General features: G+C 39.7%; 1 protein-coding gene and 1 pseudogene across 1 annotated transcript; both read right to left on the bottom strand.

The window, feature by feature from the left end:
- Window positions 1-15,668: 15,668 nt before the first annotated feature.
- On the bottom strand, window positions 15,669-16,597 carry LOC102268742 (olfactory receptor 8S1-like). Its single transcript, XM_014481351.2, is given in 2 exon segments — window positions 15,669-16,294; window positions 16,297-16,597. Coding segments are annotated over 2 exon segments (927 nt in total).
- A 13,375-nt stretch (window positions 16,598-29,972) lies between these two features.
- LOC102268469 (glutamate dehydrogenase, mitochondrial-like) lies at window positions 29,973-50,743 on the bottom strand (annotated as a pseudogene).
- Window positions 50,744-72,089: the final 21,346 nt, after the last annotated feature.

The raw sequence follows: 72,089 nt of genomic DNA, 5'->3' as shown, positions 1-72,089 counted from the left end.
GACTTTATATTTTGGGGCTCTAAAATCACTGCAGATGGTGACTGCAGCCATGAAATTAAAAGACGTTTGCTTCTTGGAAGAAAAGTTATGACCCACCTAGACAGCATATTAAAAAGCAGAGACATTACTTTGCCAACAAAGGTCTGTCTAATCAAAGCTATGGTTTTTCCAGTAGTCATGTATGGATGTGAGAGTTGGACTATAAAGAAAGCTAAGTGCTGAAAAATTGATACTTTTAAACTGTGGTATTGGAGAAGACATCAGTCCTGATATTCGTTGGAAGGACTGATGCTGAAGTTGAAACTTCAATACTCTGGCCACCTGATGCAAAGAACTGACTCATTGGAAAACACCGTGATGCTGGGAAAGATTGAAGGCAGGTGGAGAAGGGGACAACAGAGGATGAGATGGTTGTGAAAGGTTGTTGCTGAAACAAGAATGAAACTGGGATTTTTGGCTTCAGGAGGAGAGGAATTCATTCTGGGGCCAGGGCCGAGGCTTGATTGCTCAGAGCTTTTGTGTAATAAATTTTATTAAGTAAAGAGATAGAGAAAGCTTCTGACATAGACATCAGAAGGGGGCAGAAAAAGGGCTCTGCTCCTAGTCTTTAGCCCGATGTTATTTAACTACTAGCAGTCTGCTGATTAGGGAAAGGAAAAGTCTCAAAACTCAGATTGGCACCAGGCCCGTCACCCACAGCAGGCAGTTTGAGGTAACATTGGCACCAGGTGATTCATCCCGGGCCATAATCATCCGGAGCCATGTATCTTGAAGAAAGGCAGTTTTCCAAGTAAATATATAGTTTCATTAACATAGATTAGGAGAACAATGTATGAGTAAAATATACAGGTTTGTCAAATCAGTTTGAGTCTTAGGTGAAACCAACTTGAAGAAAGACAGAGTCTAGGGTAAATACATAGTTCATTACCATAGTTAAGACAAACATTTCCATAAAAGAAACACATTGGTTAGCTCAGGGTTTGAGAAAAGTTCAGGTGGACCCAAGTATTGTCATGGCAACACAGAATTTTAAGAGGAGCCTCTTTTTAATTTTGTACAGAGAAGGGGAAAAAATCTTAACACTTGTAATTTGTTTCCTCCAGCCACTTAAGAGAGAGACAAAAAATGTTTGACACTTCCAGCCTATTCCTCCATTTGGAGACCCCTCACCTTCCTGCCTGTTACCCTCTCAGTTGGATGGCATCGCAGACTTGGTGGACATGAGTTTGAGCAAGCTCCTGGAGTTGGTGATGGACAGGGAAGCCTGGCGTGCTGCAGTCCATGGGGTTGCAAAGAGTCGGACATGACTGAGTGACTGAACTGAACTGATACAATTCTATATCTCTATTGTGAAGGACATATTTCGTATTTTGCAAACATTTAATTCACATATCTGTGCTTCTGAGTGGTTTGTAAAATTTTCTGCAGTTTTCAATCAAAAGCCAAAAAGGGCCAAATGCAAAAGGAAAACTGAGCTGGAGAAGAGTGAAATATGAACTAGCTGTATAACAAAATAAATAGAATTAGAAATACATAGCTTGAATAAATAAAGTTGAATAAAAAAATTTACTGAAAAAGACCACATTTTATCATGAAATAAAGTAAATATATTTTCTGGCAAAGAGATATTGAACTAGAAAGCAATATGAAAAAAAATAAATAGAAAAGTCTCCATCCCTCTGGGTCATCCCAGTGCACCAGCCCCAAACATCCATGGGAGGGGGGTTCAGGATGGGGATCATGTGTACACCCGTGGTGGATTCATGTTGATGTATGGCAAAACCAGTACAATACTGTAAAGTAAAAAAAAAAAAAAAAGAAGAAGAATAAATTAAAAAAAAAAAAAAAACAGGCTTCACTTTCCAGCTAGTTGAATTTATGATGGAGAATGAATAACAAACAAAAAAAGAGAAAAGTCTCCAATACATTTCTCAATGTATAAGGGTTAAAAGAGACATTGTAAAGGAAATAAGAAAATACCTTGATTTAAAAGAAAATGAAAATGATGTAACAAAATCTACGAGTTGTACCTATGGCAATGCTAAGATGGACACAAACTCTTTAATCTGTTAGAGACTTGTGCCTCAAGAATTTTGGGGAAAGAAACCAGTAAGTTATATATAGAAAAATGAAAAGAGAAAAAAATAATCAAGAACAGTAAACACAGAATATAAAGCATATATACAACATTCGCTGGACCATCAAAAAAGCAAGAGAGTTCCAGAAAAATGTCTATTTCTGCTTTATTGACTATGCCAAAGCCTTTGACTGTGTGGATCACAATAAACTGTGGAAAATTCTGAAAGAGGTGGGAATACCAGACCACCTGACCTGCTTCTTGAGACATCTGTATGCAGGTCAGGAAGCAACAGTTAGAACTGGACATGGAACAACAGATTGGTTCCAAATAGGAAAAGCTGTATATGTCAAGGCTGTATATTGTCATCCTGCTTATATGCAGAGTACATCATGAGAAATTCTGGGCTGGAAGAAGCACAAGCTGGAATCAAGATTGCCAGGAGAAATATCAGTAACCTCAGATATGCAGATGACACCACCCTTATGGCAGAAAGTAAGGAAGAATGAAAGAGCCTCTTGATGAAAGTGAAAGAGGAGAGTGAAAAATTTGGCTTCAAGCTCAACATTCAGAAAACGAAGATCATGGCATCTGGTCCCATCACTTCATGGCAAATAGATGGGGAAATAGTGGAAACAGTGGCTGACTTTATTTTGGGGGGTCTCCAAAATCACTGCAGATGGTGACTGCAGCCATGAAATTAAAAGACGCTTACTCCTTGGAAGGAAAGTTATGACCAACCTAGACAGTGTATTAAAAAGCAGGGACATTACTTTGTTAACAAAGGTCTGTCTAGTCAAGGCTATGGTTTTTCCAGTAGTCATGTATGGATGTGAGAATTGGAGTATAAAGAAAGCTGAGCACAGAAGAATTGATGCTTTTGAACTGTGGTGTTAGAGGAGACCCTTGAGAGTCTCTTGGACTGCAAGGAGATCCAACCAGTCCATCCTAAAGGAGATCAGTCCTGGGTGTTCATTGGAAGGACTGTTGTTGAAGCTGAAACTCCAATACTTTGGCCACCTGATGCGAAGAGCTGACACATTTAAAAAGACCCTGATGTTGGGAAAGATTGAAGGCAGGAGAAGAAGGGGATGGCAGAGGATGAGATGGTTGGATGGCATCACTGACTCAATGGACATGAGTTTGGGTAGGCTCCGAGAGTTAGTGATGGACACGAGGCCTGGTGTGCTGCTGTTCATGGGGTTGCAAAGAGTCGGACATGACTGAGCGACTGAACTGAACTGATACAATGGAAAATAAGCAAACCAGAGTTGATTTCACAAAAAAATTAGTATAGCTGACAAACTCCTCACAGTGATGACAAGGAAGGAAGGAAAGAAAGAAAGAAGAAAGGAAAGAAAGAAAGAGAAATTTGTGATACCTGAATTGAAAGGATGATATTACTACAAATCCTACAGACATTAAAAAGATATTATAAACATATGATGTACAAATTTACCAAATACTTTAAAAAACATGTTCAGTTCAGTTCAGTCACTCAGTCATGTCTGATTCTTTGCAACCCCATGGACTGTAGCACGCCAGGCTTCCCTGTGCATCATCAACTCCTAGAGCTTGATCAAACTTATGTCCATTGAGTCGGTGATGCCCTCCAACCATCTCATCCTCTGTTGTTCCCTTTTCCTCCCCGTTCAGTCTTTCCCAGCATCAGGGTCTTTTCAGTCCTTCACATCAGGTGGCCAAAGTATTGGAGTTTCAGCCTCAGCATCAGTTCTTCCAATGAATATTTAGGACTGATTTCCTTTAGCATGGACTGGTTGGATCTCCTTGCAGTCCAAGGGACTCTCAAGAGTCTTCTCCAACACCACAGTTCAGAAGCATCAATTGTTTGGCTCTCAGCTTTCTTGACAGTCCAACTCTCACATACATGACTACTGGAAAAACCATAGCTTTGACTAGATGGACCTTTGTTGGCAAACTAATGTTCCTTTTTTAAATATGCTGTCTAGGTTGATCATAGCTTTTCTTCCAAGGAGTAAGTGTCTTTTAGTTTCATGGCTGCAGTCACCATCTGCAGTGACTTTGGAGCCCCCAGAATAAAGTCTGTCGTTGTTTCCATTGTTTTCCCATCTATTTGCCATGTAATGATGGGACTGGATGCCATGATCTTTGTTTTTTCAATGTTGAAACATGAAGTATGAAATTTGAATGTTGAATATGAAAACATATTAAATACACAAATTCTTTGAGAAATTCAATCTAACAAATATAACATAAGAAGAGATATATTTGATTACTGCAATGCTGCTACTGCTGCTGCTAAGTCGCTTCAGTCATGTCCGACTCTGTGCGACCCCATAGATGGCAGCCCACCAGGCTCCCCCATCCCTAGGATTCTCCAGGCAAGAACACTGGAGTGGGTTGCCATTTCCTTCTCCAATGCATGAAAGTGAAAAGTGAAAGTGAAGTCATTCAGTCGTGTCCGACTCTTAGCGACCCCATGGACTGCACCTACCAGGCTCCTCCGTCCATGGGATTTTCCAGGCAAGAGTACTGGAGTGGGTTGCCATTGTTATAAAATTTTCCATAAAGAAACTCTAGAAACTCATAATTTCCCTGACAAAGAAATCTTTCCAATGTTATATGCAAATTTATTTAGAGAATATAGATGGTCAGAACTGTTCTCAACCTGTTTTATGAAGTCAGTAACAATGCTGAAACTAAAATCTGACAGGAACATTTAAAAGAAAAGAAAAGAAAATAGTATGTATCATGAATGTCAATGGAAAAATTGCAAACAAAACATAGCAAATATAGTCAAGCAATATATTAAAAAGATAACATATTACAATCCAACCAACAGTGTGGGAGGATTCCCTTTTCTCCACACTCTCTGTAGCATTTATCATTTGTAGGTTTTATGATTGGCTGCTCTGATTTTTGTAAGTTGATAGCTCATCATAGTTTTGATTTTCATTTCTCTAATAATTAGTAATATTGGGCATCTTTTCATTTACCTGTTGTTTATCTAGGACTTCTTTGGAGAAATATCTATTTAGGTCTTCTTCTTATTTTTCAATATTTTAGAATGTTGAACTGTATGAGATATTTGTGTATTTTCAAAATTAATCCCTTGTTGGTCACATTGTTTGCAGATATTTCCTCCCATTTCATAGGTTGTCTTTTCACGTTATGAATGGTTTCTTTTACTGTGCAAAATCTTTTATGTTTAATTAGGCCCCATTTATTTATTTTTGTTTTTATTTCCATTATTTGAGAAGATGAATCAAAAGAATTTTGTTGTGTTTTATGTCCAAGAGTTTTCTCTAGGAATTTTATAGCATATGATCTTACATTTAGGTCTTCAATCTATTTTGAGCTTATTTTTTGTGTATGGTGTTAGACAATGTTCTAATTTCATTCTTTTACTTGTAGCTGTCCAGTTTTCTCAGCACCACTTATTAAAGAGACTTATTCATATTTATATTCTTGCCTCCTTTGTTTCATATTAATTGGCCATAAGTGCATGGTTTATTTATGGACTTTCTATCCTCTTCCTTATCTTTGTGTCTGTTTTTTTGTGCCAGTACCATACTGTTTTTGTTAGTGTAGGTTTGCAATATAATCTGAAGTCAGGGAGCATGATTCCTCCAGCTCCATTCTTCTTTCTAAAGGTTGTTTGGGAGAATGGCATTGAAACATGTAAAATATCACGTATGAAACGAGATGCCAGTCCAGGTTCAATGCATGATACTGGATGCTTGGGGCTGGTGCACTGGGACGACCTGGAGGGATGGTATGGGGAGGGAGGAGGGAGGAGGGTTCAGGAGGGGGAGCACATGTATACCTGTGATGGATTCATTTTGATGTTTGGCAAAACTAATACAATTACATAAAGTTTAAAAAAAAAAAAGGTTGTTTTGGCTATTTAGGGTCTTTTATGTTTCCATGCAAATATAATATTTTGTTCTGTTTTAGTTCTCTGAAAAATGCCATTGGTAATTTGATAGGGATTGCATTGACTCTGTAGATTGCCTTGGGTTGTATGCTCATTTTAAAGTAATGAGTCTTCCAATCCATCTTTCTATCTGTTTATGTCATCTTCATTTCCTTTCCTCATTGTCTTATAAGTATTGGGGTACAGTTCTTTTGCCCCTTTAGGTAGCTTTATTCTGAGATATTTTATTCTTCGTGATGTGATGGTAAATGGGACTGTTTCTTTTGTTGTTAGTGTATAGAAATGCAATAGATTTTTGTATATTAATTTTGTATCCTGCAACTTTCCCAAATTCATTGATGAGTGCTAACAGTTTTCTGATAGTACATTTAGGATTTTTTATGTGTAGTATTATGTCATTTGCAAAAGTGACAATTTTACTTCTTTTTTTTCAATTTGAATTTCTTGTATTTCCTTTTCTACTCTGATTGCAGTGGTTAGAAGTTCCAAAACTATGTTGAGCGAAAGTGGTGAGAGAGGGCATTTTGTCTTGTTCCTGATCTTGTAGGGAATACTTTTAGTTTTTCACCATTGAGTATGATGTTAGCTGTGGGTTTGTCATATGTGGCTTTTATTATGTTGAGGTATGTTTTCTCTATGGCCACTTTCTGGAGAGTTTTTATCATTAATGAATGTTGAATTTTATCTGAAGCTTTTCCTGCATCTATGTAAGAGATGTAAGTTGTAAGATGTAAGTTGTGTGTCTATTGAGATATAAATTTATGCAGCCACTATGGAGAACAGTATGAAGGTTCCTTAAAAAACTAAAATAGAGTTACCATATGATGTGGCAATCCCACTCCTGGGCATACATACCTGGAGAAAATTCTAATTTGAAAAGACACACGTGCCCCAATGTTCATGGAAACACTATTTGCAATAGCCAAGACATGAAAGCACCCTAAATGTTCCCTGATGATGAATAGGTAAAGAAGATGTGGTATAAATATATATACAATGGGATATTACCTCGCCATAGAAATGAATGAAATAATGCCTTTTTATTAGGTCATGGATGGACTTAGAGATTATCATACTAAGTGAAATAAGTCAGACAGAGAAAGATAAATGTCATACAATGTCACTTAGATGTAGAACCTTAAAAATTATACAAATAAACTTATTTAAAAAACAGAATTAGACTCACAGACATAGGAAATAAACTTATGGTTACCAAAGGGAAAAGGGAAGGGAGGAATAAATTTGGAATTTGGGATTAACAGATACTCAACCTAGACAGCATATTGAAAAGCAGAGACATTACTTTGCCAACAGGCTATGGTTTTTCCTGTGGTCATGTATGGATGTGAGAGTTGGACTGTGAAGAAAGATGAGCACTGAAGAATTGATGCTTTTGAACTGTGGTGTTGGAGAAGACTCTTGAGAGTCCCTTGGACTGCAAGGAGATCCAACCAGTCCATTCTGAAGGAAATCAGCCCTGGGCTTTCTTTGGAAGGAATGATGCTAAAGCTGAAACTCCAGTATTTTGGCCACCTCATGCGAAGAGTTGACTCATTGGAAAAGACTCTGATGCTGGGAGGGATTGGGGGCAGGAGGAGAAGGGGACGACAGAGGATGTGATGGCTGGATGGCATCACTGACTCGATGGACGTGAGTCTGAGTGAATTCCAGGAATTGGTGATGGACAGGGAGGCCTGGCATGCTGCAGTTCATGGGGTCGCAAAGAGTCGGACATGACTAAATGACTGAACTGAACTGAACTGAACTATGTATAAAACAGATAACCAACAAGAACCTACTGTATAGCACAGGAGACCATATTCAATATTTTATAACCACCTGTAATGAAAAAGGATCTAAAAAAGGAATAGAATATATATACTCATGTATATAGCTGAATCATTTTGCTGTACACCTGAAACATTGTAAATCAACTGCACTTTAATAAAAAATAAAAAATTTAAAAAGTATATATATTTCAAAATAAAAGCTGTAAAAGTTTCAGAAGTATATGCATTAAAAAAGATAAAGTACTATAATGAGTGCATTTTGGGGATGCTAGATTAATGTAATAGTAGTCAAAAAAACCTTCAAGATAGGGCAGGACTAGAAAGAAAGATGAATAAAAATGAACAGTACCTAAGGGACCTATGAGACACCATTAAATGTACCAACATATGCATTATGTGGCTTAGCTGGTAAAGAATCTGCCTGCAATGTGGGAGACCTGGGTTTGATCCCTGGGCTGGGTAGATCCCCTGGAGAAGGAAAAGGCCACCCACTCCAGTATTGTGGCCTAGAGAATTCCGTGGACTGTATAGTCCATGGGATCTCAAAGAGTTGGACACGACTGAGCAACTTTAATTTCACTATGCATTATGGAAATCTTAGAAGAGAGTAAGAAAGGGGCAGAAAAAAGTTATTTGAAGAAGTAATGGCGAACTTCCCTGGTGACGAAGTGGATAAGAATCTGCCTGCCAATGCAGGGGATACGAGTTCGATCCCTGGTCCAGGAAGATCCCACATGCCAAGAAGCAGCTGAGCTCATGTGTCACAACTCCTGAGCCCATGAGCAGCAAGTACTGAGCCTGTATGCCACAACTACTGAAGCCCATGGGCGTAGAGCCTGTGCTCTGAAACCACCGCAATGAGAAGCTGAAGCACCACAACGAAGAATAACCTGTACTTGCTGCAACTAGAGAAAGCCCACACAAAGCAACCAAGACCCAGCACAATCTAATAAATAAATAAAAATTTAAAAACAGTATTAAAAATTAATGGCTGAGAAGAACTTTATCATTTTAGCTCTTATATTTAGGTCTTTGATTCATTTTGAGCTAATTTTTGTATATAGTGGAAAGTGGGGGTCCAACTTTTGCAAGTAGTTATGCAGTTGTCTCTGCACCATTTGTTGAGGAAAAGGTTCTTTTCCTGTTGGATAGACCCTGTTCTTCTTTTTCAAGATTGTTTTGGGGTCCTTTGCAATTCCATAAGCATTTGAAGTTTGGCTTTTCCACTTCCCCATAAAAAGGCAGGTGAAATTCTGATTGGGATTGCATTGGATCTGTAGACCACTTTGGGTCCTACTGACAACTTAACAATATTTAGTCTTACAGCCCATGAACACAGGATGTCCTTCTGTTTATAGGCATATCTCAGAGATGTTGTGGGTTCAGTTGCACACCATTGCAATGAAGCAAGTATCACAATAAAGTGAGTCACACAAATTTTTTAGTTTCCCAGTGCACGTAAAAGTTACATGCTATATTAAGTGTGCAGTAGCATTACGTCTAAAAAAATAATGTATGTACCTTAATTAAAACAATTTTATGGGGGAAATGATGCTAATAGACTAGTTTGGAGAAGGAAATGGCAACCCACTCCAGTGTTCTTGCCTGGAGAATCCCAGGGATGGGGAGCCTGGTGGGCTGTCGTCTATGGGGTTGCACAGAGTTGGACACGACTGAAGTGACTTAGCAGCAGTAGTCAAAATTCAATGGGAAATAAATCTAAATCACAATGAGAAAACACTTCACATCCATTCGAATAGCTGTTATAATAGCAAAACAACAAAACCCAGAAAATAAGAAGTGTTACCTAGGATGTGGAGAGACTGGAATCCTGTAAGTTGGTGGAAATCTAAAATGGTGTAGATACTGTGGAAAACAGTATGATGGTTCCTCAAAATAAAATTAAACACAGAATTATCATGTGATCCAGCAATTCTTCCTCTAAGTATATACCCAAAGGAATTGAAAGCGAGGACTCAAACAAGCACTTGCACCACATTGTTCAAAGCAGCATTATTCACAGTAGCCAAAAGGTGGAAAAATCCAAATGTCCCTCAGTGGATGAATGGATAAACACCACATGGTATATACATAGATGGAAGATTGTTCAACCTGACAAGGAAAGGAAACTCTGATATGTGCTCCAACAAAGATGAACTCTGATGACATCAAGTGAAATAAACCAGTAACAGATATTGTATGATTTCATTTACATGAGACATCTAGAATAATCAAATTCATAGAAACAGAAAGTAGAATGGCGGTTGTCATGGACTAAGGGAAGGAGAAATGGGAGTTATTATTTAATGGCTATGGAGTTTCTGTTTTGGAAGATGAAAAAGTCCTGGAGATGGATTGCAATGATGGTTATACAACAATGTAATGTTCTTAATGCCTCTGAACTGAATTTGCACTAGAAAATGGTTAAAATGGCAAATTTTGTGTCATGACTATTTTACCACAATTTTAAAATTTAAAGAATCAATGTAATTCATCAAATTAAAAACATAATACAAATGTAAGATCACATCAATAGATTTATGAAAAACAACTTACAGTATTCAGCATTCAATAATGACTATAATTCTCAACAAATTAGGAATGTAAGCACACATTCTCAATATGATAAAAAGCATTTACAAAAAAATCTACAGGTAACATTATTAAGCATCAAATGCTAAATACTTTTCCCTCTGAATTTAGGAAAATGAAGATGTCCATTAATACTTTCAGAACTTCTAAGTATTTTTACTAGAGTTCCTAGTCAGTGCAATAAAATAAGATGAAGAGTTCCTAGTCAGTGCAATAAAATAAGATAAAGAAACTTTGTGCATAGCAATCTGGAAATGAAGAATAAAACCACCTGATAATATAACTGTGAATGTAGGAAAAAACAGCCTAAAATCTCACCCATCTCTAGAACCAAGTAAAGTTAACAAAGTAGCTGATATATAGGCTCTATATACAAAAGTCTATTTTGTTCATAACTACTAGTATTAATCAGTTGGAAAAATAAAGAATAATTCTAATTCAATGGAATAAAAAAGTCATTTTCTTAGGAATAAATTTTACAGAAGACACAGACAACTTCTACACCTCAAACTATAAACTTTGCAGAGATAAATTAAAGAAGACCTAAATATGGGGAACACATGTATACCTGTGGCGGATTCATTTTGATATTTGGCAAAACTAATACAATTATGTACAGTTTAAAAATAAAATTAAAAAAAAATAAAGAAGACCTAAATAAACTGAGTAATATACCATATTCATGTATTGGAAGATTATAAATGTAAGCTGTCATTTCTCCTTAAATTGATCTCTAATGTAAAAGTCTAGCAGGTTATTTGTATAAAAATTGACATCATTGTTTTAAAATTTATATAAAAATGCAAAGAACCTAGAACAGCCTAGAAACAATCTTAAAAACAAGAATGTGTAAAGCTTAGAGTATGGAGTCATATTGATGGAGAGAGAAATAGACAAACTGTAGAGAGCTGAGAGTCTGAAACAGATTGTTTCATATAACATCATCTGATAGCAATGTTTTTATATGAAACATTTATATGAATGTAGCAAAGATTACATTCAAATTCAGCGGCGGGGGCGAGGGGGAGAGTATTAACAGTCTTTTTGACAAGTCAAATATATTATAGACAAAGTAAACCTTGACTCCTGACTCATAATCAGATTAATTTATTGCAGAGACAAAAACATAAAGGTAAAACAATAAATGTTGTAGAGAAAAAAGGATAATTTCTTTATGACTTTCAGATATGCAGTGATTCTTAAATACGAAAGAAAAAGTCTAATTAAACATAAAAGGAAAGATTGATGAATTTGGCCTACTCTTTGTGACCCTATGGACTGCAGCCCACCAGGCTCCTCTGTCCATGAGATTTTCCAGGCAAGAATACTGGAGTGGTTGCCATTTCCTACTCCAGGGGATCTTTCCATCCCAGAGATCCAACTCTTCCTTCTATGTCTCCTGCATTGGCAGGTGGATTCTTTACCACTAAGCCACCTAAAAAGGCCCATAGCAATTAAAAACTGCTTACCAAAATAAACATCAAGAGAATAAATAATAATTCCCTTTTGACTGGCCTTAAAGTTCGGTTTTATCTGGCAACCCTAAACTGCCCCATACTAGGTGGACACCGGGAACATTCTATGGAAGGTTATAAAGCTTTCAGAATTGTTTGTTTACTTGTTTATTTTTTAAAAGTAGTGATTGTGAAAAGATTCCACTTGAAGGACGTCAGATACCAAAAGAGTAAGAAAGGCCATTATTTAAGTCAAATCATTAAATATGAATTTGTAAATGGGGCTTGAGAAAGGTATAAATTGACATTAAATAATTCTGGAAATTCTGATTCCTTTAGCATCACTTTTCAAATAATATAGGGCTTCCCTGGTGGCTCAGAGGTTAAAGCATCTGCCTGCAATGTGGGAGACCTGGGTTCAATCCCTGGTCGGAAAGATCCCCTGGAGAAGGAAATGGCAACCCACTCCAGTATTCTTGCCTGGAGAATCCCATGGACAGAGCAGCCTGGTAGGCTGCAGTCCATGGGGTCGCAAAGAGTCGGACACGACTGAGAGACTTCACTTTCATTTTCACGTAATAACAGTCAGTCAGTTCAGTCCCTCAGTCGTGCCTCAGTCATGTCCGACTCTTTGTGGCCCCGTGGACTGCAGCATGGCCTCCCTGTCCATCACCAACTCCTGGAGTTTACTCAAACTCATGTCCGTTGAGTCGGTGATGCCATCCAACCATCTCATCCTCTGTCGTCCTCTTCTTCTCCCGCCTTCAATGTTTCCCAGCATCATGGTCTTTTCAAATGAGGCAGCTCTTCGCATCAGGTGGCCAGAGTACTGGAGTTTCAGCTTCAACATCAGTCCTTCCAATGAACACCCAGGACTGATCTCCTTTAGGATGGACTGGTTGGATCTCCTTGCAGTCCAAGGGAGCTTATGAAAACAGTAAATCAGATAATTTTAAATATAAATGAAATATGCAAAGCCATGTTAAAATGTATTTGTAATTTTTAGAAAGACATGACTTCTTGTATCAGACTTAAGCACCTGGCATTAGAATCATCTAACACAGCATGCACTAAACATTCACTAGTTACCTATTTGACAGAGAACCACAAAGACGGTCTCAGGACCCACTAAAGATAACAAAACCCGACGACTAGTCTGGGCTACTATGTGTAGCCTGTGTTCTGCAAATGCATGCACCCTTATACCGTAAGACGAATGGATGTGAAAATAAAAAGGAATTGGAAAAAAGTTTTCCTCATCAGACAATGAAGATTATACGAAGAATAGAAATTTCTATATTGCAAAGCTTCTTTGTAGCATTTCAGACTTGAAATTTGCATGCTTGTACAAGTGGACAACAAATAGTTCTCTGTAAGTGTATGTGTGTGTCTGCATGTGTGCATATAGAAAGCTAGAGCAAGTCATTATTTACATCAATAATCAAGTCACATTTGTTTCAGCTTGTTTGTTTTGCATTAGTTAAGAACATGGCCTCTAGATTCTGAGCTGCCTAGTTTGATTCAGAGTTACACCATTTAATATGGATGACTGAGTTATTTTTATTAACCTCTTTGATTCTGTTTCCTTGTCCATGTAACATGGCTGATCAAACTCTACCTTATACATAATAAGGTATAATGTCGATAATTAATGGGAGGGTCAATGTAAAGTATTTGAGTTCTAAGACAAATTAAATGTTCAAAACATGTTTGATATTATTGTTTACCAAATATTAATGAAATCATTTTATAAGCTTAGGGAAAAAAGAATCTTTGTAAAAGAAGTTAAGCAGATTTGAATGCATAAAACTTAACATTCTATCAAAAAGAAGAAGCCCATGGTATTAAAAGACATTCTAAGAAAATATACAAGTTGGAATCAGTTATGCCAGACCAGATTAAATGTATTTATTGTGCTCACAGTGGAGGAGATGCTGAATTCCTCATTTTAAATAAAACTGTCAGCAGCTGTGATTAGATCCTTTCCGCCTCAGCTTTCTAACAGGTGATAAAAAAGATCTGATACTATTATTCTAACACACACTGAACAATACATAAAAGAAATTATGAGGTCTTCAAGGCAGGAGAGTGAGCCTTCATGCTTTTGTCCTTGTGCAGAATTCCAAAGTGTGTTTGATGGACAAACATTTCCTCCCCTTCTTGTAGGTGAGACATGGATGACTCCCTTCCTGGATATCAAGTAAAGGAAGCACCAAGAAATTTACTTAAAAACATAGGGATTCATGAAAGGAGGGGAGACTGATCTGTCATCTCTCTGTTTGGAAACTTTTGATAAATTCTATTTCTTTCAAATTGGTTCATGGTCATGTGTATTACTTGATATAGTAACAAAACATTTTATTTTGAATGTAGTGAAAAGTTAATGGAACCTTAACAGCAAATGCTTTATTGTAGCTATTACCATCTGCCACATTTGCTGTCCACAGAGCAATACCTCATTATTCAGAAATGAATATTGAGCAGCAGTTAAATTGATCTATAATTTCTTGTGATATAATATGTATGCAAATATGAATGAATAGAAAAAACAGATAAATAATTCAAAAATGCATACTTGATGAATTGTATGTCAAGGATGGCCTATTGATATGCATTTAAAATGATTTAAACATAAAATGGTTTTTCTCAGTTGGCTAGTAATCCTTCACATTCTCCAAAAACCAAGTGAAAAACATCTCAAAATACTATAGGTGCTCAAATGTTTTTCTCCTATAAGAAATTTTAAAATATTTTGATGATAGAATTTAAATGAGTGTATTACTATAGAAATGTACCATTAAGGACATTTAGAAATATTCAGTTTCAGTGAGTTATTTTTCAACTGCTAACCTAAGGAAATGCAAGATTCTTTCAGGGAATAAAAATGTTGCCCTGAGCACTTATATCAGAAGAGGTATCAAGGACTGGAAAGGATCCACAAAGGAAAGGAAGAAGCCACTGACCATGTCATCTTTGCAGTTCTGTCCAGAACCTACCTTCTGCTCTGTCCAGAGCATACCTTCTGTATGCTCATTTTGGAAACAGGAGTGCTTCGCCCCGGTACTTGTGCTTTTTCCTTGTGTTTTTCAGGCAGTATGCCTCTACCTGTAGCTGTGGGCCCTACTGAAATCCAGGAAATGATGGGTAGGTTTGTTATGCCACTCTAGGACAGAGGAGCCTGGTGGGCTACAGTCCATGGGGTTACAAAGAGTCAGACTTGACAGAAGCAACTGAGCGCGCGTGCACGCGCACACACACACACACACACACACACACACACACACACACTGGAGTGGAATTCTCCACAGGCCTAGTTCCTAACTTAAACTCCCTGTAAGAGAAAATATCTGGGATAGCTTTAGCCCCATTATGATGACTCACTCATTTATCTCCCTGTAACTTTAACCTGAACTCATTATCCAATGGCCCTATGAACTTATGACCTTTGTCCTTCAAAGATTCAGGAAATTTTTTGCTTAGGAAAACTATAGCTTTCAGTGCCTTTTGCAAACTCAGCTATAAATTCTGATATCTAATTTACACGAAACTCACCTTAATACGCATATATGAGAACAAGTAGGAAATATTGATGAATATGTTCTAAGCAAATTTTCACAGTATCACATGAATATTTAATCAATGTTTTGCCTCTGAGAAGATTGAACTGAATGATCCACTATATAATAGATCTATGTTATTTTTTCTTTAGTCTTTTCTGATTAATTTTTCCAAATTTGACATTATGAGCAGCCAGAAAATTCCCAATGTCAGTGATGCGATATCTTGCTTTATGTATTTCTCTTACAATTACTTGTCATTATCTCTTTATTATGCCTTCAAAAACATTGTAAATACTTGCCCGATGTTCTTTGCAGAGCTGTTTTAACTTCCTTGTTCCTCCAGCTGTAGATGAGAGGATTCCGCCTGGGAATGACTACACTGTACAGCACGGAGAAGACCAGCTCCAGAGAGGATCCTGAGGTTGGCGTGAAATAACGGAGAAAACCTGAAGCATAGAACAAGATTACTGTGGTGAGGTGGGAGGAGCACATAGAAAAAGCTTTGCTTCTGCCAGAGGTAGAGGTGATGCTCAAGATGCTGGAGACTATGCAGGCGTAAGAGAAGAAGATTGAGAGGGACGTTACAAGGCCATGTGGGATGAGGGACCAGAACATTACAATGAGGTTGGTGGAAACATCTGAGCAAGAGAGAAGGAAGAGCGAGGGCAGTTCACAACTATAGTGTGGAATGATATGGGTATCACAGAAGCCCATTTTCGCTGCCAGAGGGACATTGATGAGTGTGTTCAGAATGCCCAGGCTCCATGAACCCCACACAAGCAGTACATACCGCTGTTTACTCACCACCTGGCCATAGAGTAGTGGTTGGCAGATGGCAACATAGCGGTCATAGGCCATGACTGAGAGTAGATAGGCTTCAGTCCCTGCAGTGATAAACACAAGAAAACCCGAGCCAGACAGCTCTCTACTGAGATGGTTTTCTTTTTAGAAAGGAGGTTTTCCAACATCTTTGGCACAGTAACAGAAGAAAAACAGAGGTCTAAGGAGAGGTGACTCAGGAAGTAATACATGGGGGTGTGAAGGTGAGAATCAGCCCTGATTACCAGTATCATTGTCATGTTTCCTGTCGAGGTCAGGAGGTAAACCAGCAGGAACAGCACAAAGAGCAGAGCCTGGATATGCAGATCACTAGACAGCCCAAGGAGGATAAATGCCATCATGGTGCTGTGGTTTCCCAAGGCCATTTACAGAGACTTGTCCCTAAATGTGATAAAGAAAAGCATGACAGTGAACTTTCTACTATCCTCCTCCAAGCAATTTTCATACTGCACTGATTGTCTTTTAATATCACAAGCATTCAGGAAATATGACTTCAACTTGGGTCAAGTTTTGTGTCAGTCTCATGGAACATAGAGAATGAGATTCATTGCTAATTTTTTAAAAGGCAGTAGTTCAAAAAAGAATATAAAAATAAAGGTAAATAATTGAAACACAGTGTGATTAACTGCAATGGGAACTCTGTGATTTAGAGAAAAGTTGGTGATATCATCTAATTTAAGGTAATGGAACACAATTGTTAAGGATAAGTATCATTTCTCTATGGACGCATGGAATGGAAGCACATTTACACTGAGGTAGCTGTGTAGACCTTCAAGGCCTACAAGACCTAGAATTGACACCCAAAAAAGATGTTCTTTTCATGATAGGAGACTGGAATGCAAAAGTAGGAAGTCAAGAGATACCTGGAGTAACAGGCAAGTTTGGCCTTGGAGTACAGAGTGGAGCAGGGCATACGCTAACAGAGTTTTGCCGAGAGAAACACTGGTCAGAGCAAACATCCTCTTCTAACAATACAAGAGATGACTCTACACATGAAAATAACTGGATGGTCAATACCAAAATCAGATTGATTATATTCTTTGCAGCTGAAGTTGGAGAAGCTCTATATAATCAGCAGAAATAACACTGGAAGCTGACTATGGTTCAGATCACAAAATCCTTATTGTAAAATTCAGACTTATATTGAAGAAAGTAGGCAAAACCACTCAATCATTCAGGTATGACCTTAATCAAATCCCTAATGATTATACAGTGTATGTGACAAACACTCAAGGGATTAGATCTGATAGTGTCTGAAGAACTGTGAATGGAGGTTCATAACATTGTACAGGAGGTAGTGATCAAAACCATTCCCAAGAAAAAGAAATGCAAAAAGGCAAAGTGTTTGCCTGAGGTCTTACAAATAGCTGAGAAAGACGAGAAGTGAAAGGCAAAGGAGAAAAGGAAAGATATAACCATCTGAACGCAGAGTTCAAAAAATAGCAAGTAGAGATTAGAAAACCTTCCTATGTGAACAATGCAAAGAAATAGAGGAAAACAATAGAATGGGAAAGACTAGAGATCTCTTCAAGAAAATTAGAGATACCAAGGGAACATTTCATGCAAAGATGGGCACAATGAAGGACAGAAATGGTATGAACCTAACAGAGGCAGGAGATATTAAGAGGTGGCAAGAATACATTGAAGAACTACCCCAAAAAGATCTTAATGACTCAGATAACATGATGATGTGATTACCCACTTAGAGCCAGACATCCTGGAATGTGAAGTCAAGTAGGTCTTAGGAAGCATCATTATGAACAAAGCTAGTGGAGGTGATGGAATTCCAACTGAGCTATTTCAAATCCTAAACGATGATGCTGTGAAAGTGCTGCACTCAATATGCCAGCAAATTTGGAAAACTCAGCAGTGGCCACAGGACTGGAAAAGGTCAGTTTTCATTCCAATCCTAAAGAAGGGCAATGCCAAAGAATGTTCAAACTATTGCACAATTGCACTCATTTTACAAGCTAGCAAAATAATGCTCAAAATTCTCCAAGTTAGGCTTCAACAGTATGTGAACCAAGAACTCTCAGATGTTCAAGCTGGATTTAGAAAAGGCAGAGGAACCAGAGATAAATTTGCCAACATCTGTTGGATCATAGAAAAAGCAAGGGAATTCCAGAAAAACATCTACTTCTGCTTCATTGACTTGGCTAAAGCCTTTGACTCTGTGGGTCACAACAAACTGGAAAGTTTTTAAAGAGATGGGAATACCAGACCACCTGACATGCCTCCTGAGAAACCTATATGCAGGTCAAGAAGCAAGTTAGAACCACATATGGAAAAATGGACTGATTCCAAATTGGGAAAGGAGTACATCAAGGATATATATTGTCACCTGCTTATTTAACTTAAATGCAGAGTACATCATGCAAAAGACTGGGCTGGATGAAGCAGATACTGGAATCAAGATTTCCAGGAGAAATATCAGCAACCTCAGGTATGCAGATGACACCACTCTTAAGGCAGAAAGTGAAGAGGACCTAAAGAGCCTCTTGATGAAGGTGAAAGAGGAGAGTGAAAAACCTGGCTTAAAACGACTGCATTCTAGATGCTTGCAGTAACTCAACATTGAAAAACTAGGGAGGGGGTTCAGGATTGGGAACACACGTACACCCATGGTGGATTCATGTTGATGTATGGGAAAACCAATACAATATTGTAAAATAATTAGCCTCTAATTAAAATAAATAAATTTAAATTAAAAAAAACCCACTAAGAATGTAGCATCTGGTCCCATCACTTCATGACAAATAGATGGGGAAACAATGGAAATAGTGAGAGACTTTATTTTCTTGGGCTCCAAAATCACTGCAGATGGTGACGGCAGCCATGAAATTAAAGATGCTTGCTCCTTGGAAGAAAAGCTATGAGAAACTTAGCATATTAAAAAGCAGAGACATTACTTTGCCAACAAAAGTCTGTCTAGTCAAAGCTATGGTTTTTCCAATAGTCATGTATGGATGATGGACCATAAAGAAGGCTGAAGAATTGATGCTTTTGAAGTGTGGTGTTGGAGAAGATTCTTGAGAGTCCCTTTGACTGCAGAGAGATCTAGTCAGTCAATCCTAAAAGAAATAAGTACTGAATAGTCATTGGAAGGACTGATGCTGAAGCTGAAGTTTCAATACTTTAACTACCTGACGTGAAAAGCAGACTAATTAGGAAAGACCCTGATGCTGGGAAAGATTGAAGGCAGGAGGAGAAGGGGATGACAAGGATGAGATGGTTGGATAGCCTCACTGATTCAATGGACATGAGTTTGAGCAAGCTCTGGGAGATGGTAAATGACAGGGAAGCCTGACATGCTGCAGTCCATGGGGTTGCAAAGAGTCAGACACCACTGACCAACTGAACAGCAACAATAAAGCTGTGTACCAGGAGGTTTAGCATTGAGAAGCAGCAAGATATGTTTGGTAAAACATGGACATTTCTTAATAGCTAGAGCTCAGAATATGGGTAAAAAAACCTAGTACAATGACTAAAGATATAGGCTCTTGCATTAGACTAGGATCAAATCCCAGCTTCGCCCTGTGCATGTCATATAATTTTCCTAGACTTCTGTTTCCTTGCTGAAAATTGGGGTAACAATAGATTACTCTGTTAGAGTTGTTATGAGAGTTAAATGTGATAACACATGAAGTGCGTTAAAAACTCTATATAGTATTACTCAATGTAATAATCATCATTATTATTTGTAATTATAATTTAGCCAACAAAAATAATATCCTCAGGTAGGATGATCCCCTTATCAGAGTTAAAGCTGTTCTTTCCACTTTTGATCCTCTTCCTTATCGAAGGGGGTGTAATAAAGCCATTTTAAAATCATTAAACGTAGCTGTTCTCCTTTTCCCATCTCCCAGCTGGAAGACAGTCTGGCATTTGGAATCACACTGATGTGTCCAAGTATCAGATAACTTGAAGTTACTGAGGACAGCATTGTTCAGGAGGAAAGGGCAGCCAGACTCAAGAAATGACAGGGAAAAGAGAACATGGACCCTTGGCTCCTGTCCTAAAATTACTTTGTGGAGTGGATGTGTTTTCCATGAAGCATCAGGCCTCCATTCGAATAAGGAAGAGGTGATTTAAAGGAGTACTGTGCCAGGGTCCATGGCGTAGACAACTCACTTGGGCACAGTAGTAAAGTAGGGACCCAAGTGGGCTTCCCTGGTGGTTCAGTGGTAAAGCATTTGCCTGAAATGCAGGAAATGTTGGTTTGATCCCTGGGTCAGGAAGATCCCCTAGAGAAGGAAATGGCTATGCTTTCTAGTATTCTTGCCTGGGAAATCCCATGGACAGAGGAGCCTGGCAGGCTACAGTCCATGGGATCACAAAGAGTTGGACATGACTGAGCAGGCACCCAGGGCAGGGTCCCATGTTCCTAGAACTTTGAGAGCTTGCCAGGACACCTAAATTCTTTTGGAATTACCAACTGTGGCTGTTTCCTGTGCCACAAGAAGAAATCCTTACTAAATAATATTTCTGTGCTCATTCTAAGGCTTCTTTTTAAAATTTTTATTTATTTTTTTACCATTTTTTAAATTGAAGTACAGTTAATTTAGTGTGTTGGTTTTGGGTATATAGTGATTCAATGATATTCAGTGATATATATATATATATATATTCAGATTCTTTTCTATTATAGGTTATTATAAGAAATTGAATATGGTTCCCTGTACTATACAATACATCCAGTAAAGAATTCATCTGCAGTGCAGGAGACTTGGGTTCAATTCCTGGGTTGGAAAGATCCCCTGGAAGAGGAAATGGCAACCCACTCCAGTATTCTTGTCTGGAAAATTCCATGGCAGAGGACCCTGGCGGATGTCAGTCTGTAGGGTCGCAAAGAGTTGGACATGATTGAGCATGCATGTACTGGAGTATTATACTGTAGGTCTTGTTGCTTATTTTATATATGATAGTGTGTATATGTTAATTCCCCTAAGAAGGCTTCCTAAGGAGGGAAATAGAGCAAGCATTCAGTCCTATATATCTCAATTGTGCAGATATTTGGATTTATCCTTTGACTTTCATCCTAATACACTTTTCTCAATATTCCAGTACCAAGACCTTTCTGTGTCCCTTGACCTGGTTTTTACTCACTCAGGTCTGATATACAGAAATACTCTGTTTGAACACTGGATGTTACCCGTGAGTTCCAGCTTTGGTCTGATGTGCTAGAATTGGACCTTTGGGTCACTTGTAGGACTTGTCATAGTGGCTAAGTCTATTTTTCTGTCCCTGGCCATTCCTTTACTGCCCTCTGCCCAATAAACTCATAACCCATCTAAGGGGGACTTTGAGTCCTTACTTTTCAGCTGTTCAGTCATGAACACATCCCAAGTCCTTTCCCAGTACCCAAATGTATGTTACCTGTACATCTGCTTCAGAAGACAGTCTGTTCCCCAGTGTGGCTGCAGGGCTTATGTTTGATTCACCTGCTAAGAATGAAAATAATCTGGAGAAAATATTTGCTTTACATCTGGCTTTATGACTGACGGTATAAAATTCTACTGATAATGTTTTCTTGTATTCTTCATCATTAAAGTGAAATAATATAGGGCAATTCTCTCAGATTGTCCGAGACACCATCATCCTGCCACCTCTTCATTTGTACCTGTTTTTCTAAATGGTTAGTCTCAACCATTTATAGAATACACGGTCTAATTGATCCTCAGCTGTGCTTAGGTAGTCGGAGTTTGACTCCCAGGCATCAGTTGCCCAGAGGATGGCTGAAGCAGAGCCAGTTATTCCCTGTGGTGAGAACTTGAGGTAAGACTTTGTAGTCAGTAGTGCCAATGGGACTCCCTTAAATGTGGCATTTGGAATTTCTAAGTTGAAGCAATGACCAGAACTATAAAATGTGAACTCTTGCTAAGGAGTTTCATAGGAAAAGAGGAGGCAGAGGGTATTTAACTATTTTCCTTATAAAAATATTTTTCAGTTGACACTATGTATACATGTATGTGGGCCTCCCAAGCGGCACTAGTGGTAAAGAACCAGACTGCCAATGAAGGCGATGGAACAGACATGGTTCAATTCCTGGGTCAGGGAGATCCCCTAAAGGAGGGCTTGGCAACTCACTCCAGTATTCTTGCCTGGAGAAGCCCAAGGACAGAGGAGCCTGGCGGGCTATGGCCCATAGGGTTGCAAAGAGTCAGACACGGCTGAAGTGACTTAGTACAGGTGCATGCATGTGTGTGTGTGTGTGTGTGTGTGTGTGCGCGCGCGTGCACGTGCTCAGTCATATCTAACTCTTTGCAACCCCATGCACCGTAGCCCACCAGGCTCATCTGTTCATGGGATTTTTCAGACAAGAATACTGGATACAGGATGCTTGGGGCTGGTGCACTGGGATGACCCAAAGGGATGGTATGGGGAGGGAGGTGGGAGCAGGGTTCAAGATGGGGAACACGTGTACTCCCGTGGCAGATTCATGTTGATGTATGGCAAAACCAATACAATATTGTAAAGTAAAATAATAATAATAATAAATAAATGATAAATGGTTAAAAAAAAAAGAATACTGGAGTAGGTTGCCATTTCCTACTCCAAAGTACATGTGAGTTGAAGATAAAATGAGTAGAAAATTATGACAAACTTAAAGGAGAAAAACTCAGTAACCAGTCATTTGCTTAAACTACCCAGTAAACTTTTTGTAGTATGATGAATCTATATATCCTCAGGCCTTGCAATAGCTGTAGGACAATTTCAAGGCTTAGTGATTAAGATTTTATTTAAAGAAGTATTTACTTGTTGAATGGATCATGCATTGAGTCATAATAGACTATGATGTGTTGTAATGTTATCATTCAGACTGCAGTGTTTCCTAGTGATTTTCACTCTCCCTCTGTCAGTTTTGCATATAAGCTTAAGAAATAGACGGCTTCCCAGGTGACTCAGTGGTAAAGAATCTGCCTGCAATGCAGGAGATGCAGGTTCTATCTGTGGGTCAGGAAGATCCCCTTGAGAAGGAAATGGCAACTTATTCCACCCAGTATTCTTGCCTGGAAAATCCCATGGACAGAGGAGCCTGGCAGGCTGCAGTCCATGGGGTTTCAGAGTCAGACACATGTGACTGAACACAGCACATTGCACCATTAGCTGCTACAGTGTGAAAAAGGACATCAATTCTCCAAATGTCTCAGCTTATTAAGCAAAAAAAAAAATATTTGTTTTAATTGAAAACCATACAGCTGTTGAAGATACTTGGCTCTGGCAATTCTGTGTATAGGCATGAAAAACATCATTTCTAATCTTTTTGATCTCATCTCTTAAATTTGTCCATGATCATCCCCAAATTAGTATTATGATAACCTCTATGCTTTTTAACACTGAAAACATACTAACTCCTCTAGGAATTCTGCTACATGATGTCTGTTGTATTTTGCAGGGAAATCAGAAAGCAATGATCAGGAACCCAAAATAAACCTTGAGGTGTTATGCTGATTTTGTGGCAGAAGGTACCAAGGTCGAGTAAAAGTGTAGACAGGAAATGAGAAGTGAGAGATGTACATCTCGAGATGACATCACATTGGGCCAAATGTGTTGAAGAGAGGAGGTACTTGAGTAGAGGGCCTTGCGTTTGTCAGCTTGTAGCCAAAGTTGGGAAAGTTCACCCTTTGCTTGGTTCCAATTAAGTTAAGTGGGATCCATTAGCACTGCCCACACCCTGTTTTATAGGGTACCAGAGTACAAGAGAGCAGTGAACCTCAGCCCTTATTAAGAAGCGTTAGAATAGGAGTACAAGTCTCCTCTAAGTCTACCTGTAATATTCATATATGGCTTATGGAAAACATTGGACAGCTGACTATTGACTTGAATTTTTAAGTGCTTCTATCCACAACCTTGGCTATGCCAGATATGGGGATAGTTCAGCAGTTTAAAGGTCAATGCTTTGCTTAAAGTGACTTGGTTTTTTTATACCTCATTCTGGAAAGCAGGTCAGATACAGTTCCTCTTCCTGCAAGATGGACTCCATTATTCAATTACTGCCCTTCTATAAGGGTACCTGAATTATGCATCGTACTCACTGTCACAACCTGATGAGATTTAGATATGACCACTTCCAAAAGTAAGTTGATTCATGACATTGATAATATTCTCAATATTATTATCAATATAATAATAATATTATTATTATCAATATTATTGCTAATAAAATTTCCTCTTTGGGAAAGGAAGCCAAGAGAATTTGGAAATTACTGTGTGAAAGAATAGCCAAGGATGACTGATTTAGGGCTGAAACAAATCAAATATTTGGGGATTCCCAAGTTGAGGCCTCTAGTTACATTTCATAAATAGTAAGGAATGAATTACTATCTGTAGTGGGTCCTAGTAACAAGAACAGGGACAAGGTCTTGTGGAGCTATAGGTTCTAGTGGACACATACCACATTTGTGTATCCTGTCATCTCTCATAGAGTCAACTAGAGAAAAAGACTATATATGAATAAACTGGAACAAAGGGTATCTTTGAGGATATTCAAAGGGTAATAATACAAGCTGCACCTCTGTTACTATATAATACTAATGGACCAATGATTTTATACATGTCTACTATTAACATTCAGGTAGAATGAAGTTATTAGCAAAAGTCTAATTCTGCCACCCAACGGCAGTTAGTGGTGTTTTGAATTAGAAAATTATGCTGTGACTAAGTACAACCCACTTCACACACAGCTCCTAGCATGCTTTTAAGCTCTGGTGGAAACAACCCATTTGGCTGAAGGACAACCAGTTACCAAGATATGAGTGATTTAAGGAAGACATTCATACAAGGAGAGCACTGTACAACAAAATTCCTTGAAAAAATGTAAATGCTATACTTAGGAATATGCTGAGATGGAGTGAGTGTACCTTATTTGTTGCTGAAACTCAGCCTCTGTTCACCGGTGGTAAATAGAAATGGAGACAGAGTTCTGGGTGAAGTAGAAAAGAGTAGCTTTTATTGCTTTGCCCGGGAAAAGGGCTGCAGTGGGCTAATTCCCTGAAGACCATCTGACCCACCCTGGAGGAGGTAGTGAATAGTTTTATAATGTCCAGGGAGCAAAGCGTGATCAGCTCGTGGTCAGTTCTGGGATTGGTTGGCATCAAGGTGAAGTTTCAAGCATCATCAGCCTTCTGGTTTCAACCAATCGAGGGTGTATGTTCTTGTGGTCAGCAGTTTTCGTCTGGAGGGGAGTCTGCTTTCTGTAAAACAACTTAGGAATGTGTGTCAGGCCTTTCTATCTTCCAGGGAACTGGGTGTATGGTAATACTAATTATGTGGCAGAATTATAGTCTAAATTGTTATCAGTTCCCTAGTCCAACAACTATTCTTTGTTTCTGTATCTTCACATTTCCCAATCATTAATTCTTGAATCAGCATTTTACTTCAAAAGACAAGGACACAGTGCTTGTACATGGTTTCATATTCATGAGTAGGTAGCCTCTCTATTGGTAGGATCTAAATGCTCTGACTTTTATGACCCCTTCTCATTGAAGTGTAATGGTCTGCTTGCTCCACCAGTGGGAGCTCCTGTATTGAAAAATGACATTTCTTGTAGAAGCCTGCTGCTATGTGGCCATGCGTGCCTACTCAGTGGCTATTTTGTCTGACTCCTTGCAACCCCAAGGACTGTAGCCTGCCAGGCTCCTCTGTCCATGGGATTTTCCAGGCAAGAATACTAGAGTGGGTTGCCATTTCCTTCTCCAGCGATGTGCCCAGTGGACAGTAAATCCCTTGTTGAAAAGGCAAAAGTATTCTGCACAATGTACTGAACTGAAAGCAGTTCACTAGCAGTACAAAAATAATTTTGCTCTAGAACAAAGTCCTAATTGGTAAAATGGTACATAAAAAGTCAGGTTATCACAGACTTAGGCCATAGCCAGTGGCCCAATGGTCTAGCTAGTAAATGTTTGATGGATGAACAATTAAAGAATGTGTGTAAAGAACAGTTGTGGAAGACCTATGGAATTTTAGAAAGAAAATTAGAGTAGATCACATAGATACTCAGCAAAATAACCCAATTACTGACTCAGAGAACTGGCATACCAAGGTGATGCATTGGTCTACTTTCTGAAGGCAGCCAGTTGGATACATGCTATAAATAGGAATGGAAGTGTCCAAGCCATGCAACAATGCCTGTTACAAAAACATAGTCTCCTGTCACTCACCAAAGTCTCTGCTGTGGAAGTTACTAATGCAATATCCTGGATGTTAACAGGAGAAAAACTATTCAAAATTGGCCTAGGAGAGAATCTCCCAAGAACAAAGAGTGATATAATGCTAAAAGGTGGTTGACATAGGGCCACTCCCAATGTTTATGGAAGATTCAAAAAAGATTTCTGTAAAAATAGATACTTATTTCTCCTTGGTACTTTGCTTACTCTTTAACTGAAACAGCAGCTGAAATACTATCAAGATCCTGGAAACAGGTATTTTAAGGACCTTTAAAAATCCATAAAGCAGTGACTTAATTGAACAATTAGAATATGAAATTCAGACATTTTAATTAAAGACATGATAGGATCATAAAAGGCTTCCTAACTCAATTCAGTCATTGTGTGTCTGACCTGAAAATGAGGAATGGTAAATGTGGAGCCTTTTAAAAGAGATTTCTGGACACTGGGCTTTAAAAAACATTTAATTTTATTTTTAGCAGCTCCAGTGATCCCAGGCCCAGGACTATACCTGTGTGTTTGAGCTAAAGAGAATATTGCTTCTCAAATGCTACTATCTCTATTTTTTTGGACCATAAAGAAGGCCGAGCACCAAAGAATTGATGATTTCGAACTGCGGTGCTGAAGAAGACCCTTGAGAGTCCCTTGGACAGCAAGGAGATCAAACCAGCCAATTCTAAAGGATATCAACACAAAATATTCATTGAAAAGACTGATGCTGAAACTGAAGATCCAATACTTTGGCCACCTGATGTAAAGAGGTGACTCTTTGGAAGAGACCCTGATTTTGGAAAAGATTGAGGGCAGGAGGAGAAGGGGGCGACAGGAGATGAAATGGTTGGATGGTATCACCAACTCAATGGACATGAGTTTGAGCAAACTTGGGGAAATAGTGAGGGACAGGGAAGCCTGACATGCTGCGGTTTATGGGGTTGCAAAGAGTTGGACATGACTTACCGACTGAACAACGGCCATTCTTTTGAATTAGACTGCTTATTTTCCAAAAGCACCTCTGGATTATTGATTATTGATATTGCCTCATGTGTACAAACTAGAATTGACTGTAAGTGCCATCCCACTTCAACAATCTTAGATTTACCTCTCCAACTCTAGCATCTCTCCCTGGAAAAAGACAAAGGAGAGCCTTTGACCAAGTTCTTATTGCTGCCTTGGTAGTGGTGGTGTGTGTGTGCTCAATCATGTCTGACTCTTCAACCCCAAGGACTCCTTTGTTTGTGGAATTTTCCAGGCAAGAATACTGAAGTGGGTTGCCATTCCTTTCTCCAAGGAATCTTCCTGACCTAGGGGATGAACCTGTGTCTCTTGCGTCTCCTGCATTGGCAGGTACGTTCTTTACCAGCTGAACCACAGGGGTAGCCCCTATTATTGCCTTACAAGCTTTTTTTTTTATTTAGAAGATGTAGAATTTTTTTGTGCTTTTGTTGTCAAACTTTCTGTGTCTGATATTTAAGATAAAGCAGAATTTGGTTGATAATCTCTTTTAGTCAGTATTTAGTCCATCACACTTAATATACTTAGTGATGTGTTGGATTTAACTTCCCATCTTACTACTGTCATACCTGTTTGATATCCTTTTTCTCTATTACTTTCTTTTGGATCAACTTTTTTTAAAAAAAATCTTTAAAAAGAAAAAACCTTTTCTTTCTGTTAAGAGACAAAATTTTACCCCTGTTTTAGTTGTTACCCTGGATGTTAGCACATGTTGATGTTGTTTCACTAAATCATGTCCGACCCTTTGTGACCCCGTGGACTGTAGCCCACCAGGCTCCTCTGTCCAAGGGATTTCCCAGGCAAGAATATTGGAGTGGGTTTCCATTTCCTTCTCCAGGGGATATTTCTGACCCAAGGATAAAACCTGTGTCTCCTGCTTGGCAGGCATATTCTTTACTACTGAGCCACCTAGGAAGTCCCATTTTGGCATATGCATCCCGTAAATGAGTACTTTATAGTATTTTTGGGACAATATAAAGATCTCAGCATAGTTTTAAACTTTTGCCCCTCTCCAGCCTTTTGTAAAGTTATTATCATGTATTTTGATTATGTGTGTATGTATGTATGCATATGTACATGTGTGTATAATGTTCCTCAAGACATTATTGTTATTATGAGATCAATAGCCATTTAAATTTACCTACATGTTCAAACTTTCAGCTGCTCTAAATTCATTCCTCTATTTCAAAATGTTTCCATTTAGGAACTTATTCCTTCTGTATAAAAAATATTTTCAGTTATTTCTGTTGGGAAAGTATACTGGTGCCAAATGTCTTCAGCTATTTCTTGTCTGAAAATATTTCCCTTTCATTTTTTTGTTTTGTTTTGTTTTGAAAGGTAAATTTTAAACAGTTAATTTTATTACCAGGTTAAGTCATAAAATTACACAGTAATTAGAAATTTATGAAAGAGAATGTCTGTTTTTAAAAAAATGACTCACTCATTACATAAATAATGTCTAGTGTTTCACTGATATTCTGCTGTTCAAAAGGCCTTAACTAAAAAATGCCAAACAAAACACTCAACTCAATGTTTTAAGCTCCACTGTGTTAATTAAGCTTGTGTGTATATGTGCGGCCTCTAAAAGAAAAGGGATACAAAATCAGGCAGGGCTGGGGACATCGGCAGTGCTTAGAGCTGCCAGGCAGACTCCAGACAAGGAGACTAAGTAGTATTTTTCTGGGTTACTCTACTTGAATTCAATAGATAATTAGAGAAATGAAAAACTAATTAACATGATAAGGAGATTACTGCATTTTTTGGACTGCATGTCATATTTGCATTTAGCAAATTCAAAGAGCCATAACAAAAACAGCTTCCACCATCTATCCTCTATAGATGGATAGTTGTTATATTCAAAACTGTAGCAATTATCCATCTAGCTTTTTATGTTTGCAGGATAACAATACAGAACTGATGAGCTACAAATGATACCGCTGATATCATAAAAATGCTAGCTTTCTAAACTCATGTTTATAAGCATTCATTGCTTCCAGTATAGGCTTAAGTGATTAAAGGCAATTTTATTACAGCATCGTGTCCTTACTTCATTCTAAAATAATGGATTTCATAAAGAGAAACAACTGTTATTTTTGCTTGCAACCTGTGAAATTGAGTTATTTTGCTGATGTGAAGTAATAAAACTCACTTAAGGACCATACCACTTTCCGAAAATGCTACACACCCACTTCTTAAATGCGAAGTTACAGTCCCATCTCAGAGTTGGCAAGAGCAAAATATTGCAAGCAACTGATTACTGAGGTCAAACAACAGGTAACTAACATATTGAGAACAAGCTATGGAGCAAGGGAGCATGACTAGATGAAAAGAGTCTTTTTATTTAAAGGTATGATATTCCAAACAGCCCTCTGGCACAGTTAATTTCTGTAATACTTTCACACTCTTCAACCTGTCTATGATATTCTAAACCTTAATTTCTTTCTTAAAGGGCTGATTTGGGTTGACTTGTTGAGAATAATGTCTGTAACAGAAAAAGATATCTGTGGTTATAGAACTTATGATAGTTTAGCAGAAGTTATAGATAAATAGGGTAGTGAAGAAGTTAACCAGCTTCATTGTATACCCCAAAGACTTTCTCAGTGGCACTGACATAGGCAGCCAATCCTAGGTTATACTTTGTGGCTGTGGGCATGATTTGCCTGGCAGAAAATTCCATAGTGTAAGCTAAACCAAATTACACAATATCTTTCTTGGATGTACCTGGTACTCTGTTTTAGAATCTGCTGTGGGTACAATGGGAATATTTCCACCACACCCTCCAAATTTTCTTTCTAAATTCTCTTGAAAAAACGTGAGCAAGTGGTGGTTAGAATCTGTCATATTTGAAGGTCAAATGGCCACAGCTGACATGATTATATTCCTCAGCCACTCCCTTAGCATTCAAGTGTGTATATGTGTGTTAGTCACTCAGTTGTGTCCAACTCTTGAGACCCCATGAACTGTAGCCTGCCAGGCTCCTCTGTCCATGGGATTCTCCAGGCAAGAATACTGGAGTGGGTTGCCATTCCCTTCTCCAGGGGATCTTCCCGACCCAGGGATCAAACCCTGGTCTCCCGCATTGTGGGCCGATTCTTTACTGTCTGAGTTACCAGGGAAGCCCTTAGCATTCATGTAGAGATCAGAAATAACCATACTGTTCTTCCCCAGAAAAAACTAAGGTTCTGGAGTTGTTGACCCACTGGCAGCTTCAGCAATGATCTTGCTTTCAATGCACTGGATTTGGTCAACTGCTTCTCATTGGCTGCAGGGACTGGTATGTCACAGTCTGCTTCCAAGATGCTTCCTTCCAAGGGTTTTGCCTTGGGGAAGTCCAGAATTGATTCATGTTGCAATTTGTAGTCTTCTAGTTCCTTTGGGTCAGTGCCATCTGAATTTCATGTGCTACCATCAACTTCACCACCATCAACACATTTAGCACCAATATGATGTAAATATGCCATACAGTATAGGCCCACATTACCAAATCTCTGGAAAGAAATGTTTTATCTCCAAATCCCGGTGTATTCGTAAAATGCTTGTGTAAGAAACTTCATTGAGGAAATTTTCAATCCCATGGCAAACACCATTACCAGTGGCAGAGATACCTCTGTGGATGCCACTCTGACTGATGGATTTACCAGTAATAGCAGGGATGTGCATTAATATCTCAGTGCCCAACGGTGCTGTCACAGGTATCAGCAATCCAGGACATTTTCTCGCTCACCTGTGGCCCTGACTGGGGAAGGCACATCAATGCCGGGACCAATAAAGCTCTGTTTTTCCAGCTCCATGGTGAACTTCCTTGTGATCTTTTCCACTTAATTATCAGTATGGTTCCTGCGATTGATCTTAACATCAGCTTTAGCACTGCCAAATGGCACATCAACATAGCGCATTTATACGTCAGCAGGCAAACCAAAGCTTTTACTTTATCTGCACTCACATCTTCTCACTAACCAATACTTACTTTGCAGGGTGTGCAATGCTAAGCTCTGCTGGACCCAGTAGCCCTCACTGACCTCCCAGGAGCCGTACTGGCGCAGGATGGGGATGGACTGAATATGTACTTGGTTGCGGAGTTTGATGATTCTCAGGATGCCACGCACCGCTTCTGCTCCTCACTCTCCCAGGTCTCGACAACTTCCATCAGCTTGTCCTCCATTATGCTAGCACCATGGCCGAAGGAGCCAGCTTGAAGAAACCAACTTTAAGCTTCATCACGATTACCATGGTGCTGCCAGGTGGGTGGAGCCGGCCTGCGTGGTTAGACTGAGGCCAAGGGCCAAAGCACCTGTGAGTGCTGCGGAGGGGCCACGAGGAGAGGTGTGCTTGCGTTGGCCCGGGGGCAGGCTGCCTTCTAAACTCGAACCTTCTTCACAGTCCTCTCCCTTCTTGCCACCAGCCACCTGATCTGCAGGAGCCGAATCCGCCTGTTGGTGCCAAACCACACGGTAAACAGTGGTGTGGAACCAGGCATCCAGCGCGCGAGGCCTTCTCTCGCCTTGCCTCACCAGGGCTTTATGAGCTATGTTTTTTGTTTGTTTTTTTTTAGAGTAACTTTTTTTTTTTTAATTTAAATGTATTTATTTTAATTGGAGGCTAATTACAATATTGTATTGGTTTTGCCATACATCAACATGAATCCACCACGGGTATACACATGTTCCCCATCCTGAACCCCCCTCCCACCTTCCTCCCCGTATCATCCCTCTGGATCATCCCAGTGCACCAGCCCCAAGCATCCTGTATCCTGTATCGAACCTGGACTGGCGATTCGTTTCTTATATGATATTATACATGTTTCAACGCAATTCTCCCACATCATCCCACCCTCTCCTTCTTCTTTTCTTTCCCTTTGAGGTACATTTTGATTATAGAGCACGTTTGCACTTATTTTTTTTTCATGCTTTCCGGAATATTAACCCATGAAATGAAAAGACGCTTACTCCTTGGAAAGAAAGTTATGACCAACCTAGATAGCATATTCAAAAGCAGAGACATTACTTTGCCAACAAGGTCCATCTAGTTAAGGCTATGGTTTTTCCAGTAGTCATGTATGGATGTGAGAGTTGGACTGTGAAGAAAGCTGAGCACCAAAGAAGTGATGCTTTTGAACTGTGGTGTTGGAGAAGATTCTTGAGAGTCTCTTGGACTGCAAGGAGATCCAACCAGTCCATTCTGAAGGAGATCAGCCCTGGGATTTCTTTGGAAGGAATGATGCTAAAGCTGAAACTCCAGTACTTTGGCCACCTCATGCGAAGAGCTGACTCATTGGAAAAGACTCTGATGCTGGGAGGGATTGGAGGCAGGAGGAGAAGGGGACGACAGAGCATGAGATGGCTGGATGGCATCACTGACTCGATGGACGTGAGTTTGTGTGAACTCTGGGAGTTGGTGATGGACAGGGAGGCCTGGCGTGCTGCAATTCATGGGGTCGCAAAGAGTCGGACATGACTGAGCGACTGAACTCTTTCTATCTGTATATCTTCTTTAGTGAGCAGTCTGTTCTCAATTTTTAAACTTAGTTGTTCATTTTCTTATTGTTGAGTTTTAAACATTTTTTGGTATATTTTTGTTTATCTGATGTGTCTTTTGCAAATATTTTCTGCCAATATGTGACTTGTCTTCTCATTCTCTTGACTTTTAGAAGTAAAATTTTGAAGGTAACTTCATCAATAGTCCTTAAAAAATTTTTTTTGCCTATTTTTCTTGATGAATTTTACTGTCTGTCAACTTCTATAAAATGTCTTACAGGGATTTATATTTATCTGCTCTGGGAACTGGGAAAAGCACTGAAAGCATTTTAAATACTTCTGAATTGGCATGAAAATATAAGGGATCCTTGTGTTGTTTCTGTTTTCAGTACAACCCTGAAATTATGGGGTCTCTCTATCATGTGAAAAAAATTCCATTACTTTTGTAGTCTCAATTTAAAAACTCAAGATTTGTCTCTCAACAAATGCCAAGTCAGTATCTAATGAGGTGATACTTTTTAAAACTTATTTTATTGTTAGAATGGATTTTTATTTATTATTTTACTGGTATTGTGACAAATTCTCACCACTGGTTTTAAATTCTATGTTGTATCATTTTTAATATGTTATTTTCTTTTTGTCTAAATTTTATTGGGAAAAGAACAAGTAATGATTAAAAACTCCACCTTTTATGTCATGATATATGCTTTATATGTGTTTGCAACATCTTTGATAAATATCCTAAGTAGTTTTTTTCTTGCAGGAAGTATTTTTGGACTAGTTGGCTTTTTCTGTAGTTTTGGGGGATATAGCCATGTTGGAGTCATAGACTGTGAGGCTCGTCAGATCACAAGATATTAGAAATGAAAGGAGCCTCCAGCATTTTCTAGTTATGTTTCCTTATTTATAGGGGAGGAAACTGAGACCTATGAATCCATAAGTTGGGTAAAATTAAAATGGGTTTGTGACTTTCTAATCCAGATCTTCTTCTAACCTATGCTGTTCTCTGAACCAAATGCAAGACCATACTTGGACATTCAAGCACTACATTCCACTACCCACTAAGAGCCAATCGGATAGACGTCTTTTACACCACATTTATTTTTATCAGTTGTTTGCTGGTTTCTTTGCTTGGCAGTTGTGATGTATGTAGGTCTCACTTGATTTCCAGGTTCCCGGTTGTAGACATAGACCTTGGCATCTCTGCCCATGAGTATCACTCCCTCTTCCAGATCAGTGGTGATGCCTTCCCAATAACTTTGTTTTTCAGGCAACCAAAGCTGTGCCCTGGATTTCATAGTCATATGGATGAGAATAAAAGAAATTTAGTTTACCAGGAAGATGGCACCGAAATTAAAATCAGTCCTACAGATGATACTTCTGCCCTCATGACTGTTTCCCAGGATATCAAACACACACTGAGGGAGGAGACCCACTGGTTGTACACCATTGTCTTTCTCTGTAGGTGCCCACGCTTTGCTGTCCTACACTTGCTGCCTATGCTGTACTGAGGAGAAAGGACATTTTCTGCCTTAATTTCTGAGTCACAAGTGAGTTTGAAATGATGACAGAGGTTTTGTGGGTGTATATATTCTTTCAGAAAGGTGTGATCTTGTTGCCAAAATATTGGGACATTTTGTATTTTGATGCTATATGGGGGAGATGAGATAAAATATTTGAAATGGGACTATTCAGGAAAATACACAGAGTCATTGTACTTAGACACATGCAGATGAACCTGATTTTCTCTACCATTCATCACTCAGATTCTGTTTTCAGCAGTTCCCAGTAAGTTTTATATAGGGCCATAGAGAGGGTATCACTAGCTTAGCCTGTGACACAAATAAATATCTGAGAATGGTCTTTTTCTCCAAAGGAGATTAGGTGTCAGATGAAACTAGAGAGTCAGGGAGTTTGAAAGGTTGAGGAAATGGGCTATCACTTAAGCAGCTCCTTTGAGGGCAGTTTATTTAACTGCTTTATTAATGAAAATCTTGACAATGAAGTCTATTGTGGACCTACAGTATTTGACTCTTGTTTCTGAATTAAGTCCTCAAAATAACATAGGTTTCCAGAGTACTTTCCCGAAGGGGATAAAGGACCTCATGTTTCTTACTGTGTTTTTAAACTTTCTATCTTTCCATTTCTCTATCCCATAATTATCTCTCTCAATTTCTGAACACTCCTCCCTATACAGATCTGTACCTGACTCACTCTGTCTGGCTCTTCCTCAATCAAGAAACTGAAAGATCTCAGCTTGGCCCTGCCCTCAGGCTTCTACCTTCTCAACTGATTGTTCCTCAGGTAACCCCAGCTTTGGAGAGGGAATGGAGTTTGCTACTCTGCCATAGTAGAGTGAGGACTTGATGAGGCCTGGGTTCCTGAGGATATGAAGGGTGGAGTTCAGGGGAAAGACCTCGGTGAAATACCTGAAGGTGGTCTTCTTCATTGATTGTTGGATTAGGGTTGAGGGTAGCAAGCTGATTGATCAGAGGACTGTCCTCTTAGGTTTTGGGCCTGGATCCCTGATGGCTGCTCTCCAGTGCCTGACAGCAGTCTTCCCAACTTTGGGGTCGTTGCAGCATCTGAAGTCTTGGTGCTTTGTACCAAATAAGAGGAGGCTGTGAATGTATGAGGGAGAGAGATCCCATCCCTGGGGCCCCCTCCCTGGCCTCCACTGTCCTTAAGGATTTATTTTGTTGTCAGACTTCACCGGTAACAGGCATCACTAGCTCTGGGAATTGCAATTCCCTGATGATCTTGTGACCTATAAGAGAGCGCCCTTAATGGGATTAGGAGATGTGTCTTATCAGAGCCCATGTTTTCATCAGGAAATTCAGGTAAATTCCTCATGTTTGCCTCAGAGAGGGATACTGAAATAAAGTAAAATCATTGATCCAATATGGTTTTGACCAATCAAAAGTGCTCTTCATATGTAAAGGTTTATAATAATTACATTTAAGATTTATGTAAATATGAGATCTCCAGTGCATTATTCCTTTCATGGTTTCAGCAATGATCAATTTAAACTATAGGGATATATCTTTTTAAGAGGAATGCTTTTTTACTTCACTAGGGTCAACTCTCTAGAATAGGATCAAATTGGGTTGAAACAGGGATCTAGGAAGTTGACCTTATCCATTTCCTGGTTCAGGTGGAACCGTATCTGAAACAGGTCAAAGTGATTTTTAAAAGCATTTCAAGTCCTCTGCCGAATATGCTGCTGCTCTCTTACTACCCAGTACACTGTTTTTCCGTTTTCACTAAGTTTTTCCTAGTATCTAAATTAAATCTCTGGTGGTATAGCCTGATTTTTTTCCTCCTAGTCTTTCTTTTGGATGGAAAATAAATGGACATCTCCCAGTGTTGAGGCATTGGACTTTCAAGTTTTTAAAATTTTCTTTTTCTAAGTCCTCTTTCTAAGTTCCTCATTTTACTTTTTTTTTCCTTTGTGTGGCTTTCCTTTTTTATCTGTCATTCTTTCTGCATCTCCTTTTTTCCCTTAAATTGAGTGAATGCTGCTGTTGCTGCTAAGTTGCTTCAGTCGTGTCCGACTCTGTGCGACCCCATAGACGGCAGCCCATCAGGCTCCCCCGTCCCTGGGATTCTCCAAGCAAGAACACTGGAGTGGGTTGCCATTTCCTTCTCCAATGCATGAAAGTGAAAAGTTAAAGGGAAGTTGCTCAGTCGTGTCCGACTCTTAGCGACCCCATGGACTGTAGTCTACCAGGCTCCTCTGTCCATGGGATTTTCCAGGCAAGAGTACTGGAGTGGGGTGCCATTGCCTTCTCCGAAATTGAGTGAATAGAATTTCCCCACATCTGTATGGTGAGGTGCAGACTGATCCTGAAATTCCAGAGATTTCTGGTGGGGCTGAGGATGAAGGAAGAAGCCCTGGCTCTGTAGTTCACCATTAATTGAGAGTGGTGGGGGACCATCTCCAGAGAGATATGTTGGAAGTACAGTGTTCTGAAGACTCAAGGCTCAGAGACTGCAGTATTCCTAGTCACTACACCATATCCAGGTGGATGCTATCTCCCTTAGGGACTCTCAAAAGAGGGTCACTTACCCAATCTTGGATGCAGATGATGTGGGTGTCACGGAGCTCATCCCTGAATGGGACACAGGAAGGAGTCATTCCATTGCAGGGGTCTGAAAGTATCTCCTTAGAAGCCTTGAGCCCTGCTCACATCCTTAGTTTGGAGTATGGCCAGTCAAAGTGGGAGAGACCAGAACTTGTGGAGAAGCTAAAGAACTATAGGCCTGTCAGAGAGGCAGTTGCAGAACGTGACACTGGACATCTGGTCACTTACAAAGTATATATCGAATCATGGCCACCAGATTTAACCAGCTCTGGGCATTTGGAGTTAGTCCAATTCCTCAGTCCCAGGGCACTGACACTAGATTGGTGTCATTAGTGGATTCTTTACCACTGGTGACTCCTGGGAAGCCCAGAAGTATCACTACTCAGTTTTGTCTTTTGAAGTGTTCTCCAAACAGGACTTGCTCAGTGATGTAAGCTATTTTGTTTTCATTCTGCAGCATATGCTATCTCTGTCTCCTTGCTAGCTCTGTCTTCTAATCCACCTTGTCTCCTTTTCTAGTATGGAAAATACAATGAGAAGAATTCCTCTTGTCTTATTCTGAATTCCCCCACCCACCCACCTTTTAGGAAGCAGAAAACAACAACAATCAAGATCCTAAATCCATGTTTTTGACATTGGGTCATCAAGCAGGTATTCCAGGGCCTGTAGTGACCTATTTGGAAAACAGCCTTCCTTGAATAAAGGAGAACATCTTTCAAGCTTAGATAAACTTAACCCTTTTGACCTGAAGACCTTTAGGCCTTGGCCGCCAAGAGAAGTTTTCCCTGTACCTCAAGATGGATTCTGCTTGGCCATATTTCCATATTTTTGGTCCTGTCTGCTGCCCTGCATGGGCCCAAGGAATGGAAACTGATATTCAGAATTCAGCAGAGATTCCTGGGTGGTAACTTTTTTTTTTTAATATAAATTTATTTATTTTAATTGGAGGTTAATGACTTTACAATATCGTACTGGTTTTGCCATACATCAACAAGGGGAACACGTGTATACCTGGGTGGTAACTTACGGATACTTTCAGTACACCACTCACTGAATGCTATTAATCTTATGTGCACCTCCAAAGCTAAGACCACCTCCAAACTGTACAGAGATAGCATATGCTACAGAAAGAAAACAAAATAGCTTACATCACTGAGCAAGTCCTGTTTGGAGAACACTTCAAAAGACAAAACTGAGTAGTGATACTTTTGGGCTTCCCAGGAGTCACTAGTGGTAAATAATCCACCAGCCAGTGCAGGAGACAGAAGAGACATGGGTCTGATCCCTGGACCAGGAAGATTTCTTGGAGTAGGCAATGGCACCCAACTCAAGTATTCCTGCCTGGAGAATCCTGGTGGGCTATAGTCCGTGGGATCACAAAGAGTCAGACACAACTGAACAACTAAGCACAGTGACACATTTAACCCAAATTAGATGATCAGTTATAAATGTTCTTATGGACAAATATTAAAATAATATACATTGAATTAAAAATAAAAAAGTAGTTGATTTCCAATGTTATGTCAGTTTCAGGTGTACAGCAAAGTGATTCAATTTTATGTATACGTATATTCATTCTTTTTCAGATTCTTTCCCCATATGGGTTGTTATGGAATGTTGAGTGGAGTTCCCTGTGCTATACAGTAAGTCCTTGTTGGTTATCTGTTTTATATATAGTAGTGTGTGTTTGTGACATTAGAGGATATTTCAGTGAATTCATTTATATCCTTAGTATTCAAAGTCTGATTCATGAACCACAGGTTCCAGCATCACATGAGTCTCAGGCCTATTGAATTAAGTACCAAGGTAATTTGTATACATTCAAATATTTGAAAAGCCCTTATTTATAAGTTTCTTTTTGGAAAAGAAGGAACTCCAACTATGGCTAAATTTATGCTATAATTCTAGGCTCCTGGAGGAGGGCATGGCAATCCACTCCAGTATTCTTGCCTGGAAAATCCCCATGGATAGAGGAGCCTGGTATGCTACAGTTCATGGGGTTGCAAAGTGTTGGACATGACTGAGCCAACTAAGCACAGCACCTACATGTTTTAATTTGAAACTTAAAATCTGCATATGATCATTTGAGTACTATAATTTGACTACCCTAAATAATCATTCCATTTTGGCTTCCCCACTCTTCTGTGCCTCCTAAACCCTAAACACAGAGCTGGGAAGCTTCCCTCCGATTGTTGTCTCTCCTCTCCTGACAAGTGCCATGTCTGACAGGGCTGAGAGTGTCCTCTGGCCCTCAACAGCCATTCCAAGGGAGAAAGGGACCCTGCTGTCTCTGTCCAGATAACTGGACCAGAAAGAGGAGAGACTAGCGGGACCCAGACTCCAGCTTTCAGCCAAATGAAGCTCCCACGTTGAGACTTTGATATAAACTCGTTCTTATTCCCTCCCCTCACCCTTGGTTTACCCAAACCTTGAAATATTGCTTTTTACCTCGAGTCCGAGCATCTTCTTGCAGCTGAAAAAAATGAGAGAAAGTCAGAGAGTCAGGGGCCACTCTCCTCTTCAGTGTACCAGCTAGACTTGGTAAAATTATAGGGGTGTCTGTGTGAGACATGTGGGCTTCTTGGGAATGTAATGAAATTCCAAGTTTCCTGAAAGAGCGTGTGTTGTTTTTTTATGCCTCACATCAAACACAATGCACTGCATATAGCATATTCAATAAATGTTTGCTGAATAATAAATAGGACAAACTCTGGCCTTATTAGGGGTAGGAGATACACAGTTCATTACCTACAGTCATAATGATTCATGCAATGACCTGTCCTCTTTTATTTTTTCTGGCCTTTCTGTGCTGTTTTCTGGCCTCTTTCATTCTCTTCGGGCAGGAGACCTAGGTTTGATCCCTGGGTTGGGATGATCCCCCAGGGAATAGAATGGCAACCCACTTCAGTGTTCTTGCCTGGAGAATCCCATGGACAGAGGAGCCTGGCAGGCTACAGTCCATGGGATCACAAAGAGCAGGGCACGACTGAGTGACATTCACTTTTCTTTTCACTTTCACTCTCCTCATTCAAGAAAAGACTCTACACCTGGACATCACCAGATGGTCAATAACAAAGTCAGATTGATTATATTCTTTGCAGCTGAAGATGGGAAAGCTCTATACAATCAGCAAACACAAGAACAGGAGCTGACTGTGGCTCAGATCATGAACTCCTTATTGCCAAATTCAGGCTTAAATTGAAGAAAGTAGGAAAAACCACTAGATCATTCAGGTATGACCTGAATCAAATCCCTTACGATTATACTGTGGAAGTGACATATAGATTCAAGGGATTAGATCTGATAGAGTCCCTGAAGAACTATGGATAGAGGTTCATGGCATTGTACAGGAGGCAATGATCAAGACCACCCCCAAGAAAAAGAAATACAAAAAGGCAAAATGGTTGTCTGAGGAGGCCTTACAAATAGCTGAGAAAAGAAGAGAAGCTAAAGGCAAAGGAGAAAAGGAAAGATATAACCATATGATTGCAGAGTTCCAAAGAATAGCAAGAAGAGAGAGAAAGAAAGCCTTCCTTAATGATCAACGCAAAGAAATAGAGGAAAACAATAGAGCGAGAAAGACCGTAGATTTCTTCAAGAAAATTAGAGATACCAAAGGAATATTTCATGCAAAGATGGGCACAATAAGGGACAGAAATGGTATGGACCTAAGGGAAGCAGAAGATATTACGAAGAGGTGGCAAGAATACACAGAAGAACTATACAAAAACGATCTTCGTGGCACAGATAACCACAATGGTGTGATCACTGACCTAGAGCCAGACATCCTGGAATGTGAAGTCAAGTGGGATTTAGGAAGCATCACTACGAACAAAGCTAGTGGAGGTGATGGAATTGCAGTTGAGATATTCCAAATCCTGAAAGATGATACTGTGAAAGTGCTGCACTCAATATGCCAGCAAATTTGGAAAACTCAGCAGTGGCCACAGGACTGGAAAAGGTCAGTTTTCATTCCAATCCCAAAGAAAGGCAATGCCAAAGAATGCTCAAACTACCGCACAATTGCACTCATCTCACACACTAGCAAAGTAATGCTCAAAATTCTCCAAGCCAGGCTTCAACAGTACGTGAACCATGAACTTCCAGATGTTCAAGTTGGATTTAGAAAAGGTAGAGGAACCAGAGGTCAAATTGCCAACATCCGTTGCATCATCAAAAAACCAAGATAGTTGCAAAAAAACATCTATTTCTGCTTTATTGACTACACCAAAGCCTTTGACTGTGTGGATCACAACAAACTGTGGAAATTCTTCAAGAGATGGGAATACCAGACTACCTGACCTGACTCTGAGAAATCTTTATGCAGGTCAGGAAGCAACAGTTAGAACTGGACATGGAACAACAGACTTGTTCCAAATTGGTAAAGGATTACGTCAAGGCTGTGTATTGTCACCCTACTTATTTAACTTATATGCAGAGTATATCATGAGAAATGATGGGCTGGATGAAGCACAAGCTGGAATCAAGATTACCAGGAGAAATATCAGTAACCTCAGATATGCAGATGGCACCACCCTCATGGCAGAAAGTGAAGAACAAGAGCCTCTTGATGAAAGTGAAAGAGGAGAGTGAAAAAGTTGTCTTAAAAGTCAACGTTCAGAAAACAGAGATCATGGCATTCAGTCTCATCACTTCATAGCAAATAGATGGGGAAACAATGGAAATAGTGGGAAACTTTATTTTGGGGGGCTCCAAAATTACTGCAGATGGTGACTGCAGCCATGAAATTAAGAGACCCTTGCTCCTTGGAAGAAAAGCTATGATCAACCTAGACAACATATTAAAAAGCAGAGGCATTACTTTGCCAACAAAGGTCCATCTAGTCAAAGCTATGGTTTTTCTATTAGTCATGTATGGATGTGAGAGTTGTACTCTGAAGAAAGCTGAGCACCGAAGAATTGATGCTTTTGAACTGTGGTTTGGAGAAGACTCTTGCAAGTCCCTTGGACAGCAAGAAGATTCAACCAGTCCATCCTAAAGGAAGTCAGTCCTGAATATTCATTGGAAGGACGGATGCTAAAGCTGAAACTCCAATACTTTGGCCACATGATGTGAAGAACTGACTCATTTGAAAAGACCCTCTATGCATTGGTTCTCTGAGATGAGCCTTTAAGTATCTGTTTTTTAAAAAATTCCCTCTTACTCACCCCAGAGTAAATAGCTGCTGATGCTATGTAGTTTGGGGCCCCTGAGCTCCTAGGAGCTGGCTAGATGGTGTTTCTACGTAACAGTGCTCTGGGGCAAGGAAGTGCTTTCTAGTTCAGTCTCTCCCAGATATCTTTTGCTTGATTTTCTTCTCTCAGTGTGTCTATATGTTTGAAAGTGTTTGTCAGACTGACGTAACAGTCTGCTCCAGCCCAGGTGTTCCATGAGGGCAGGGACTGTGTCTGATGAACTCCAGAAGAACCACTAGACCTAGAATAGAGCTTCAGCACAGAAGATGTCAGGTGGGACATTTAACTTTGCTTATGGGCCTTGTGAGGATGAAATCAACACATGTGAGTCCCACTTATGGACAAACCTCCTTCTCTCACTAGCTCAAGTCCTGCTTGGAGGACACTTAGGAAGGACTCAGGGGACTAAAATTCTGGGTAATATGAGGTGCCCTGAGGCCGAGGAATACTTTGTGAAAATACCAAGCTTTTGATCTCTTCTCCTTTTTACCTCCAGCCAGAGGCAGAGGCTGCTGTAGTTTTTTCCTAGGGCAAGTCCCAGACACAGCAGCAGGATACAATGGCATGGCTTCTTGGACTATAGAAAAAGGCTTAGTTCAAAGGCTATGAGTTATCCAGTTAGTGAAGCAGAGGAAATTTCTTTCAGGTCCTTTTGGTCCAACCTTGATAGGACTGAGACATATCAACACCTTGAGCAAGCAAATGTAGTAACTCAATGTCTGGGGTAGGCCAATAATATACTCCATTTTTGACTATATTTTTAGATATTTAATTAGTGTTTGTATATAAAAAATACTAGAACCTACATGAAAGAGCAGAAGAGGAGGATTGTTGTAGAGTGAAGTTTCGCTCTGGACTCTAATTTGTACTACCCTATAATTAACAAACATACGATCCTAATAATTTACCATGTCATTTGGATCCTCCCAACTCAGTCACCTATCTGTTTCACATAACTGCATAGTATTCTTGCTGAGAGTAGTTCTGATAGATATGATTTTCTCTCTGTAGTATCATATTTTCATAAGGGAATTGTTAGGCATCTTCTGGTTTTACTTACTAGACTGACAAATGAGTGCTAGTCTTTTAATGGAGAAATCCCTAGATAAAGAAATGAAATTAAAAGCTTGATCAAAGTCAACAGCACAGAAGGCTATAGGAAAATCAGAAGCAAGAGAAGTGATATGGCCAGGGAATTTGGAGAATGGAAATTTAATCTCACCTCATTTTGTATATCCTTAAAGGCCATTAGCACCTGACAGAGGAAAAAAATTATGGAAAAATTAATGTTACAGACTTTATTACAAAAGGATTTTATATATAGAATCTCTCAGTCATTATTAGGCTGTAGGGTATGAATGCCAACAGACTATGGCTTCCTAGCTCAAAGAAATAAATCCCATTGAATTCCACTCTCATTCATATTTCTGGGCCACCATTTATGGTAGGTGGGTGAAATACAGGAAGTTATTTAAAGAAGGCCAAGTTGTGAAAGGAATGTCAATGAAACCCACTACTGTACTTCATTTCATTGGTGTTTGTTGTGAAGCTAAACATAGCTGTGGAAATCAACACATTTGCATTTAGATTATAACACACCAGTAGACCAAGACCATGTGTTGATGAGAACATAGAGAAGCTCAAACTCTCATATATTGTTGGAAGAAGAACAGAAGTGTATGATTACTGTGGGAAAAGCTCTGGCAGATTCTTCTAAAACTAAACATGTACCTATATTCTTCATCCAGACATAGATGGATACAGTGACTATTGGTAGTCTGAGTTTCTTCTTTGTGGGTAAAGGATGAGGACTTTAAGACAGATAGGTATATCTTATTCAGTTGAAATGTAGAATTGTTTTTGTTGATATTCAGGAATTTTAACATGCTTTGTTGTTCATTCACTAAGTTGTGTCCGACTCTTTGCAATTCCTTGGACTGCAGCACCCCAGGCTCCTCTGTCCTCTGGAGTTTGCTCGGATTCATGTGCTTTAAGTCAGTGATGCTATCTAACCATCTCATCCTCTAACATCCCCATATCCTTTTGTCGTCAATCTTTCCCAGCATCACAGGCTTTCAGGTGAGTCAGCTCTTCGTATTAGGTTGCCAAAGTATTAAAGCTTCAGCGTCAGTCCTTCCAGTGAATATTCAGGGTTGATTTTCTTTAGGATTGGCTAGTTTGATCTTGCAGTCCAGGGGACTCTCAGGAGTCTTCTCCAGCACCACAATTTGAAAGCATCAATTCTTTGGCATTCAAGTTTTCTTTATGGTCCAACTCTCACATCTGTATATGACTACTGAAAAAACCATAGTTTTGACTATATGGACCTTTGTTGGCAAAGTGATGTCCTTGGTTTTTAATATGCTGTCTAGGTTTGTCATAGTTTTCCTTCCAAAGAGCAAGTGTCTTTTAGTTTCATGGCTTCAGTCACTGTCCACAGTGATTTTGGAGCCCGGGAAAATATAATCTGTCACTATTTCCACTTTTTCATCATCTATTTGCCATGAAGTGATGGGACCGGGTGCCATGATCTTACTAGTTTTTTGAATGTTGAGTTTTGAGTCAGCTTTTTCACTCTCCTCTTTTACCCTCTCATAAAGAGGCTCTTCACTTTCTGGTGTTAAAGTGATATCATCTGCGTATCTGAGGTTATTGATATTTCTCCTGGCAATCTTGATTCCAAGTTGTGATTCAACCAGCCTGACATTTGCATGATACACTCTGCATAGAAAATTAAATAAGCAGAGTGACAATATAGAGCCTTTCCCAGTTTTGAACCAGTCTATTGTTCCATGTCCGGTTCTAACCATTGCTTCTTGACCTGCATACAGGTTTTTTAGGAGACAGGTGAGGTGGTCTGGCACTCCCGTCTCTTTATCTGCATAGTTTGTTGTGATCCACACATCAAAGGCTTTAACATAGTCAATAAAGCAAATGTAGATGTTTTTCTGTAACTCGCTTGCTTTCTATGATCCAGCAAATGTTGGCAATTTGACCTTTGGTTCCTCTGCCTCTTCGAAATCCAGCTTGTATGTCTGGAAGTTCTCAGTTCATGTACTGCTAAACCTAGCTTGAAGGATGTTGAGCATTACTTTGCTAACTTGTGAAATGAGCACAATTGTATGGTAGCTTGAACATTCTTTGGCATTGCCCTTCTTTGGGATTGGAATAAAAACTGATCTTTTCCGGTCTTGTGGCCACTGCTGAGTTTTCCAAATTTGCTGACATTTTGAGTGCAGCACTTTAACAGCATCATCTTTTAGTATTTTAAATAGCTCAGGTGGTATTCAATCACCTCCACTAGCCTTGTTGGTAGTAATACTTCCTAAGGCCCACTTGACTTCACATGCCAGGATGTCTGGCTCTAGGTGAGTGACCACACCATTATGGTTATCTGGGTCATAAAGACCTTTTTTGTGCAATTCTTCTGTGTATTCTTGCTACCTCTTCTTAATCTATACCTCTGTTAGGTCCCTTATCATGCCATCCTTGTTTGAAGTATTCCCTCGATATCTCCAGTTTTCCTAAAGAGACCTCTAGTCATTTCCATTCTTTTGTTTTCCTCTATTTCTTTGCATTGTTAGTTTAAGAAGGCTTTCTTATCTCTCCTTGCTTTTCTCTGGAACTGTGCATTCAGTTGTGTATATCTTTCCCTTTCTCCCCTGCTTTTTGCTTCTTTTCTTTCCTCAGATATTAGTAAAGCCTCCATAAACAACCACTTTGCCTTCTTGCATTTCTTTTTCTTTGAAATGGTTTTGGTCACTGTGTCCTGTACAATGTTACAAACCTCTGTCCATAGTTCTTCTGGCACTCCGTCTACCAGATCTAATCCCTTGAATCTATTTGTAATCTCCACTGTGTAATCATAAGGAATTTGATATAGGTCATACCTGAATGGTATAGTGGACTTTCCTACTTTCACATGCTTATAAGGGAGCATATAGAATCTGAATAGTCAGTGGGATGGGCTGTGCCAATTATCAGCTTATTGCTTCTCATCAACCCTGTGTTCATTCTTTATCAGTTCAGTCACTCAGTTGTGTCCGACTCTTTGCGACCCCATGGACTGCAGCACGCCAGGCTTCCCTGTCTATCACCAACTCCCAGAGTTTACTCAAACTCATGTCCATTGAGTTGATGATGCCATCCAACCATATCATCTTCTGTCATCCCCTTTTCCTCCTGCCTTCAGTCTTTCCCAGCATCAGGGTCTTTTCAAAAGAGTCAGTTCTTCACATCAGGTGGCCAAAGTATTGGAGTTTCAGCTTTAGCATCAGTCCTTTCAATGAATATTCAGGACTGATTTCTTTGAGGATGGACTGGTTGGATCTCCTTGCAGTCCAAGGGACTCTCAAGAGTCTTCTCCAACACCACAGTTCAAAAGCATCTATTCTTTGGTGCTCAGCTTTCTTTATAGTCCAACTTTCACATCCATACATGACTACTGGAAAAACCATAGCTTTGACTAGACAGACCTTTGTTGGCAAAATAATGTCTCTGCTTTTTAATATGCTGTCTAGGTTGGTCATAAGTTTTCTTCCAAGTAGCAAGCATCTTTTAATTTCATGGCTGCATTCACCATCTGCAGTTTTATATTCATCTCTTATATATTTATATAAATCTCATATATTTATATTTGTTTTATATTCATCTTTTATTACGTGGTAAGTATCCAATTATGTACTGGTTCCCCATAGGATGGTTTTCTGACTGTTATATAATCAACTCTTTAGTAATACAGTAATTATAAGAACATTAGTTATTTTTGTACAACATAATTTGATTACATTACATAGTGTTGTTCAGTGGGGCCTTGCAGGAGAGAGGCTATGGAGACTTTCACTTACTTTTTCTTTTAATTTAAAGAATTAATAGTCTTTGATTTAAAGTCTTTTTCTGCTTTGCTTCATGTGGATAATCGCTATTATAGGTTCAGAAGTGATTACTTTTCCTCTAATTCTCATCTCTATATCACAGTTTAAATGTGTATGCAACTAGAATGTCAAGATTGGGAAGCTGAAATAGCGGATAATTTTGGAAAGGTCTCAGAAACTCCAACTGAATATCTGTGTTCTGTGAAAGTTTATAGCAGTTTTCTTTGGCTACTAATGAGTATAGTTAGCTTCTGCACTAATAGATCATTTAAATATAAAGTGAAATCTTGTGTTTCTATATTTGAGAATTGCCACCTTGGTTGTCATTTTTCTATTTCTGGGGAAACAAGGAAATTTCATCAAAGTGAAAAAGACATCCCTTTTTATAGAATTAAAATAATTTTCTCTCCCATTCTCTAAATACAAGTCTATTTTAAAGCATTTTCAAAATGCAGGGCTTAATCATGTGGATTCTGAGCGTAACTGCTCATGACATTGCCTCAGTTAGAAGACTGAAAGCAACAAATTCCCATTGGTGACCTAATGAACCTGTATTTCTCTTTCAACTCAAAAAGTTTTCAGAACCCAGAACACTCTCTTGATAGATTCAACAGTTTCATTCATTACCAAACATATGATTAATCTGTCTTCTATAAAAGAAGATTTTTTTTTCGACTTGTTCTCTTTAAAACAATTCTAATGATTTGATCTAATTTCCTTGAAATGATGTTAAAACACCCTGTTTTTCATAATCACACAAAGGGCAGTTCTTCACATCCAAGTACAAACTCATATTCCTTTCTTTTCAACACCTCAGACCTCTCCAATAACAGGTATGAATCTCTCAAATATATTAAGTTAAAGGACAGGAAAGCTCCATGAATGTTTCTGCTACTGGCCATTATTCTGATTTAAATTATTGTCAATAAATTTGGTGGTCTGTAGAACATTTTGAAGCATTAAAAAAATCATGTTGGTAATTTCTGATGCCACAGAGTGAATCTGGCATTTATTCTTCTTCAGAATCTTTATTAAAATACTCTAAAGAAATTCAGTAACAAAGCAGTTTATCACTGTAAATAATCAAAACAGAATGATGTCCCACCTATTGAAATTATGTTTAAATTATATATGAGTGACTTAAGCAAATTCTATGTCTTTTAATGCCTTTATATAGACTTTTTACCATAGTCGATGGGACAAAAGAATCCTCTTCTGTGCTAATGACACGATCATAATCATGTTACAAACAGGAACTCCAGAAACAATTGGCATGTTTCCCTCAGAAACAACAGCTCACTAGTTATTATGCAGAAATTAGTCATTTTATAGTTAACTTTTCATTCAAATGAATGAAATTAAACGTGTCTACTCTTTAGGTTGACGTATTTATTTTTGAGAGGTTAATTTTGAAGGTACCTCATTCTGGAAGAGCCAAATCTTTATTTTTTATGACATAGGAATCAAGGGCTATTGGCAGACAATTTGTCATATCATCTGAGTGGCTCTGGAGGTAAAATATTTCTTTCTGATAAGAAATGGAGTTAGGATCTTTAATTTTCGTATCAAAATGGTAAATTGTCTTCCTCTCATATGAGAGTTAAAATATATGGGTTTTTCAGTACTTGCCCTAAGGTACTTGCTAGTGGATGAGATTTAAATTATTAATTTTACAGTGTTTATACAATGCTGGTAGAGAAAATATACTTGAAAGGGCTTATCTAACAGAGAAGTGGATGTTGAGAATGGGCACTGAGATGCACAAACACAACGAGTGTCTGAGGATTTGGGACTAGATGAGTAGTAGAACAAGATGGGAGGGAGCATGGGAATTCCTTACCATCAATCAGTAAATTACTCATGGGGAAGGAAATGTACTCCTTTTTTAAGCTTCTCTCCCTTCTCTCATCTCTCACCATGCTGTCAAAGAGGACCCCTCTGTACTCACCTGATCCCACAGGGTTTCAGTGATCGTTAATTCTACTGCCTGTTGAAATAAGATACACATATTGGGAACATTACCTTAACTCTCCCAGAATCGGAACTGACACATCATGAAACAGATAGAATATGACGCATTTTTTGGAGTTGAGATGGACACTCAAAAGCATGCCATTTGTCAGGCAGCCCTAAGTCTTCTTCAGCCCTATTGAGCCATTTTTCAGCCCATATGCCTTGTCATCTCTTAATCTAACTAGTCGGTAATAGATATAAGCAGACTCCTATGATGACTCACCTTATTAATACCCACATATATAGCCTGCCTGCTTTTGAAGTCATCTAGTGTAGTTGTGGTATTGGAGAAGACTCTTGAGAGTCCCTTGGACTGCAAAGAGATCCAACCAGTCCATTCTAAAGGAGATCAGCCCTGGGTGTTCTTTGGAAGGAATGATGCTAAAGCTGAAACTCTAGTACTTTGGCCACCTCATGCGAAGAGTTGACTCATTGGAAAAGACTCCAATGCTGGGAGGGATTGTGGGCAGGAGGAAAAGGGACGACAGAGGATGTGATGGCTGGATGGCATCACTGACTCGATGGATGTGGGTTTGAGTGAACTCCAGGAGTTGGTGGTAGACAGGGAGGCCTGGCGTGCTGCAATTCATGGGGTCACAAAGAGTCGGACATGACTTGAGCGAATGAACTGAACTGAACTGAGTGTAGTTGTGGCATTGAAGATGTTACTTAGTCTTGGTGCACAATGACCCACCACTTGATCAAGAGCATTCTGAGCTATAGTGCCCAAGTCTTCCAAGATATGGTTCTTGTTAGACAGTTTTCCTGCCTCCTGGACACATCCTGTTCACCTCTGCTTTCCCCAGGAACCTTGATTCCCAACCAGTGAAGCTGCTTAGTCATATCTGACTCTTTGCAATCCCATGGACTGTAGCCTACCAGGCTCCTCCATCCATGGAATTTTCCAGGCAAGAGTACTGGAGTGGGTTCCCATTTCCTTCTCCAGGGAATCTTCCTGACCTGGGGATCGAACCCAGGTCTCCCTCATTGCAGGCAGACGCTTTACCGTCTGAGCTACCAGGGAAGCCCAAAGGAACTAGTATATTTGGAAGTCTTACCCACCTTTGGTTTCATTGTGTCTTCAAAGGATTTTCTGGAAAGAAAGGGTGGTAAAAATCTGATGAGTCACTAGATAGGTGACATAAAAAAAGTGTCAGAATAGGAGGTTACAGCCCTCATATCTTCAGCATAAACATTAATTTTGACAACCATCCATGGATGGAAATACCTTTTGGGAAATCAGGAGTCCAGGGGAGAGCTTCCAAAACCTCATTTAAGCAAAAGAAATCCATGAATAGATGCATTGAAGAGGATAAGAAAGACAGTTTCACTCCCCCCCGCCCCCACCCAAGACACTCCTCCCCAAAGGCAGCATAGCTTAGTGCCAGTAGAGACCCTCTCAACCTGTGATTTCTCCTATGAGGGAAGTGAGAGTGGAATTAGCTCTCTGATTTCCCAGGCTTATAAGACATTGACTAGGAGGCCCACTTCTGTCTAATCCCACCCAGATGGCTAAGGTGATTGGCACAGCTGAATAGTATTGGGGGAGTTGGGAACAGAAGAAAGGGGCGGCACTCATGGCATTCACTACATGGATCTCCAGAACCAGCTGCAGATCACCTATTAGATCTAGGTGAACTCCACCAAGAGGGTTATCCAGAACACCTTTTGACTTCTCACCTGTCAGTAACATCCCTCAACTGACTGACAAATGCTCCTGCTGCTAAGTCGCGTCAGTCGTGTCCAACTCTGTGTGACCCCATAGACAGCAGCCCACCAGGCCCCGCTGTCCCTGGGATTCTCCAGGCAAGAACACTGGAGTGGGTTGCCATTTCCTCCTCCAATGCATGAAAGTGAAAAGTGAAAGTGAAGTCGCTCAGTCGTGTCCGACTCTTAGCGACCCCTGTGGACTGCAGCCTACCAGGCTCCTCCATCCATGGGATTTTCCAGGCAAGAGTACTGGAGTGGGTTGCCATTGCCTTCTCCACAAATGCTCCTAGTATTTCACATAACCTTGAGATGGTAACATGTTAGCCTCTGCAGATGGCAAGTAAAAGCCTCTTCAGATGGTATGAAGATATCAGCAGCTGGCAAAACTATGTGAGAATGAGAGAAGGAACATTTGAAAGAATCTTGAATACTCTGGGGAAAATAAACAGGAGGCTCTCAGTACCCAGACTGACTTTTTGGGATTAAGAGAAGGCCTCTCCTAAAGAGGTAACAAGAAAACAGAGAAGAGTGCACCCATAGGAAAGACCTGAAAGACTCCCAAAATCTTTGGCTGGGCTGACTGGTGAAGATCTTTCACTTTTGAAGCCAGTCAGTAAAGACTGGAAGAGGACTGCTTCTTCAAATAAAGAGACAAATGCAAGAATTCAAGGAACATGAAGAATCAAGGAAACGTAACACCACCAAAAGAACAAAAAGATCCAGTGATGGATCTCAAAGGAATGGAGATCAATTGCAATTCTAAACAGTTATATTAAAGAATCTTTAAGCCAGAAGAGAAGATGACCAGTGAACGGAAATCAAGAAAACGGCAAAATGAGAAGTTCAACAAGGAAATGAAAACTATAAAAAAGAACCAGACAAACTCTTGGGACTGAAGAATGGCTGTGATGAAAAATTCAATAGAGGTCTTCAACAGCAGACTTGATCAAGAAGAAAAGAGAACGATTGAACTTGAAGACAAATAATTTGAAATTCAGAAGAATAAAAAGAAAAGAACTGAGAAGAGTAAAGAATGCCTATATGACTATGGGACACCATCAAATGACATAATATGGGCTCTTTGAAAGCCACAGAAGGAACAGGGAAAGTGAAAATGGTAGAAAGCTTATTTAATGAGATAATGACAGAAAAAATTCCCAAATCTGGTAGGGAAGTTAACATCTAGATCCACAATGCTTAAAAATTCCAAGGAGGCTGAACATTAGGAAATCTTCATTGAGACATTATAATCAAATTGTCTAAGGTCAAAGACAAATAGAATTTGGAAAGCAGCAAGGAAAAGTGAATTACCACATACAAGGGAAGTCCCAAAAGAGTATTCTCGGCAGACACCTTGTATGCCACAAGGGAGTAAGATGATACAATCTAAGTGTTGAAAACAAACAAACAAACTTGCTAACCAAGAATACTTTACCTGGCAAAGCTACTCTTCAGAAATAAAGTGGAGATAAAGACTTTCCCAGACAAACAAAAGCTTGATCATGACTAGACTTGGCATACAACAAACGCTAAAGGGAGTTCTTCAAGTTGAAAGGATATTAAACAGCAGGAGGAAAACATAAGTATGAATCTCACTGGAAATGGGATATATATAATCAAATTTGAAGACTTAAATATTGTAAGGGTGGTGCTTATTAAATCACTTGTAGTGCTAGTGTGAAAGTTAAAAGTATTAAAAGTAGCTATAGCTATCAATACAATAATTTTTAATGGATACATATTATAAAGAGGTCTAGTGATATCAATGACATAAAATGTGAAGGGAAATGAAAAAATGTAGAGTTTTTGTATTCAGTTGCTGTTACCAGCTTAAAAAGACATACTGTAGGATATGTCTCATGGGAATGTAAACCTCTAGAAGATACACAAAAGATGGGGAACACGTGTACACCCGTGATGGATTCATGTTGATGTATGGCAAAACCAATACAACATTGTAAAGTAATTAGCCTCCAATTAAAATAAATTAATTTATATTTAAAAAAAGGAATCGGAGCAAACTGTTGCAGAATTTCAATAAATCACAAAACAAGATAGCAAGAAGGGAAGGAAGAAACAAAGCAACTACAGAATAGAATACAACAACATGGTAATAATGGTAATTACTGATAGTTACATATTAATAATTATTTAAACATAAATGGATTAAATTCTCCAAACAGATGAGTTAAATGGATTAAAACTATCCAGCTGTATGCTATCACACACGCACATAGGCTGAAAGTAAAGGGATGAGAAAAGATATTTCAGGCAAATGGTACACAAACGAGAGCAGGACTGGCTATATTTATATCAGACAAAACAGATTTTTAGTCAAAAACTGTACACTTTGTCATATGAGACAAAGAAGGTCATTATATAATAAAGAGTTAGTTCATCAAGATGATATGACAGTTGTAAATATATATATATCCAATTTTGAAGCACCTAAATATATATATAGCAAGTATAAGCAGAACCAAAGGGAAAAACTGACAAAAATAATAAGAGCAGAACTCAATACCCCATTTTCAATAGTGAATAGATCATACAGGCAGGGTTATAAAGGAAATAACAAACATATGGCATTATAGACAAAATGGATCTATACAAAACACTGCATCCAATAACAACAAAATACACATTCTTCTCAAGCACACACAGAACATTCTCCAGGCAAAGTCATATGCTGGGCCACAAAGCAAGCTTAACAAACTTAATATTGATAACATATCATGTATTTTTTCCTACCACAATGATATTAAACTGGAAATCAATAACAAGAGGAAATTCTTAAAATTCAACAACATGTGGAAATTAAAGAGCACTCAAACAACAAATATGTTGAAGAAAAAGAATGACTTAAATAAAAATATAAAAAGATATCACAGCTAATACCAAAGAGACTACTATGAAAAACTATATACCAAAAAAAAAGTAGATATCTTATTAGAAATGGATAAATTCCTAGAAATATACAACCTACTCAGGCTTCTCTGGTGGCTCAGCAGTAAAAGAATCTGTTTGCAGTGCAGGAGTTGCAGGAGACACAGGTTCGATTCCTGGATCAGGAAGTTCCCCTGGAGAAGGGCATGGCAACCCACTCTGCCAGGGTCCAGTCCCGGCTGATCCAGGGTATTCGAAGGAGAGACGGCATCGGCGACCTATTTAGTTAAATATTCATCAAAGATATAAAGAGTAATAGAATGAGGATAGCTCAGTGAGGAAATTCAGTGGAGAAAAGAGGCTGAATAATTCAGCCAGAAGGTGAGAGAAAGAACGACATGGGGAGACCAAGTTTCGGTGAACAAGGCCCGCACTTTATTTTCCAAAGTAGTTTTTATACCTTAAGTTATGCATAGAGGATAATGGGGGAAGGGGTAGAGTCATGCAGTAAGCCAGGCTTTCTTCCTGCAAACTTAACATATGCAAAAGTTTAGGTGATTTGCATCATCTCATCTTCTGGCCCGGAGGCCTGTTAACATTTTAAGACCCTTTCTTCAGAAAACTTATTTTTCTCTAAAGGTGATTAGTCAGGCGCCACCCTCCAAAAGCATTAAAGTTGCATTCCTATAGGGCAAAGGTGTGGTGGGCTACAACAAGAAAAAGAATTAACTCAAGGGTCCAAGGTTACAAACATTAAAGCTACTACTTACACCAATTATATTAATCAATACACTGCCAAGGACACAGTAGGTAAGGGATATGGAGACTTAGCAGCAAACATTGGCCCAATAAGTGAAAAACCCTTCACCAATACAATTTCTAATCAATCTTTTAACTACTCAAAGGAATCTGTGTTTAGACAGTTTAGAACATCTCCTGCCTCTCACAGTTGGGAGGCTCTGAACAATCACATGTGGCCGGAAAAACCTATTCAGGCAGGCTAGAGGATTTCCAAAGGAGTTTGTAGGTTGAAACACTGTCACACCTAGGAATTATTTAACTGGAGCTGTAAGCTAACTCTTTTTTCAGAGAGAGGTAGTGGGGGACAGCCCCCCGTAAAGTCAGAGGTGTAGGTGAAAGCACAAAGCAGAAAGTAGGCAGACTCTGGTTTTGGGGGTAGATGCTCGAGAATTTCCAGGGGGACTCCTGAGGCTCGATCCCGCCTTTGCGTATGCCGAGCCTCCTTCCTCATGACCTTTGCCACGGGCGGAGTTCCTCACACTGGCTCCTGGCAGTGGTAGAATTCCAGTTGAGCTATTCCAGATCCTGAAAGATGATGCTGTGGAAAGTGCTGCACTCAATATGCAATATGCAATATGCACTCAATATGCAATATGCCGGCTCGGCACCACTCCAGTATTCTTATCTGGAGAATCCCATAGGCAGAGGAGCCTGTTAGGCTACTGTCCATTGGGTCGCAAAGAGTCAGACACAACTGAAGCATCTTAGCACGCACACATACAACCTACTAAGACCAAATCATGATGAAACACAAAAATCTGAACAAACCAATAATGAGTAAGAAGATTAAGTTAGCAATCGAACTCCTCCCTATGAAGAAAAGCTGAGAACCAGATGGCTTTGCAGGTAATTTCTACCAAAGAATTGACACTAGTCCTCCTCAAACTCTTCCAAAAAATTGAAGAGGAAGGCACATGCTCAGACTCACTCTATGAGGCCCACATTTCTCTCATACAAAATCCAGATAAGGATACAACAAGAAGGAAACTACACACCAATATTCCTGATGAATGTAGATGCAAAAATCCTCAACTTCATACTAACAAACTGAATTCAGCAATGCATTAAAAGGCTCATACACTATGATCAGATGAGATGTACCCTGGGCTATAAGAATGATTCTACAAATGGATATCAATTGTGATACACCACCACATCAACAGAATGTGAAAGTCACTGTCATGTCTAACTCTTTGCAACCCCATGGAGTATACAGTCCACAAAATTCTCCAGACCAGAATACTGGAGTGGGTAGCCATTCCCTTCTCCAGGGGATCTTCCCAACCCAGGGATCTAACCCAGGTCTCCCACATTGCAGGCAGATTCTTTACCAGCTGAGCCACCAGGGAAGCCCAAAATCAACAGAATGAAGGATAAAAATCATATAATGTTCTAAATAGATGCATAAAAATAATTTGATAAAATTCAATATCCATTCAAGGTAAAACTCTCAACAACTAGTTATAGAAGAAATTCACCTCACTATAATAAAGGCTGTATATGACAAACCTATAACCAATGTCATACTTAATGGTAAAAAGCTAAAAGCTTTTCCTACAAGGTTAGGGAAAGACAGGGAATCTCACTCTCACCTTCCTATTCAACAGGATATTGGGAATCCTAACCAGAGCAATTAGGCAACAATAAGGATTAAAAGGCATCCATGAGTTTGAGGAAACTCACGGAGATAGTGATGGACAGGGAAGCCTGGCGTGCTGCAGTTCGTGGGGTGGCGAAGAGTGGATACGACTTAGCAACTGAACAGAACAACAAGAATGCACTTTCCCAAATAGAACTCTCTGACTCCATACCTACCAACTATTTTCTTCTCATAGTTCTGTAGTGGAACTACATAACTATTCCTCATATTCTTAGAACTTGCTTCTATCTTCCTCCAGGTGTCAGGCTTTGCAATTTCTCAATGGCTCTCAGACTTGAGGCTCAGTTAATCATTATGAGCACCTTAATCAGATATGCCACCTAGAAACCTTAGAAGACACTTTTAACTCTTTTTCTTCCTGAATTCCTTTAAACTAATTTCTTTTTCTTTTTTTGGTCTTTAAAGTCTTTACTACACAAAATCCTGTGTTTTTTTTTATTCCTGCATTCTTTGTTTTGATGATGAGAGACATCTCAATACATTTGGAAATAGTGGTACTGTGCATTTCATGGAAGTTGGCTAAAATGGTGCTGAAGACATTGAGTAATTAGAATCACAATTTATAAAGCCGGGTTTATGAGGAATAGTTTATATACAGTAAATATTATTCTTTATCATGTACAATTTTGCTCATTGACATATGCAAACATCACGTAATCACCATCACAGTAAAGGTATAGAACACCCCCTTCACTCTCCAAAATTCTCTCTTATCTCTTTGGAATCAGTCTCTTTCCATTACTCCCAGACTTTGTTAACTAAGCACTGATCTATTTCTTCTCAGTGTAGTTGTACCATTTTCAGAATGTCCTATAAATATAATCATACATTAGGTAGCTTTTTTAAAATTGGAGTATAACTTCTTTACAATATTGTCAGTTTTTGCTTCCTATAAATTCTTATAACATCTCCTGCATACTTTAAAAGCTCAAACCAAGGCTCCAGTTCCTTTCTGAATCTTTCTTGACCTATAAGTGCACAGAAAACCTAGGTTTTTTTTTTTTTTTTTCCAGATTTTATGGATAATATTGCCTGGGTCTCATATTCAGCCTAAAGCAGCAGATTCTGGCCATTCTCTGTACCCTAGGACAAGGAAAGCAAAGTTTCGGGCATCTGGCCTTGATTTACATTGTAGAGGACATAAGAACTTCTTAGAGAAAGTTGGTCTTGGGATAAATAAATGCCCCTTGGTGGTATTCTCAACTAACTCCTCCTACAGGAATTTCAGATTGATGCCTACCTTCTAAGTAGAATGAGAATGACTTGCTTTCGTTCCTTCCATTAAGGAGAGGAGAAAAGATACGTGAAAGTCCCAACTTTCCCCAACTAGGAAATAGGCGCAGCTGTGGCAGGTATGGGAGACAGGGGACCTTGATTCTTCTCCCACAGAAAATATCCAATCTAAGGACATTTGAAGGTCATCATGAACCCCATTTACCTTTTCTGCTGCCTGGAGTTCCTTCCTCCCTCTTGTTCTTGATCTTGGAAGGCATGCTGTGCCATTAGTCTGAACGGAAACTAGATGCTCTGGAGCTGAAGATGGAGATAACTCCACGTCCTGGAGAGGAGTAAATGAATAGGGGAAGAGGGCAGGTAAATGATGAGAGGAGACTTCCCTGTTGGAGAACTACCAGAACAGATGTCTCAGTAGTTCAGGAAGCACTTGTATTTTGAATGGGTCAGTGTGTTTGTGTGAATGTGTGTGTGTGTGTGTGTACACATATGTGTAAAGATAAGGGTGTGAGGGAAGAAGTGTTTGCACCAGATAAAGAAATTCCAGTGAGAAGGTAGATAGAGAAAAGAGAAACTCAGTGAAAAAATAATAGCTGGCTGGGATTGGGATAGGGAGTGGGCCAGTGGCTGCTTGAGGTAACGGTGGCTCTAAGACAAAGTTAGGAAGTAGTAATATAATAAATTCAAGAATGGACAATTTCCCATCCCATCCTCCATCCTAGTCAGGCAGCTAAGGGTAGCACCACAGGCTGTAGGTCTGTAAGCTCCAGCCTTCAAGTGTCTTGGAGGCATGAGGGAAACCCCAAAGCTGATACTGTCAAAAACATGTGGGGCTGACAGGTCAAATCAGTGACTCAGAGTTAAATCCTCCTTTGAGAAGTTGCTTCCCAGAACCCCTCCTCCCATCCTTCCCATCTCCAAACCTGAGTCAGAAACTAATAAGAAAATTATGTCCAGAAACGTACCCAACTGGGCACCCCAAATAGCTCTTCTCCCTACCCCTAACCTCCTAGAATTTCTCCTCCTTGAGCCGCATCTCACAACAGCTTCCTATCATCTCACCTATCAACCTAGCCCTTTTCAACTCTTCTGTGACCTCAGCTGTGACCTCATAGATCTGAGACAACTGACTGTCCCCTCCCACCCTCAACCCAGGCTTCATTTCATACAAATGATACAATAGTGAGATAATACTGTGAAATTTTAATTTCTGGGAATTTTTGTTACATCATTGACCTCCACCCATTGCCTTAGACATTCTGTACTTCTGAGAGATGATAGGAATGAGCCCAGAAGAATCCGTGTTTTATTTTGAATTTCAAAATAGGGTCTAAAGAGTTAGGTCTTTTGATTTCAGAAGTTAGGTCCTGGTGACTCACACGCCTGCAATGCAGGAGACCTGGCTTTGATCCCTGGGTCAAAGAGATCCTGTGAAGTAGGACAAGGCAATCTATTCCAGTATTCTTCCCTGGAGAATCCCATGGACAGAGAAACCTGGTGGGCTTCAGTCCATAGGGTCGCAAAGAGTTGGATACAACTGAGCATAGCACAGCACCTTGAGAAAAATGGTTTTGTTTTGAATTCCAAAAGTCTTTGATTTGAAAGAGCAGCAAAGATTGGTGAATTGTTGTGGCTGTAAAGTTTTAGAAGGGATGAAAACAGTTCTCTGCAGAAAAAAAGATAGTTTTTATCTATAGATATTAAAAATAGGTGTAATAGTGCTAAAAAGAAGGCAGGAAATGAGTATCAGAGAAAAGTTAGATGTAGATGTGCAGCTCTGAGAGGAACCTGTTACTATTTGGTGATCGTGTATGTAAATTGGGGCTTCCCAGGTGGCACAGTGGTAGAGAATCTGCCTGTCAGTGCAGGAGATGCAAGAGACATGGGTTTGATCTGTGGGTTGGGAAGATCCCCTGAAATAGGAAATGGCAATCCACTCTAGTATTTTTGCCTGGAAAATTCCATGGACAGAGGAACCTGGTGGGTTACAGTCCATGGGGTCACAAAGAGGCAGATACAACTGAGCATACATACACACACATGTGAAATCTCCCAATATGTATAGAAATCTTAGAAGAGAAGGGACCAAGGACCTACTTCTTCCCTGCAACTGGAACCCTGGAAGAACAGACTCAGAGAGTGTGCTGCACCAACAGGAGGAGATTGTGATAAAATGGGACTTGTGGTGTGGTGTGTACTTAGGCAGACAGGGACTAACATGGTACCTTCCAGTTCCCCACAGCCTGCCCAGGCTATCCATCAGGCAGAAAAGATCCAGACTATCCCTCAGGCAGAAATTACAGAGTGAAGGAGGAGAGGTCTGACATATGACGAGGACTCACAGTGTGTGAGCCCTGTAGCAAAAGACCATTGTAGGTTCATGGATAAAAGCATGGACATTGCTTGCCCCTACTTGTCTTCAGCAGTATTTAGGGAAGATCTATTATACTGCCCACCCCTAGCTTTGAAGAGAGATTTTAGAGCTTTAAGTGCTACTAATGAGACACACCAAGACCACCATAGGCTCTCCCTGAATATCACCTTCTTACTATTATGAACTACTTAAAAGATTGGTCATCAGAAGAAGCTCTGATTAGAGATTACTCTCTCCCTCCCTCTCAGAGGCCACTGGGGACATTCCCATCATGACCTGACTCCTTGTTTGCGTCAGTTTTCACAAAAAGTCTAAGCTCCTCCCTCCATGACTCCACATACAGGAACTTTTAGTCTTTTATGGCCAGATACATGCCATAGCCTAGCTCAAGTTCCTAGTTCTCTCTAACCACTCCAAATCTTTTACCATTTAAAACTGAATTCTTGATTCTTCCCACCTTGAAAACTTGTTCCTCTCCACCACATTATATGGTGCCACCATTCATGCAGTTGCTTAATTAAAAAACCCTGGAATCACCAAGTTGCCTCTTTTCCTGTCTCAGTTCAGAAAATCTCATTGGCTGTATCTTGAATCTGGTCACTTCTCATCCAGGTCAAGCCATATCATTTCTCTTTCAGACTATTGCTGAAACCTTTTAATCTGTCCATTATTTTCCTGCAGCAGCCAAAATGATCATCTTTAAAGGCATACAAATCACATAACTTTCTTCTCAAAACCCCGTATTCCCTTTGCATCACGCTTTGAACAAAGTACACAGAGCTTCCAAGTCAGGCCTACCCCTTAGACATCATTTCCTGCACGCTGCCATCTTGCTCATTCTGCTCCAGTCACCCTGGCTTCCTTGCTTTTCCTCAAGTGTGCCCAGCACACATGAGCATCTGGCTAATGGTTTCCATTCTTGCTGTCCCTTCTTTCTGGAACATTCTTCTCCTAAACGTGGGTTCGGTGACCTTGGTTACTTCGGGTCTATGTGCAAATGATGTTTTCTCAGAGAGGTCTTTCTGTGTCTCCTGTCTAAGGCAGCAGTTGCTGCCACTGACTAGCCCTTTATTTTGATTTACATTTATTTTAATCATCACTTGCCATATTAATATAAATTCTTATTAGTTTTGTTTGTCTGCATGTTTCATCTCATAGAACATAAGCGCCATGAAAGCTTTTGTCTTATTCAATATTGATTATATCTACCATGCCAAGAACCATGTCTGGAATATAGAAACAACTCAAATGTGTGTTGAATGATTAGCCAATCAACAATACAGAGACTTCTCTCAAAGAAATGGATAGAAACCATTGGTAAGGATACAAGGGGTATCCCACAGAGGAGAGGAACCCTTCTTCTGCCATGATATTGCCTTCTCCTACAAACTGAGATCACCAAGAGTGAGAAGGAGAAAAGTAAGTTGGCAGTACTTAATACATGTGATCTTTCCCATACACACACACAAAGATTAAATTTAGATTAAATTAAAAAGTTTAGTTCTCAAATAAATTTATTGAATTATAATTGACACACAATAAAAGCACATATTTGGCAAATTTGGGCGTATTTGTACACCCATGAAATCATTATTAAAAGCCACCTGTGATGACCTAGAGGGGTTGGATAGGGATGGATTGTGGGAAGGTGGGAGGGAGGCTTCAGAGGGAGGGGATATATGTACACTTATGACTGATTCACATTGTTGTACTCCAGAAACCAGTGCAACATTGTAAAGCAATTATCCTCCAATTAAAAATAAATTTAAAAAAAATCCAGGTAGTGAACATGTCCATGACTCAAAAAGTTTCCTTATGCCCCTTTGTAATGCTTATTCATGCTCCTGTCTGTCATCTTCACCTTTTCCATCCTCAAGCAACCGTTGATATGCTTTCTCTCATTATAGTATGGATTTTCTAGAATTTTATGCAAATAAAATTATACAACATACACTTTTTTTGCATGAACTCTTATTCAGTATTTTATTTTGAACTTCATTCAACATTATTATTTCAGTAGTTCATTCTTTCTTATTCAGCCATAAAAAAGAAAGGAATCTTACCTTTTGTGGTCACATGGATAACCCTTAAGAGCATTATGCTAAAGGAAATTAAGTCAAACAGAGAAAGACACTGTGTGATTTCACTTATATGTGGAATCTAAAATTCTAAAGTCAAAGTTACAGAGTAGAATGGTGGTTGTCAGGGGCTGGGGGTGAGGGGCTGCAGTCATACTGGTCAAAAGATACAAACTTCTAGTTACAAGATGAATAAATTCTGGAGATCTAATGTATAGCATGATGGCTATAGTCAATAGTACTGTATTGTATACTTAAAAATTGCTAAAAGAATCTTGCATGTTGCCACCAGACACACAAAAAAGGTGACTATGTAAGGTGAAAGACATGTTACCTAGGTTTATTTTGGCAAGCCCTTCATTTTATATGTGTGTATGTATGTGTATATATAAAAATGTGCATGTGTGTGTGTATATATATATATAATCCTCATTTTATACACCTTACACAGTGTTATATGTACACAGTGTTATATGTGAATTTTATTTCAAGCTGGAAAAATACTTCATTTATTTTAATTGCTAATTAGTATTCCATTGTATGATGTATTAGTTTCTTAGGGCTACTGTAATAAATTGTCACAAACTTGATGGCATAAAACAACAGATATTTTCTCAAAGTTCTGGAGCCCAGAAGTCTGAAGTCAAGGTGTTGGCAAAGTTCCTTCCTTCCAGAGGCTCAATGGGAGAATCAGTTCCATGCTTTTCTCTTAGTTTTTAGCAGCTGCCAGCAACCACTGGAGTTCCTTGGCTTGTAGATGCATCACTCCAATCTCTGCCTTCATCTTCACATGACTCTCTCCTCTGATATGTCTGGCTCTCCCCTTCTTTCCTAAGGACAATTGTCATTGCATTTAAAACCCACCCTAATCTAGTGTGAGCTAATCTTGAGGTACTTAACATAATCATGTTTGCAAAGAGCCTTTTTCACATTTACACGTTTTGAGTGGACTTATCTCTTGGTGGGGGGCGGGCACCATTCAACCCCTCTTTTAACAAAGAGGTAGTTAAAATTTGCTAAGAATAAGATTTTGGTGAATGAACAGTATGCAGTTCTTGAAAAGGGTAGATGAAAGCCAGCTTACAGAGGATTTAGGGTTTAAGAAAAGAATTGCTGGGTAGGAAATGTCAGTATACTTGGACATGCTTTGAAAAGCACAGCAGTAGAAATAAGACAAAAGATATGAAAGACTCTAATAAGTGCTTAGAATCTGTTTAAAAACCTAATTAAACCTAATTAGAGATTTACATGTTTTGGTGAACACTAGAAGTATATGAGTATGTTCGTCCATGCTGAGCCATCTCAGTCTGCTTTCTGAAATACAAAGAGTAGTTATCACCAGGATAGAGACCTTTTTTAAGCTTTCTAAAGTATGTATTTTTTAATTGAAGGATAAATGCTTTACAGAATTTGTGTTGGTTTCTGCCAACGCTCACATGAATCAACCATAGGTTTACATATATCCCCTCCCTCTTGAACCTCGCTCCCCATCCCACCCATCTAGGTTGTTACAGAGTCCCGGTTTGAGTCCCTGAGTCATACAGCAAATTCCCTTTGGCTATCTATTTTACATGTGGCATAAAATTTAGAAAGCAACTGAGGTAAACTTGTGGAAAGGGTATCAGGGATAAAATAATAATGACTAGAGATCAGGAAGTTGATGTTAACATTATTAGTTCATTATTTTTAAAATGTTCATTAAGTACCTCATGTGTTTTGAGCACTAGGTTGGAAACTGGGAGTGAATAACTGGAGGAGAATGGTCCCAGTCCTTGAGTAGCTGTTCTGTTGTTATTTAGTCACTAAGTTGTGTCTGACTCTTTTCGACCTCATGAACCAGACTCCTCTGTCCATGGGATTTCCCAGGCAAGAATACTGGAGTGGGTTGCCATTTCTGTCTCTAGGGGATCTTCCTGTCCCAGGGATTGAACCTGCATCTCCTGCTTTGGCAGGCAGATTTTTCACCACTGAGCCCCCTGGGAAGCCCCTTGCTGTTCTGCAGTGAAGCAGTAATGCTTGGATGAACCATGAAGTAAATGACAAAGTTAATCAGGGATGAAGGTCATCAAAGCAGTGACTGTTACAACAGCAAAGCAGGAGAAGGTGTATGTGAACAATTATGAGAAAGAGAAGTCTATTCTGACCAAACACCCCCCAATAAAATGCCATATACGTTTAATTATTTGAGTTATATATTTTACATGTTTATGGTTCAGGGTCTTGACAGTTCTAATTCCTCTGTGTATCAGTCAACAGATATTTTCTAAATCCAGAATATTCTCCCAGCTAGCTTCTGAACAATTGCAGCGAGTGTGGCTGAAGGCAATTTGTGCATGTAATTGGCTATGGCAGGTCAGGCTGAAGCTCCTTAGGAAAGCCTCAGGAGCATTCCCTCTTTTTTTTTTTTTAAATTTTGGTACTTTTGCTGAGAGGAAGCTGAAGACAAAGTGGGCATCTGGCCAAATTCTTCAGAAGTCTCTCGATGAGGGAGACTACATTCTCACCCTCAAGCTGTAATTCCTGGGTTCAGATGCTGGGGAGCTGTTTCCATAGACTTCCCTCAGCAGCTTCCTGTCATATGTGGGATATAAGCTGTTTCCACAGACTTCGCTCAGCAGCTTTCCTCAGCAGAAGCTGCCGGAGCCTGCAGGGACAACAAGGGCAGTTTGTAGTGACAACAGCTGGGACACGTGGCAGTCTCCCTCCCCAGCCATCTCTTCCCTGGTTAATAATGCTCAGTGGGATCACAGTCACTTCTTCCCAGGACAATATATCAGTGTCATTTTGGATGCAGAGAATGCCAAACAAAATGGAGGTAAAATCAGAGCAAGCAGCGGGCTGGAGAGACTCACAAGTCTTCTGGGCCTTGAGGCCGACTTACCCATCCCACTAGAGTGAGCCAAGGGCCCCCAAGAGAAAGATTGCCCCTGGCTGAGGCTCTGGAGGCTCAACTTTCTCCACATCAGTAGTTTTCAAAGAGTAGTCTTCAGACCAGATGCGTTGGTACTGCCGAGGAAGTTGTTAGAAAGTCAAGTTCTTGGGCTCTGCCCCTGGACCTACTGAATTAGAAACTCTGGGGGTGGGATTCAGCAATTGGTTTTAACATGTGACTCAGATGCTCACAAAAGTTTAGTAACCACTGCTGTACTGGTTACTTCTATAGGACTGCCAGATACACAGAGGAAGTGAGCTATCAGCTATAAAGTTCAGGCAAAAATGCTTTTTTGGCATTCATTTGGCATTGAGCCAAATGCTTATTCCTTTGAGCTCTAGAATGGGACTGTAATGAGCACCTCTCACCCTCAACCACCCCCAAGTTGGTCAGATACTAACTCCATGATCTTTGGAGTGTCCACTGTGTGCTGAGAACATTTACAGAGAGACCACGTGAATGAGAAAACTAAACATTAACCATAATTTGTGATTTAAGAACTACAAAATGTCCCGAAACCACTAAGAATGGAATGATTTTAGCAATAGGATCATATCTAAATACACAGAATTACATTAAAGATTTATTGCATGATGGTCCTTATAATGATGATAATATACTTTCCTTGATTTTGAGATGCACATTTTTCATATTTTAGTATTTCTGAAATTAAGACACATCTTATAATTAATATATGTGTTTAATGTGGTTAGTTCTGCTTGATAATATATATTTTTTTAATCTAGCAATTAATAGCTCAGTTGGTAAAGAATCTGCCTGCAATGCAGGAGGACCCCGGTTCCATCCCTGGGTTGAGAAGATCCCCTGGAGAAGGGAAAGGCTACCCACCCCAGTATTCTGGCCTGCAGACTGTATAGTCCATGGGGTCACAAAGAGTCGGATGGGACTGAACTACTTTCACTTTACTGTTTGCATGCGTGCATTTTAATTTGCTTTAGTTGTGTCTGACTCTTTGCGACCCTGTGGACTTTAGCCTGCCAGACTCCTCTGTCCATGGGATTCTCCAGGCCAGAATACTGTAGTGGGTTGCCATGCCCTTTTCCAGGGGTTCTTCCTGACCCACTGATTGAACCCCCGTCTCTTATGTCTCCTGTATTGCCAGGCGGGTTCTTTGCCACTAGTGCCACCTGGGAATCCCTTACTGTTTACAGTGAATGGCAATTTAAAGGGATATATATTAACACTATGGGCTACGATGTGCTCGATGCACAACTCATTTAATCCTCACAACCAATCTATGATAGGTTGTAATCACCAAATCCATTTTCTAGGCAAGAAAACAGCAGAAAGAGACAGCATGCCCAAGGTCACAAGGCAGGTGAGGAGTTCAACTGTGTTTAACTTCAAAGTCCATCGTCTTCATCTAAACATTATATGTTCTCTCTGTTTACCTTTTGCCTGGATGATTTTTTTCTTTTACTTTTCCTAAGACTTGCTTATTTAGATAAAGCAGAGTCAAATAGTATCTTTCCTTAGTGATTCTGATAGAAGTGATATTTTTCCCTCCTTATAACTCCCACAGTCTTGCCACACTGTTAGAATATAAATTATTGTATTCTATTATAGCTGCTAACATAAGTTTATACCTTGTTACAGTGTTTCTGGACAACAGTCTTTGTTGACTGAACTGCTTAGGTAAATGTGTTTCTCCTACTTGGTTGAGATAAGCAGAAAACTTTCCAGACCTTATTGAGTATAACTCCTGACATAGTATTAACTAAGAACTTTCAGTTCAGTTTAGTTGCTCAGTCATGTCGACTCTTTGCGATTCCATGGACTGCAGTGCACCAGGCTTCCCTGTCAATCACCAACTCCTGGAGCTTGCTCAAACTCATGCACATCAAGTCATTAATGCCATCCAACCATCTCATCCTCTGTCATCCCCTTCTCCTCCTTCCTTCAACCCTTCCCACCATCAGGGTCTTTTCCAATGAATCAGTTCTTCACATCAGGTGGCCAAAGTATTGGAGCTTCAGCTTCAGCATCAGTTCTTCCAGTGAATATTCAGGACTGATTTCCTTTAGGATTGACTGGTTAGATCTTCTTGCAGTCCAAAGGACTCTCAAGAGTCTTCTTCAACACCTCAGTTCAAACTCAGAGCTTTACATGCTTTATAAATGTCTTGAGAAGAAATAAGATAACGTAAACAGACTTAAAATAGCATGTGACACATTGTAAAGATGCAATGCTGCTGCTAAGTCACTTCAGTCATGTCTGACTCTGTGTGACCCCATAGACGGCAGCCCACTAGGCTCCCCCATCCCTGGGATTCTCCAGGAAAGAACACTGGAGTCGGTTGCCATTTCCTTCTCCAGTGCATGAAAGTGAAAAGTGAAAGTGAAGTCGCTCAGTCGTGTCCAACCCTCAGCGACCCCATGGATTGCAGCCTTCCAGGCTCTCCGATCACGGGATTTTCCAGGCAAGAGTACTGGAGTGGGTTGCCATTGCCTTCTCCAAAAGATGCAAATATATTAGTTATTTTTGTTATTATCATTATGCGAAAAATTACAAAACTGAGTTGCAAAAATGCACTAAGTAGTTACTATGATTGTTAGTTCAGTTGAGTCGCTCAGTCGTGTCTGACTCTTTGTGACCCCATGAATCCCAGCATGCCAGGCCTCCCTGTCCATCACCAACTCCCGGAGTTCACTCAGACTTATGTCCATCGAGTCAGTGATGCCATCCAGCCATCTCATCCTCTGTCATCCCCTTCTCCTCCTGCCCCCAATCCCTCTCAGCATCAGAGTCTTTTCCAATGAGTCAACTCTTCGCATGAGGTGGCCAAAGTACTGGAGTTTCAGCTTTAGCATCATTCCTTCCAAAGAAATCCCAGGGCTGATCTCCTTCAGAATGGACTGGTTGGGTCTCCTTGCAGTCCAAGGGACTCTCAAGAGTCTTCTCCAACACCACAGTTCAAAAGCATCAATTCTTCGGCGCTTAGCCTTCTTCACAGTCCAACTCTCACATCCATACATGACCACTGGAAAAACCATAGCCTTGACTAGATGGACCTTTGTTGGCAAAGTAATGTCTCTGCTTTTGAATATGCTATCTAGGTTGGTCATAACTTTCCTTCCAAGGAGTAAGCGTCTTTTAATTTCATGGCTGCAGTCACCATCTGCAGTGATTTTGGAGCCCAAGAAAATAAAGTCTGACACTGTTCCACTGTTTCCCCATCTATTTCCCATGAAGTGATGGGTCCAGATGCCATGATCTTCGTTTTCTGAATGTTGAGTTTTAAGCCAACTTTTTTACTCTCCTCTTTCACCTTCATCAAAAGGCTTTTTAGTTTTAGTTCCTCTTCACTTTCTGCCATAAGGATGGTGTTATCTGCATATCTGAGGCTATTGATATTTCTCCCAGCAATCTTGGTTCCAGCTTGTGCTTCTTCCAGTCCAGCGTTTCTCATGATGTATTCTGCATATAAGTTAAATAAGCAGGGTGACAATATATAGCCTTGACATACTCCTTTTCCTGTTTGGAACCAGTCTATTGTTCCATGTCCAGTTCTAACTGTTGCTTCCTGACCTGCATATAGGTTTCTCAAGAGGCAGGTCAGGTGGTCTGGTATTCCCATCTCTTTCAGAATTTTCCACAGTTGATTGTGATCCACACAGTCAAAGGCTTTGGCATAGTCAATAAAGCAGAAATAGATGTTTTTCTGGAACTCTCTTGCTTTTTTGATGATCCAGCAGATGTTGGCAATTTGGTCTCTGGTTCCTCTGCCTTTTAGAAAACCAGATTGAACATCTGGAAGTTCACAGTTCACATATTGCTGAAGCCTGGCTTGGAGAATTTTGAGCATTACTTTACTAGCGTATGAGATGAGTGCAGTTGTGCGGTAGTTTGAGCATTGTTAAGTATTCTATATATAGGAAAATTGAGTAGTAGAAAGGCAAGCAACTTATTCAAATAGACCAGAAATAAAATATTTTAAACCTGAGAAAAAGAACCAGGCTTCTTTTGTGTGCATGCATGTGTGTGTGTGTGTGTGTGTGTATTTTTTCATACTTTTTATGAAAGAGTATTGCCTATAATCTACACACAATTTCGTGGCTGTTCATTTTCTTTCTGTATAATTGTGCTCTGGATGTTCATGTGCTTCTGCTGCTGCTCAACTCCAGATTTTCTTCTTTATTTTTAACTAAAGTATAGTTGATTTACAATGTTAGTTTCAGGTGTGAAGTCAAGTAGCTCAGTTGTGTCCAACTCTTGGCAACCCCATGGACTGTAGCCTACCAGGCTCCTCTGACCATGGGATTTTCCAGGCAATAGTACTGGAGTGGATTGCCATTTCCTTCTCCAGGGGATCTTCCCAACCCAGGGATTGAACCCAGGTCTCCCACATTGTAGACAGACACTTTACCATCTGAGCCACCAGGGAAGTCTGAAGGAAGTTTCAGGTGTACAATATAGTAATTTGATAGTTTTATAAATTATATGCCATCTAAAGTTACTATAAAAAATTGGCTATATTCCATGTGCTGTACATTACACCCTTGTATCTTATTTATTTAATAGGTAGTAGTTTGTGCTTCCGGAGAAGGCAATGGCACCCCACTCCAGTACTCTTGCCTGGAAAATCCCATGGACGGAGGAGCCTGGAAGGCTGCAGTCCATGGGGTCGCTAGGAGTTGGACACGACTGAGCGACTTCACTTTTACTTTTCACTTTCATGCATTGGAGAAGGAAATGGCAACCCACTCCAGTGTTCTTGCCTGGAGAGTCCCAGGGACAGAGGAGCCTGGTAGGAGGCCATCTATGGGGTCGCACAGAGTCGGACACAACTGAAGCGACTTAGCAGCAGCAACGGCAGCAGTTTGTGCTTCTTGATGATTTTGATACTGAATTGATGCTTTTGAACTGTGGTGTTGGAGAAGACTCTTGAGAGTCTCTTGGACTGCAAGGAGATCAAAGCAGTTATTCCTAAAGGAAATCAGTCCTGAATATTCATTGGAAGAACTGATGCTGAAGCTGAAGCTCCCATACTTTGGCTACTGGATGTGAAGAAATGACTCATTTGAAAAGACCCTGATGCTGGGAAAGATTGAAGGCAGGAGGAGAAGGGGACCACAGAGGATATGATGGTTGTATGATATCACCGACTCGATGGACATGAGTTTGAGCAAGCTCCGGAAGTTGGTGATGGACAGGGAAGCCTGGCATGCTGCATTCCATGGGGTTGAAAAGTGTTGGACACAACTGAGCAACTGAACTGAACTGTTTGTGCTTCTTAATCCCCTTCCATATTGCCCCTCCCCTCACTCCTCTCCCCACTGATAACTAGCCTGTTCTTTGTATCTATGAGTCTGTTTCTGTCTTTTTTTTTTTTTTTTTTTTTTTTTTTTAGATTTCACATATAAGTAAAAGCATACAGTGTTTGTCTGTCTCTCTAATTTGCTTCACTAAGCTTAGTACCCTCCAGGTTTATTCATGTGTCAAATGGCAAATTTCATGCCTTTTTATGACTAAGTAGTATTCTAGTGTGTGTGTGTGTGTGTGTATCTCACTACCACATTTTCTTTATCCATTCATTGGTTGATGAACACTTTGATTGCTTTCATATTTTGCTATTGTAAATAATGCTGCTGTGAACATTGGGGTGTAAGTATCTTTTCAAATTAGTGTTTTCATTTTCTTTGGGTGTATACCCAGGAGTAGAATTGGTGGATCATGTGATAGTTTTTAGTTTAGTTTAGATGTTATTAGGAACCTTCATGCTTTTTTTCCATAGTAACTCTATCAATTTCCATCCCCACCAGCAGTAAATGAGGATTCCCTATTCTCCACATCCTTGCCAGAATTTATTTTTTGTTGTCTTTTTGATGATAGCCATTCTGACAGTTGTGAGGTGATACCTCATTTGGTTTTGATTTGCATTTCCCTGAAGGATAGCACATTGAGCATTGTTTCATTGTTTCATGTATATCTTCTTCGAAAAAATGTCTATTCAGATCTTCTGCCTGTTTTTAATTGGGTTTTCTTTTTTGATTTTGATTTGTATGAGCTCTTTATTTCAGATATTAACCTCTTATCAAACATCATTTGCAAATATTTTCTCCCATTCAGTAGGTTGTTTTCTCATTTTGTTGATGGTTTCCTTTGATGTGCAAAAGCTTTTGATTTAATTAGGCCTATTTATTCCATTTGTTTGTACTTGCTTTTGTTTAGCCTCCCTGAGGAGACAGACTCTTTATTAGAATCTGCTGCTAGCTTTTATGTAAAAGAGCTTACTGCATGTATTTTCTTCTAGAATTTTTATGATCTTTGGTCTTACATTTAGGTCTTTAATCCATTTTTAGTTTATTTTTTTTTTCCAAACTTACTTATTGTTAATTGAAGGAAAATCACTTCACAATATTGTGTTGGCCTCTGCCATACATCAATGCATGGATGCTGAAGTGGTTTGCCATTCCCTTCTCCAGTGGGCCACATTTTGTCAGAACTCTCCACCGTGACCCATATGTCTTGGGTGGCCCTACATGGCATGGCTCATGGTTTCATTAAGTTACACAAAGGTGTGATCCATGTAATCATTTTGGTTAATTTTCTGTGATTGTGGTTTTCATTCTGTCTGCCCTCTGATGGATGAGGATAAGAGGTTTGTGCAAGCTTCCTGATGGGAAGGACTGGCTGTGGGGAGAACTGGGTCTTGCTCTGGTGGGCAGGACCAAGGTCAGTCAGTCTTTAATCCACTTTTCTGTCAGTCTTTAATCCAGTTTTCTGTTGATGGGTGGGGAGGTGTTCCCTTTGGCCTCAGGCAAAATGATAGGGGGTAATGGCAGTAATGGTGACCTCCTCCAAAAGAACTTATGCCAGCATGCTGCACCTCCCAGGATTGCTGTCAGTGCCCTTGACCCCACAGCAGGCCACTGTTAACCCATGCCTATACTAGAGACTCTCAAACACTCACAGGCAAGTCTGATTCAGTCTCTTGTGGGATTGCTCATTTCTCCTGGGTCCTGATGTGCACAAGGTTTTCTTTATGCCTGCCAAGAGTCTCTATTTCCCCAGTTCTGTGGAAGTTCTGTAGTTAAATCCTGCTGACTTTCAAAGTCAGACTCACTGACTGTGCTAAAACCTTTGTGTGGATCACAGCAAACTGTGGAAAATTCTTAAAGTGATGGGAATACCAGACTGCCTTACCTGCCTCCTGAGAAACCTATATGCAGGTCAAGAAACAACAGTTAGAACAGGACATGGAACAATGGACTGGTTCCAATTGGTAAAGAAGTACGTCAAGGCTGTATATTGTCACCCTGCTTATTTAATTTCTATGCAGAGTACAACTTGCTAAATGTTGGGCTGGATGAAGCTCTCGCTGGAATCAAGATTGCTGGGAGA

Source organism: Bos mutus, chromosome 5 (genome assembly GCF_027580195.1).
Source record: "Bos mutus isolate GX-2022 chromosome 5, NWIPB_WYAK_1.1, whole genome shotgun sequence".
Classification (NCBI taxonomy): domain Eukaryota; kingdom Metazoa; phylum Chordata; class Mammalia; order Artiodactyla; family Bovidae; genus Bos; species Bos mutus.
The sequence above is the reverse complement of the archived record's forward strand: the minus strand, read 5'-3'. Positions and strand labels throughout refer to the sequence as shown.